The following is a 71,166-nucleotide window of genomic DNA, read 5'->3' on the forward strand; positions in this document are numbered from 1 at the left end:
CCCGGCCCGCGAAAAGGGATCGCTAGCGAGATCCTTAAAAAGAAAAAGAAAAAAAGGAAAACAAAACAAAAGGAACGAGAGACGGTAGATGAGCAAGCAGCAACCCCACTCGAGCCGCTTTATCTTTTCCTACGTGGGTAATAGACTGTGGCAAACCAGAATGACCTTTCGGGTCTTGGAAAAGACATGGATTAATTAATTAATAATAATAAATAAATATAATAATAGCAAAAGCTAAAAGGAAAAAAAATATAATTACACGCACGTGTAAGGTGCTTCCCTGCCATGCTGGTTCCACATGTAACTCTGCTCGCGGGGTCGGCCGCATGTCACGTGCATGACTGTGATTCACAATAATATTTGATAATACATTATTATTAATTATTGTAAACTACAGTAATATTAATTATGGTAGAAAGATTCAAGGGATATAAATATCCCTGGAACTAACTAGATAAAAAATTTATATTTTTTATCTCCCAAGTGCTCGTATTTTAATTCTCGAAATTATACAAAAAAAAAAAACATTGTTATTTTTTAAAATTTAAAGTTTATTATCTCATTTATTGTAATTATTTACTGAAAAATCATTGATTTTATCATAAAAAACAATAAAATAATGTATTATTTTGCAAGTGTCGGGTTTTCTACTACCAATATACTTCGCTGGGGGGGGGGGAGGATATTAATATAAATATATAATCACTCGCTATTAAAACAGAGGATATTAATATAAATATATAATCACTTACTATTAAAACATCAAACCGTATTATTGAACATGTTACCGTATTATTGAACATGTTGAATTTTGAAACATTATCAATCTATCATTGTCATTTGTGAGAGCATGAACAAAATCTCATTTATTTATTTTTTCTCAAAATCTCTCATAATAGCTAATAAAACCCATGAAACCCAACGTGAAGGTGGCTAATTCCAACATCTACGTCAATTTTATTGGTTTATTTGTAGAAATTTTATTTATTTTTAATTTTAAATATTCAATCTTAATTTATCAAATATTATATTTTTTAATGTAGTCTTTATTTTTTGGATTTATAATTTTTATCCTTAGTTTTTTTATAAAAAATTTAGTGGTTTTCAATTCATCACACCATTCAAATCGACAACATAATGTTTTTCAATTTGCTCCATATAGTTTGATTCTTGATTCTTTCCATGGCTCTTCTGTAAAGTTATTATTTTAAACCCATTATTTAATTATAATATTATTTTTATTTTTTATGTCAATTTTAATCCTTGTTATTTTTATTTTTTTATAATTTTTTTTTATTTCAACCTTCAATTAAATAAAAAATTTATTTTGTATTTCAAATTGGATCATCATTCACTTAATTGCTACTTTTTTAAAAAATTATATATATTTTTTAATTTTATCCTTTAATATTTAATTATTTGAAAATTAAATTTTTTAATTTTTTTAGGTTAAATAATTTAAATCTAATGACTCACGAGAAAATAACTTTTACCTGCCATGTAAAGTCCAGTCGTAGCCATTACTGGACAATACTGGAATTGCATTATTTTATTTTATTTTATTTAAACTTGCAGTTGGTTACTAGTGAAATATAGTTAGAAAGGGGAAAAAAAAGGTAATTTGACCACTCAGTTGGATGCCATCATTATTATGCTAGCGAGTTGAATATAGCTTAAGTAGCTCATCAATCAATGTTGAACTAAACTTGAAGTCTCTCTTTCGGAAAGGAGAAAATGCCCACAAAAACAAGTCACCCACACACAGATTTTTATATCATCATCCCTCGTGGCAGAAAGTGAGGAAACTTTTTATCCAAGTTTTCGGGCATACGGTCATGATTTTAGCCACTCAATATCTGTGTCATGTAGGTGTTGAGGCTGCAAAAGAGCAAAAACCACAGCATGCATCGATTCCTGGTGAAAGAGGTAACAAGAAGGTGGAGTTTTTGTATATGGTCATCATTCGAGCCCCGCAAATTATATCAGGTTAGTTAGAGCGTGTTTGATAGTGTGGTAATGGTTGCTTTTTAAATAGTTTTTTCATGTTGAAATATATATCAATGATATTTTTTTTATTTTTTAAAAATTATTTTTGACATCAACACATCAAAACGATTCAAAAAATACAAACCACACTTAATTTTAACAAAAAAAAAAAATTAAATTTTCCTAAACACATGTTGCAACGCAGAGACAAACGGTGTCAGGAGACTACTTTCCTCTCTGTCCGATATTAGGCTAGACTCCGGCTCGTGGCTCACCTTAATTAAGGATCTCTGCCAAGGGAAGGTTATAGTTGATCGCCCTCTGTAAAATGTGGCTGTGACATTCTACTCTACCAGTTGCAAGTGGCTCTAATGGTGTAATTTAACTAGTTAAATTTTAAATTTATTATCTAAAAATCATCAGTTCGAGTTTTATAAATCTTAGAGCTATTGAAAACTTACATGATTGTTAATTTAAAAGCCCGTAAAATTAATCAAGTTACGCATAAACTGATCTATATATCCATGTTAACAATAAAAAAAAAAAAAAGAAAAAGAAAAAAGGAAGACCTTCCGGTATTGTACAAAACATTAGGTTTTTTAAAGCCAGACTGATAACTCATTGATGTGGAGAATCTGTTAAAGTTAGGTCATACAACTCGATAGTACGGTGAAAGTAATTTTTAACGATTATTTTTTAAAAAACAAAGAAATCATTCATGTAAAAGATAACTTGATCCCCGAAAGAAGGGCAGTAAAAAAAAATCAGATTATATAGCTATGGAGAGGAATTAGAAATCCAGTACCAACGACAACTATTCTTAATATGCTAAACAGAACAATCAACAAAGAAGAGGACAAATCTTTTGTTTCCTTAACCATGTTTCGATTTCCCAAGTAACCACTTTTGATGAATACTTCAAGGAATCAGCAAATATTCTGCGATTCAGCCAGCGAGGAAGAAACATCTTTTTTTAAAAAAAATAAAACAATGTTCGCCATGCCATTGAGTAATCGGATATTTGTCTTTGTTTTTAATTTTTCGTGCACTGACATAACGAAACGGAGAAGTGCGAACTGATCCTAATGTTGTTGTTTTTCCTCAACATTGTTTTTAATTAAAATGAAAATAATGTGTAGTTCCACCCAAAGGATTAGGAGAATTACAAAATGGATTGAAGAAATTAATTAAGACAAAAAAACCAATTGTTGGGTATTTTCAATAGTTTGCTGTTAAAACTTACAGCTAGCTGAAGGATCTTGTGCCCAGTTTTGCACTTCTTTTAATAGTTTTCTAACCTTTAACTAGCTATCCTAACAAAAGACATTGTACAAAACTAGAAAGATTGATGATCTTACATGTTGCCACTTGACAAGGAACCTGGAAATTAACAAGAAGTGATTTCCAAGACACCTAGCTAGGCAATTTTCACCATATATATGCTAAAAAAATGGCTGATTTGGACGCCACTCCTTGAATGGGGGCTGCATCAACGCATGGCTGGATGTCCATTAAAATGGGAAACAAACCCTAATGGTCAACGGCAGAGATAAAGTCCGGGACATCAGTTTTGTGCTTCGTTTGCTCTTACCTCTTTCGAGTGTGAGCTCTGTAAGATCTTAATTATTTCATGATCAATAACTCCTTCCAGGCAACCCAGCTGCCACAGATTTTTGTTGTGTTTGTGTGCGGGGCTTTATTCCCAGTGCCCATCGCATAGATGGAGCACCCACGATGCTTAAGTCACTCCATGGCACGTTGTTTTGGTGGAGGGCACCATCTTTAATTTCTCAAACAACTCCAACATCTATGGAAAATTCAGGTGGCCTTTCTCGGGAACGAGGAGGCAAAAGTTGTGGTCTACGTTTTGATGGTAGTTCGATAGTGATAATCTATTAACATGGTTGATGTGATATGCAGAGGGGGTTCAGTATATTCAATGCGATTAATTACTGTTGAGTACTAATGCAAAAGGCAAACGATTAAGATAATAACTGTATCTTTTTTTTTATATGTAGATTATCAATCTTCAAACACTTATACTCGGCTATAGACTTACTTAATTCTGTGTTAATCTGAAATTGAATTCGAATATCAAAGCATTATTTCAACAGAAATATTTAAATTATTAGATAAGATTTGAGATGCTAATAAACATGTAAAAGCTTACCATTGTTTAATATATATATATATATTTGATAAGAAAAGAAAAGATCCCATTAATCCTTGTCAAGTGGCAGTATTAATTGAAAAGATTGGAACATGATTATATTACCCTACCAGGGTTCAGGATCCCTTCCAACATTTTGTTATCACATCCTGAAAAACAACAAATTAATATTGTTCATATCATGCATTGCACATTTTATATAATTGTGTTTATAAAAACTTAAATATACATTTAATATTGTTTTTTTTTCTATTATAATTACTATTCCCTTAATATATATCAATTATATACTTTTATTGGTGTATACCGATAAAGTTAACAATAAAAAAATTTGATCAATAAATACTACTATAATATATCTAAAAAAACAAACATTGATATTTCTATTGGACAGTTATCGGTGCAAAGCAAATCTGGATGGGCATTTCCCACAAGAATATACTAGCTAGGACCATCCAGGAAGTGCCGAAATGGGAAATTGGAGGAGTGGTGCCCCATTAAAATCCAGGCGAAGCCCTAAATCAGTAAAACTAAGGGCAGAGAGGTGGGGGTGGGAGGGGGTGGAGCAGCAGATGGGGCCACGTGCAAGGGACATATCCCGGCATGCACCGCAGGACACGCGTGTGTGCGCGCGCACCCAATTTTGACCCAGACCGCAGAGCAAGCACCCAGTTTGCTGGCAATTTGCACATACCATGTTGGAGGTCTTCTTCTTCTTCTTTTTTCATTACTTGCTAATTTGTCTTCTTCTTCTTCTTCTAGTTTTTTTTTTTTTTTAATTTTAAATGTGCATTCTAACTTGAGATTATGAACCTGAATGGGAGCAATATATCTACTTGCTGAGTGGATTAAGTCTGCAAAAAATATCTTTATCACTAAACCAAAATATTTTATCATCTGAGATCAAGACCACATGTCATATCACCATCATCATCATAAATAAACGCCAAACTTTGGTGGCTGATTTTTCATCGTGGACTTGTGGTGATCTGGAGACCGCATTCTGATTTTATGGTCAGCGTTTGATCTTTGAAACTTGGAATTATATTGAAATTCTCAAGTAGATGTAATATTTTGGTAATGTTTTCCAAACACAGAAGTCACTTTCAAATAATTTTTTATTTAGCCATAGTATTTAACGCAAGTGTAAATTCTGGTCTCAAATGCTGGGTGGTTCGGTTTAATCCTTCTAGTAACTTAATTTCATCCTAATATAAATTAAATTAACTTGATTTTACGGGTCATTGTCTATGAAATCTTTTTCTTAAAAAACAAGGTGCTAGTTTAGATTAAACCTTGGAGAACTAGTAATTGTGATGACCTACACATAGGCACTTTTTTTAGCACACGCACTTAATCTATGAGGTTTTGCCCTGTATACTTGGGTGGTTTGGTAAATAAGAAAATATAAATTAATAATTGTTAATTAAAGCGAAAAAAATGATTTAATCTTCCATTTTACACCCATGTGTCTCAGTTATTCAAGAGTCAAAACAGAGCATGTGTTAATTTGTTAAATTATACTATATATTTTAAAAATGATCTCAATTTGTCTCTGTACCTATATTTTAAAATTATCTTACTTTGTCTCAATAGCTAACTTCTATCGAATTGCTCAATTAATTAGATATGTTATAAACAAAAAAAACTTTACATGGGATGAAAACCGGACCTACATGCTAGATCATGAATGATTTCATATGATACGCAGATGACAAAAAAAAAAAAAAAAAACTCTTACCTAAGCCTTAAGTTGCTTGCTAGAGTAACACCTAATCTAAGTTAATTTCTTTAAGTGAATGCCTGATATTATTACAGTGTTTTTCAGTAAAAAATAAATTAAAAATAATATTTTTTTATTAATATATTAAAATCACTGTATTTATACTTATAAACAAATTAATTTAATTCTTTTTAAAATAAAAAATATTTTAAAAAGTAGGTTAAAGTGGGAAAGCAAATACTCGATCCTGTATCACATCCAACTAATATTCAAACAATTAGACAACAATTAATTGTTAAGCTCAACTGAGCCAATTTTGCAAACACATATTAAAAAAATTTATTGATACAAAATTAATTTAAAGACAAAATGACAAGTTCAAAAAAAAAACATGGAATATCTAAACAAACGTGCGACTGACTTTTTTCAAGAACGATGCTAAGCATTAAAAAGAGAGAGTATATATAAGCTATTAAATCAGTGAAATCACAATTGGATTTGAAACTAGAATGACGATTTAATAGATAACAATTTCCTTGATATTGTTTTTTTATCATTTTTTTTCAATCCCTTCTGTTTCAGAGGGGATTGAAAGGGGGTCGTGGAAGTGGAGCTGGAGTGGGGACATTGCGAGGAAAAGACACGAGACATGGGTGCTGCATAGTCATGACCCATGAGCCAGGCTAGGGCTGAGTATTACTGCTCAATGTAACCTTGTACCCTTTTCCTCGCATGATGTCTACTATTGGATGATCAAGCAAGACCGGGGACCCTCCGGCCTCCATCTGGACAGACTTCGCCGCCTGTTCATATTTGTGTCGTCATGTCCCATAAAGTCACAATACAGAAAGGCAAGACATACGCCTTCCCTTTTCATTTCCATATCCAACTAACATATACACGTATTTATTTCTTAATAAGCAAGCTCATTGGATTGTGTTCAATATTCCTCTTCGTGTCTTCCATGGACAGATGCTTGAAGCTGCATGGTCGAGGTGACCGGTTCCCTCGCCGGTAAGATTAATGTAATTGCACCGGTTCCCCGCTCGTGTTTTTTCGAGGAAAAGAACAGGCGATCGTCCACCAAAGGGAGGCAACGAGTCCCAACAACCGCATTTGGTCCATCTTCTTTTGAATGTTTCGTGCATTGGTTGTTGAAAGTACTCATTGCCCAAGTTCAGGAGCAGCAAATATATATTTAATTAACTCCGGCAATTTGTGTCCCTAGCTTTTCATCTTTCCTTTCATGCCAAGGATGCCTCTAGGCTTGAAAGGTGGTTAGACAAGGGCTGTACACAACCACCTTGTCTACCTGGCCAGGGTGTCGATTTTTTTTTTTTATTTTGATTCAACGTCTATCATTCAAAGCCAAGTTGTTGGGTTATGTTGTGTGTATACACCTCAATATATAAAAGGATTTTAATCTTACCTCAAGACAATTAATATTGAGAAGAATAAATTAAATAAGAATATTATTATCACCACAAGAACGGGAAATTGTTACTAACTAAGCTCCAAGTTTCAAGTGCGAATTAAGTAGTCAATTATGTCCATGAAGAAACGATTGGTTTTCCAAACTTTGATCAATAAATAAATAAAAAATACAGATTGCCTACTAAAATCTTGATCGCGTGCAAATCCTGAAGCATGCCTTCTTAAAAACCTAAATGTTTCGTCTACAAGATTGGTTCAAGTACTCTAATCCAGTTCTTTGAACAATTCTTGCTGGCGGTGATGATTTGGGCGGGCGCCCTTGTCGTTGCTATCTCTTCCTTGAATATCCCTTTCTCCGGTGACTGCTCTTGAGTAGACTGCCGCACCTTCAGGCCATGTTCTTATTGACACGTCATCTTATGATTTAAAAGTTGTTCAGTGGTCAAGATCATGAAGTGCAATACACTCTAAACCCAACAATGGAAAATGTCCCGCTAAAAACCAACTTGGAAAAGTAACCTGCTCTGGAGTCTGGAGTCTGGAGTCTTCCATGCGAAGCAGTCTACTCTGGATTGACTCTTGAGTGTAGTCTACTCTGGCGCGTGGTTCGCCTTGACTTCACCTTGGGTTGCAGACTTGCCGTTCTGTCAAATACACTGTGATTAACCATGTGATCACTCATCTACCATATTTACCTCATTGAACTTGCTTTCCAGACTTGTTCTAGGCATAAGAATTCCGGGAATTTACGTGCCAGCACTAGTCATATTTCGAGGCTGTTTTCTCAAAAAAAAAAAAAAAGGATCTTGCTAACAATGTTTCTAGAGCATTTGTTAAGAGTTGTTTAATATTACAAATTAACAATTAAATCAAATGTATTTAAATAGTGTTTGGTAGAGGTCTCGAGGACACTCATTAACTCTTGCCTTATACATACAAGAAAGGTAATGTGAGCAGCGTAATAAAAAATAAACTAAACTTTTCTGAGAGAGATAATTATAAAAGCAAACTTATAGGTTATTAAAATGGATGCTAAGACCTGTTTTATCTTCTTCTTTTTTTTATTTTTTTTTTTCCATTCAAGAAGGGATCTGGTGGGCATTTTGAATTTTTAAGTTGATAATGGTTAAATGCTAAATAATTAAACAACATTTAATCATCCAAATCACATCTTAATCCCAAAAAGACAGTATGTTTCTGTTCATCGGGGCTTTAATCAAACGGTCGCTTGTTCACGTTTAAGTAAAGGTAATTACATAAAAGAAGCGTGGAATTAGAGTGTGTCTAAAACTACTACAATATTTAAATGCCACCGACCACCCAATCGCTTAACAAGTGCTCTGTGCTGGTGTGTCCATATGCTTCTTTCTTGAAAAATGAACGTTCTCCTCTTTTTTCTCAACATTTTACATTTCCTAGCTCGTTTAAATATAAAAATAATTATTTTTGGTTTGGTTTGGTTTTTATTAAAATAAAAAATTTAATTTATTTTTTTTAAAAAAACTTGAAATTAGTTCAAATTAACCGGATTCAGTTTATTTTTTAAAAAAAAACCGGTTCAAACCGGATTTGCTCAGTTTTTTTTGGTTTGGATTTGGTTTGGTTTTTTCAGTTTCAGATCTATAAAACTAAACTGGTCGGTTTTTTAAAAATTTTAATTGATTTTTTTTTATAATTCAAAATTTTCAGTTTTTTTTTTTAATATTTCGGTTTTTATCTCACTCCTACTTAAATATATAACATAATTATCGACGAGATTACCCCAGTGCTCAATTAAAGAGGTATACCTTCTACTTAGTACTGTTGTGAATTCAAATTGTAGTTTAGACGAGTTGAAGTAGATTTTTAGTATTTAGTTTTTTTTTTATGTTAAAGAGTAATTTTATTTTTGGGAAAAAAAATTTAAAAAGATTATAATTTTTGGATTGATGACAATACCAAATTTTTTTTTCAAAGATCTATATTTTTTTATATTTTAAAAAAATTAGGTTTCCATTCAGTATAGCGCGATCATATGAACTAGTATTATCTAAATGCATTTATTATGTTTTGTTTATTGTTGATGTTTTAATAAAAAAATAAAATATTTAAAAGAAAATAAATGATATTGAATATAGACATTAACCAAGTAAATGTTGTTTTATAAGGAAATAATTTTAATCAAGAATGGACTTTACAACTAAAAAAAGTAAAATTGATTTAGATTATTAAATGACTCTTAACAATTATCATGATTTAATTTTACACAATAAACATTCTTTATTCTTTCTGGTACGATGATTTTATAAATAATTTTTTAAAAATAAAAAATATTATTTTAATAGATCTTGATATAAAAATATTTTAAAAAACAATCACAATTACATTTTTAAACTTACCCTAAAAACAAAAGGATAGTAAACTATAATAGAGATTATAGGAAAAGTAAATATCCCGAGTTAATTGATGAATAGTAGATTACACGGTTAAGAATAAATTTTATCAAAAAAAAAAACTTAAACATTATGGCTGAAGATCAGTTCTCAATCTTTTATATTAATTAGTTTATCAAGAAGTTTGAGCTTATGTTATCGAGTCTCTTTGAAATTTCACTACTATATTAATTCTGACAATTAAAAATAAATTCAGTTATAAATATCAGGTTATTTCTGGTTTTGACCTTTGAGTATCCTCACGGTAGTACAAATAAATGAAAAGGAATAAATAGATATAAATATTTATTTTTTTATCATAATGGTTAGATCTCAGGTTAATCAATGGTTAAGATTTTATGATTAAATGGATAAGTGAAGGAGAGGAGGAAGACTCTTTTAATGCATCTGCTAATTTTATTTTTATGAAGTTGTTTTTTCTCTGTTCTTCCAAATATATATATATTCAGAATGTCTGCGTACGCAGTGAAAAGGCACGTTACCTCTGGGAACGCTTAATAATTTATTTTTATCATTTGACTCTTCGGTCATTTTTTATCTCCTTTTTTTATTAGACAAAAATTTCCCTTTTCTTTTCCCGATAATAATAACCTCATGTTAGAAATTGTAGTTAAAATTATTTTTTAAAGTGTTTTTTCATACTAAAATATATTAAAATATTTTTTTTTTATTTTTTAAAAACTATTTTTAAAATCAACACATTAAAACAATTTAAAAAATATATAAAAAAAATTAATTTTTTCATGAACACTCATACTATACCATATCCATAACAACAAAAAGAAATACTGATCCAAAAATCGTACATCTTTACAATTTTGGAATAATACGTGAACAATGTGTTCCCAAATACTTCTTTTTTTTTCCTGCCTGATTGATGTTGGTATCAGCTTTATTCACATGAGAAATTAATTAGAATCAGAATTCAAATCTTTTTCTTTCTTTTCTGGATATATTAGCTTCGGCGTGTGTTTGGTATTAGTTTTTTTTTTTTAATTTAATTAAAAATATATTGAAATAATATTTATTTATTTTATTTTTAATATTAGTATACTAAAATCATCTTTTTATATATATAAATAATTTAACATATTTTCAAATAAAATATAATTTGAAATACATTTAAAAAATATATATAAAAGCTAAAGAAACAAACACTCAATGATCACCCGTATCTGCTGCTTGAAGATTTAACCCTCCTTGCCTTTTAACGGTTTAACCGTTCACTGGCGCACTTTAGCAATTCTAGCCTTTTAACGGTTTAACCATTCGTGGTTAGTTAGTGATTTTATTTGAGATTAATTTTAGGGTTTTTGATTATTCTAAAATAAAATTATTAATTAATTATGATTTTATTTGATGGCTTTTATAAAATGATTAGAATTGTCTCATTCTGATCTTTTTAACAATATGAAGTGTATAAAATATAGAATTTTAATATATTTATAATAATTATTTTTTAATGTGATATCAACTTATTTATTTATTTATTTATCAACTATTAGATTTTAAATCTTAATATCTTGATTATCATATATTTTAGAATCTTATGTTAATATTAATTAATTTCACTTTTAATTTTTAAATAAATAATAGTTTCTATAAAATTAATATTTAGAATTTCTGTTATGTTAGTTATTTTCCAAATAAGTTTCTTAACATATGTTATTTTTCAAAAAAAATTTACTGCTAGAATGGTAAAATACCCCAAACTCAATACCATCGTAGACAGAGAAAGACGCACACGCGCAGTGCTTCGAGGGAACTTATTATTATTATTTGTTTCTCCAGAAGTTGCAGATATTTGGAGTATTTTGTCGGGCTGGTCTCATTCTCTTTATATATATATAAAGAAAGAAAAATATATGGAGCTATCAAATTTAATAATATTATATTAAGGTTTTCATTTTGTTAAGAATCTGAGATCTCTCCGGGGATACTTCCTCTTTCTTGTGGTCTGTGTCTATATATATATTTATGTGTTTATGCAAGAGGCTAGCCTTCATTTCTTGAGAGAAAAGTTCTTTCGTTCAGTACGACTACATCACAGAAGTATCGATGGGTAGGCATCAATTTCCCATCCTTTCCTTTTGTTTTTGGGTGATGGGTTTTTGTTGATGAGGTTATTAGTCGTGTTTTATTTCAGTTTTCAAAGATTTTTGATGTGGGTATGTGTGTTTCTTATTTACTTTGTCCTTATAATCTTAACTACAACATTTTTTTTTTGCCACTGAATTCTGTCTACTCTGTATATTTACATATTTTCTCTTGGTTTTCATAAATTTCTCTTTTTATTACAAAAACTGTGAAAATATGATGATTTTTAAGGATTCTTTAATAATTTAGGCTTACTTTTTATAGTTTTCCGTACTGTTGGGGTTATTAGGAGTACCTGCTTTCTCATTGGTCATGGTTCTTCTTCAAGAAACCAGCTTTTGGTTTTATTGGCTGGTTTTGTTCTCATAGTGTTTTTGCTTTTTCCTCTTCAAAATTTTTAATTTCTACAGAGGTCAACATGAGCTTTTCAAATGACATGGATGATGAATATGAGAAACTCTTTAGGAGATTGAATCCACCCAGGTATGTATTATGCAGATTCGTCATCTTTTTTTTTTTTTTTTTTAATTTTCTAAGTGAAAGTGACCTTAAATTTTGAAGTGAAACAGATTTACATCCATTTTGCTCACTTCTTTCTCTCCCTTTTTTTGATGTCAGGGTTGTGATTGATAATGAAGCTTGCAAGAATGCTACTGTCATAAGGGTAAGAGTTTTGGTGTCCTTTTCTGGTGGGCGTGTGCTCTTCAGTCTTGACCATCGTTCTTGTTGTTTTTTGGGCACTAAATATTTCATTGTGTTACAGGTTGATAGTGCTAACAAACATGGAATACTTCTTGAAGTTGTACAAGTCCTTACTGATCTGAACCTTATCATAACCAAAGCTTACATATCTTCTGATGGTGGTTGGTTTATGGATGGTGATACTTCTTTTCCTTTTTTCGACACTTCTTTTCCTTTTTTCTTTCTTTTCCAATTTTACTCTTCCATTGAAGTATGAAAAGTTGATTATTTAGAGTTTTTTTTCCTCACCAGTTTTTAATGTCACGGATCCTGATGGAAACAAGGTTACTGATGAAGCAATTCTAGATTATATTACAAAGGTGAGTTGTGAGTTTTTGATTGATATTATCCTTTTAACTTTCTTCTTCTTCTTCTTCTTTATTTCTTTGAGGTGCAAACAGATCTGATTATTTGGTTTTATCTCCAGTCTCTAGGGCCAGAATCCTGCTTTACATCTTCTATGAGATCTGTTGGGGTTAAACAATCCATGGACCACACTGCGATTGAGTTAACAGGAAGTGACAGACCAGGGCTGCTATCTGAAGTGAGTGCTGTACTCACCCACCTAAAATGCAACGTAGTGAATGCAGAGGTCTGGACACACAATATGCGGGCAGCAGCCGTGATGCAAGTAACTGATGAGGAAACTGGGTCGGCAATTATTGATCCAGAGAAGCTATCCAGGATCAAGGAACTTCTTTGTAATGTACTGAAGGGCAGTAACAAATCTAGGGGAGCTAAAACTGTTGTATCTCATGGGGTCACCCATACCGAGAGAAGGCTTCACCAAATGATGTTCGCTGACAGGGATTATGAACGAGCTAACAATGATGAATTAGATGAGAAGCAAAGGCCTAATGTGAGTGTGGTTAATTGGTGCGAGAAGGACTACTCAGTTGTAACTATAACAAGTAAAGATAGGCCAAAGCTTCTCTTTGATACAGTCTGTACATTGACAGACATGGAGTATGTGGTTTTTCATGCTAATATTGATGCTGAGGGCCCAGAAGCTCATCAGGTATAAATCATTTGTGTTTTAATCTTTTCTATCCCCCCCAAAAATGTGTTTATGGATGACCGCTTATGCGATTGATTTTTTGGCTCATGGATTAATGGATTCTTTTGTAGGAATATTATATCAAGCATATTGATGGGTCCCCTGTAAAATCAGAGGCTGAGAGACAAAGGATTATACAATGTCTTGAAGCAGCTATTGAAAGAAGAGTGTCCGAGGTGAGTGAACTATGGTACCTTCAAATCTGAGACCGTTCTTAAGGTTTACTCATAAAACTCTCCTTAGTTTTTTCCAAAATCACGCTTCCAGCCACTATGGATTCAAGCTGTTCTGTGTTTCTTTCCTTGCTATCTAAATGTAGATCTATCATATAATTGTATTGATTACGTTGTTACTTGGGAAATGGTGAGTTGGGTGAAGCTTATATACCGAGGAGGTGATTTTATTGCTATGATAATGACTCTGAATTGGCATGTTAAGCTATGACTGGTGTCACTAACAGTCAAAACACTCTTGCTATTTTATATTCCATGCCATTGTCATATTATGTTTAGTTTCTTCTTGTCTGGTGGTAGATGATGATGCATTGATTCTGTTAGGAATTCACTCGCATGCTTGTGCAGAATGCTCCATTCAAAGGACAGCTTGCTATTGGTTTTCTTGGTGTACTAATATACAACTTGTCATGATGGCAAAGGCTTATTAGATGTCGTTTGTTTTTTAGCTGTTCTTGAAGAGGGTGTTTCCCTATTTCAGATGATTGATTTATTTCTTCCTAATTCAGGGCTTGAAGCTAGAGTTATGCACTACTGACAGAGTGGGGCTGCTATCCGATGTTACTCGTATCTTTCGAGAAAATAGTCTCACTGTCACCAGAGCAGAAGTAACAACCAGAGCTGGCAAAGCAGTCAATATATTTTATGTTAGTGATGCATCAGGGTATCCTGTTGATGCTAAAACCTTAGATTCCATCCGGCAAGCAATTGGCCAGACCATACTGAAGGTGAAAGGCAGTCCTGAAGAGCTAAAACCGGTGTCTCAGGAATCACCCACTAGGTTTCTCTTCGGAGGTCTCTTCAAATCCAGATCTTTTGTCAACTTTGGGTTGGTTAGATCCTATTCTTGAATAAACTCTTAGCTCGCTCCCCCTGTACATAAAAACCCTTCAGCCAGAAACACTCACTATAGAAAGATCTCCAGTCTTTTTAGCATACTGTGTGACTTAAGTTTAGGAACAAGGTCATTTGTCGTAGGAGGTAGAGACTAAAGAGAGCCAGGAGAGCAGTTGAAATGCTTTAAATACGCCTATTACCCCCTTCACTGAGCTTCATTTGTAACTGTAGATCCATTCAGATGTTGGAGCTAGGAAAACAAAGAATTACCGCGGAAATCTCAGTTCTAACCTGTGTACATAATTTTCAATTTTAGTATTTGTTTCCACTTGACTATGTTGTAGCTAAGCCTTTTCTCGTGTTTTCCTTGGCTTATTTAATAACAATGTTCTGCTGAAGTATGGATTGTTTAGTATTATTTGCGAGAATAGGGACTCTGTTTGACTCTAATTTTGGATTGGTGTCCAATCTGTAGCATAAAAAAGGGGTCAAAATTGAATCTCTGTTTGGAAAAGGATCATGTGGTTGAGAAAGGATTAGTTCATTGATACCTGCAGCTCTTCATTGGTGGATGACGGTGTCTCAAACTTGACCAAGCATCCTCTCAAACTTGACCTAGCACCCCCTCCATTATGGTAATTAGACACCGCTGTTTGGTGGCGGCTAATGTATTGCTGATGTGTTCAATACCCACCAAGAATTTGGATTACAAATCTTTAAGGTCGCTGTCCGATACAGACAAAAGCAATTAGATAAGATCTTAAGTTTGGTATGTGAAAGCTCAATTCTCTATCTGAATATTATTCTAGTTTTAAAGAGTTGTTGAAATAAGAATGTTTTTTGAAATAGTTTTTTTAGTTTAAAAATATATTAAGTTTTATTTTTTAATTTCAATGTATCAAAGCTGTCAATAAAATACTAAAAAATATTGATATAATTGGTTTTTTTTTAAGTTAAAAATATTTTAGAAAAACATCTAAAAAATAAAAAAAAAATGTGATAAATACCTCTAAATAAATAGCTAATGTAATAGTCGTGCACACGTTGAATAATTTATTTTCTGAACACCACCTAGGGATTCAATTTTGGTGTCCTGACGGCCATGACTTCGGCTATGGTTCAAACCATGGTTCTATGATTTTGACGAGTCTGCAACTCTGCATCTTTACTTTGAAGTATAAATATCTGGTTTGTTTTTGTGTCTTTTAAATATTAAAAAAAATATTTTTTAAATACTTTCCACTTTTTTTATATAGTGTCGATATCAAAAATAAAATTTTAATATATTTTTAAATAAAAAATACTTTAAAAAAAATTCATTCTTATCGGACTTCACATTATAGTTCATTAGTATTTTCTGTGTATTGAAATTTGTATCCTTCCTTGACCAACTTGAGTGAATCTTTTTATATACATATATTATTTGCTCTGGTCTCATTGGAACAACAAATAAACTACCCAGGAATTCAGGGGCACGCAACATTACAACTGTGTGGAGCTGTGTTTTTCTTGGTTTTAGTTCCACAATCAAGAGTCTCCCCGGACCAATTATTATGATGGACCAACATTAAATTTATCCCTCGAGTTTGGTTAAAAGCGACCTCTATATTTAAAAATTTAATTTTACCTGATTTGATTTGAAGGTAGAATTCTAAAAACTAAAAATATTCAGAAAAGAGCATGCTATCGTATTCATCCAATGCAAGTTGGAGCGGTCCATTTCTGAATCTTTCTAGTCAAATCCAAAGTGATATGAACTCCCCTTTTCACGATTATTCTGCCCGAAACAGTGTGTGAAAGCTTCAAGCCAGCAAAAATCTGTGCAAAAGGATAAAGACGCTGTTCGGTGCGGTGTGGCAATTTCTTTTTTAATGTTTTTTATTTTTAAATATATTAAAATAATATTTTTTTAAAAAATATTTTTAATATTAATCCATTAAAATAATATAAAAACACACAATAAAATTGATTTGAAATACCTTTTCTTTTTACATTGAAAAAAATTATTTATTTTATTTTACTGATATCTACAGTAATCTGAAACACTCACATGAACATGGGAAAACGCGTTTCCATTATGTAATAGATGGCCCCATTCTGTCTATTGACTAACATTATTGCTTGGGGTGTCGTCGAGGTTTTCCCGGGCGTGGCCACGTGGCTTCTCTTGCCGTTCTTGGATGATGCAGCGTCAGCATCGCCTCAACATCACAACTTTTTCTTCTTTTATTGTGGCTCGTCGATGATTGGGTTAGCATTGAATAATTGAGGTGTGGCTGACTTTTACTTAGATATTAAAGTTCTGTTTGGAAATTTTAAATTATTTTATTTAAAAAAATTTAAAATATATTTTTTTACATTAACATGTCAAAGTAATAAAAAAATACTAATAAATTTTAAAAAATAAAAAATATTATTTTAATACATTTTTAAATAAAAAATATTTTAAAAAATAATCTATCATATATCCCTGAAATATTGAATCCAGTTTTTTACACGGGAGTCTGCGTTGCTTTGCATCAGTGCTGGGATACCGTGCGAAAACACAAGGAAATTCAGGGATGGAACTCTTGAAACGAGCCCTCCCTAGTTCCTATGATCGTGATGGAAACCTAAAATTTAAGCCTTGAATTTTCTTTCTATAATAAATGAAACATTTTGATTTCAAAGCATGTTAACGTCACCGAAAACATATAGAAAGCACATGCCTCAATCAATGGCAACCACCCACCTACTTTTTTTTATATATATAGTTTTTGAGACTTGAATCTTGTTTAAAAGTAGTCTCTTCGTCAACTTCATGTGATTTGTTGAGCTCCAATACTTGACCAACGAGCTCCACAGTTTGACTACCGCCTATATCTACACACTGCCAGGCCAATTTGACGGGGAAACAATTTGAGATTTCACTTGTGTGAATCCCCAGAAGACAAGAACCCGCCACCCGCCACCCCCCACAAAAAAATAGAAAAAATAGAAAGACGTGCAAAGAACTTAATACTGATAAACCCTGTTACTTGCTGTTTTTTTTTTTTTTTTCTGCCTGGACTAGTCAACAGTCAACGCTCTGAAACATGCGTGGGAGCTATAAAGTGCCAGCTATATAAGTAAGATAATGAAGGATCTACGTGCCACTGGGGCTAGTTATTCAAGATGATCAGCTTAGCTAGCTAGCTAGACTGGCAGGGCAAAATCATGGCATGAATCTTTTAATTGAGTGCACGAGCTCTGATTGAATGGTTATCCCGTTCATTATTTTATAACTGCTGACCATGATTCAGTTGACAGGAAAAAAAAAAAAAAACCTGTCTAGATACTTGTCTGAAACTGAATGGTAAAATGCAAAAAAAAGGAAAATAAAATGCATAGGGAAACCAAGAGTGTCATGTGCTGCCAGGTTCTTGTCACTGAAAATCTTGAGCCTTTAAATGCGTGCAAGGATTCCTCCCACACATGAAAGATAATAAAGAAAAATGCAAAGATTCTTACATCAACAGAGACAGAGGCGACCTCTTCTCCTCACATGAAAGGTTTGCTGAGAGCTAACCACAATATATATTCTATTGTCGAGTGATTTTATATGGTAATTCGAGGGCATCATCATGCACGCAAGACGTGGCAGTTTGCCAATCTCTAGCCAATCATCACTTGATTCACTCCCCCGTATTCTTCCCTTTTCTTTCCTTCCAAGAGAGTATTTTCAAACTAATTTACTTACCAATCAAAAGTAAACCTCCTCTTCAGATACATTCCTGCATGGGTTTAATGCATTTTTTAAAAAATAAATCCCTTTGAAAATAATCATTTTAAGATTCAAATCTAAAAAAAACTAAGAGATCATTCAATCTACGATCCCCTTTAGGTATGGGCTCCCTGTATGTCTTATTAGCTAGCTGACAAGTCCCCATCATCAGCTAGCTATTGGCAGGACACATGGTATTTGATTAATTCTCTTGTTCCGATCAAGTGCTTAAATAATTAAACGAAATCTGTCAAATGCACACCGGATTATAAGACTTCAAGAAGGAGAGAAGTGTGATCGGAGAGATAAAAAGCGAGGCAGCTAAATATAAAAAATGGAGGATCACGGTGAGGAGTTTCCTGGATTCCAAACCTGTGTTCACAGAGAAGAGCTGGAATACAGGAGGCCATTAAGCAGGCTACAAAGGAGAGCTCCTTGTCAACTGCAGATTAAGGCTAATAATAAAGCTCCTCTTGAATGCAAGAGTGCTCCTAAAATTTCTTCAGCATCAGCAGCGACTTCTTCATTCAATTCCTTCTACCACAGTAAAGACCCTATTCCTCTTCTTTCTCCTCTTGTCCTGCCTTCCTTGCTCGAGTCTTCCTACATTCAACAAGGAAATCCTCCAAAACCTCGTTGAATTCTTATAACCTCTATTTATCTATATCCATATATCTCTGGTAAATGTGATTAATTTTATTAATTTCTGTTTTTGTATTGCCATTGGCTTTGTATATTGAATAGATTAGTTTCTTCTTTCGTTAATCTGGTATACGTACTTAAAGCTCTGCTTGAAGGATAATAAGGGTGTCGCATTTTTCCTCTTCCTCCTCTTTCCAAGACGACAATAAAGCCAGTAGCAAGGCGTCTTCTTCTTTCTTTTCTGGTATCACGTCATATTCAACAAGGAGCTGTGACTTCAGAATGTTGCAGGACATCAACTTAGGCTATGCAATTGATCCTAAAGTTCAATCTAGGTAGCAATTTCAACAGGAAACAAAAAATGAAAATATGGATGACGAAGCGATCATATATACACCTGCAATCACGCAAATATTAGCTACAAGAGACACATATGATGCAGACTTATAACATGCAAAAGATTTACACTTGCTCGACATATGCATCCCAAGGCCTTTCTTTTCTTTCTTTTTTCCTATTATAACTTGAACACACAGGTGCAAATGTTGGTCATGAATGATTTAACATATATGCACCGACTTTCAGATAATTATTATTGATTAGAAGAAATAAACGAAATACACTTATTAAATCCAGCATATTTACATTTGTTCAACAGGGACAAATGCATCCCAAGGTAATTATGCTAAAATTATTGACCATATATAGGATTAACATTTAAATTTACTGCATCCACGGGATTGAAAGATTGCATAAAACAGGTGGTTTCTTGCCACCATAAGCTGCAAGCTAGACAAGTCCGGACATTATAGCATCTGTTACTTACCGTTGCCTTGCAAGCTCTGGGCTCACCGTCATTCGAATTAGGTTTGGGCTTCCATGGGCTGCTCATTCGGCCCAGAGTCACTGGCCACTGGCTCGGCTGGGTCAGATCCGCGTGGGCCTGATTTTTTTTTCTTGTTACATTAAGAAAACACTAAAACTGCTCAGTGTTTCACTGTAGCAATCCACAGTGAAATTTTGAGCTGTCTTCTTTTTCCCCTTTTTTTCTTTTTTTTTTTTTTACATTTGACTTTTTTTTTCCAGGCTTTTTTTCTTCTTCATTGTCTTTTTTAAGCTATTTTTTTTTGTTTTTTTTTTAAAAAAAATTGTTAATATTAAATTTTTTCTATTTATTTATTAAATTTTCATGATACAGATTTTGAGTTCGATGGGTTAACGAGGATTTTTTTTCTTTTTAATTAATTTTTTTGAATGCAATCCACAGTGAAACGCTTAGCTATCTTTTTTTTTTTTTAAGCTGTTTTTTTTTTCTTTGTTTTTTTTAAGTTGTTTTGTTTTCTTTATTTTTTTAATTATTATTTTTTTTTATTAATTTTTAATTTTTTTCTATTTAGTTATCAAATTTTCATTACACGAGTTCCGGGTTTGACGCGTTAACCCGAATTTTTTTTTCCGGTTTTTCTTTTTAATTAATTTTTTCGTTAAATTTTTTTCTATTTAGTTATCAAACTTTCATGACACGGATTCCGGGTTTGACGGGTTAACTCAACTATTTCTGGGTTAACCCGTAAATTTTTTTTTTCCTATTCAGTTATCAAACTTTCATGACACGAATCACAGATTTGACGGGTTGACCTGGTTTGAAGGGTTAACCCAATTAATTCATATTTTTTTTTTCTTTTTTTTCATTAGTTTTTTTTTCGTGAAGGCTTTTTTTTTAATTAATATGTTTTTTGTTTAGTATTTTTGTTTTTTTTTTTTGCTTTTTAATTATTTTTTTAAAATTTAGTTTGTTAATACTGAGTTTTTTTATGTTTAGTTATCAAACTTTCATGACACGAATACCAGGTTTGACGGATTAACCTGATTTGACAGGTTAACCCAGTTAATTCAATTTTTTTTTCGTTAGTTTTATTTTCTTCATGTAGGTTTTTTTTTCCTTTATTTTTGTTCTTTTTAATTAATATTTTTTTGTTCATTTTAGTTTATTAATATTAATTTTTTTCTATTTAGTTATCTCACTCTCATGACACGAATCTCAGGTTTGACGGATTAACCTGATTTGGTGGGTTAACCCAGTTAATTCATATTTTTTTTTCTTTTTCTTTATTAGTATTTTCTTCCAATTTCATCTTTAAATATTATAATTAACTATAACTAAAGACATCAATTTTTTTTTTCTTTCAATTTTATGACATGAATCCCAAGTTTGACGGGTTAAACCAGTTGGTTAAGAATTTTTTTCTTTTTCTTAAATAGCTTTTTTCTTTTGATTTGATCTTTTTAATATCAATTTGATTAAGAATTAAACTTTAAGATTTGTTTTGTATACTGGTCATTAAATTATTGTGATCTCATGAGGAGATTTTACTGTACCCCTCCTTGCAAAGCATTATTCATCGGAATAATATTTTGTTTTATTGTTTTTTTCATTCCAATTAATCTTTCTTCTTTTTAATTTCATTATGTAATATTAATTTTTTTTTCTTTTTAATTATCACACTTTTATAACAAAACCTTGCAACCAAACTCATATCAAAGGCTCTGGGTTTGATGTTGCAACAGAACCCACTTAAACTTGGGTCATGCAAGTTTAATATTATTATTAATATTATACATAAAATTTTTGGATCATGAGTAACAGATAGATCCAATGCTTTTAGGTATAACTTTGTAGAAAAACCTAACACTCTTAAATTTTAATTTTTTAAAATTTTTTTATATAAAAAAATTGACCCGCAGCGTAGCGCGGGCCACGTATTATTATAACAATTGCTAAAACAGCTCAGTGTTTCACTATGCAAGTCCACAGTGAAACGCCGAGCTGTCTTCTTTTTCCGTTTTCTGTTTTTTTTAAGGCTGTTTTTTTTTTTTTTTTTTTATAAGCTGTTTTTTTTTTAATGAATGTTTTTTTTTGTTAATGTTAAATTTTTTTCTATTTAATTATCAAATTTTTATGATACAAGTTTTGGGTTTGATGGGTTAACCCGGATTTTTTTTTTATTTTTCTTTTTAATTAGTTTTTTCGGGTGCAGTCCATATTGAAACGCTTAGCTGCCGTTTTTTTTTGCTTTTCTCTTTTTTTTAACCTGTTTTGTTTTCTTTGTTTTTTTTAATTAATATTTTTTTTTTAATTTTTTTTTGTTAATGTTAAATTTTTTTCTGTTTAGTTATCAAACTTTCATTACATGGGTTACGAGTTTGACGCGTTAACTCGAATTTTTTCTGATTTTTCTTTTTAATTAATTTTTTATTTAATTTTGTTTGTTAATGTCAAATTTTTTCTATTTAGTTATAAAATTTTCATAACACGGATTCTGGGTTTGATGGATTAACCCAGCTAATTCTGGGTTAACCCGTAAATTTTTTTTTTCTATTCAGTTATCAAACTTTCATGACACGAATCTCAAATTTGATGGGTTAACCTGGTTTGAAGGATTAACCCAGTTAATTCAGGTTGTTTTATCTTTTTCTTTATTGGTTTTTTTCTTCATGTAGGCTTTTTTTTAATTAATATTTTTTTTGTTTAGTATTTTTGTTCTTTTTGCTTCTTTTTTTTTGCTTTATAATTATTATTTTAAATTTAGTTTGTTAATATTAAGTTTTTTTATGTTTAGTTATCAAACTTTCATGACATGAATACCAGGTTTGACGTAATAACCTGATTTGACAGGTTAACCCAGTTAATTCAATTTTTTTTTTCGTTAGTTTTTTTTTCTTCATGTAGGTTTTTTTTCCTTTATTTTTGTTCTTTTTAATTAATCTTTTTTTTTCATTTTAGTTTATTAATGTTAATTTTTTTCTATTTAGTTATCTCACTCTCATGACACGAATCTCAGGTTTGACGGGTTAACCTGATTTGGTGGGTTAACCCAGTTGATTCATATTTTTTTTCTTTTTCTTTATTAGTTTTTTCTTCCAATTTAATCTTTAAATATTATAATTAACTATAACTAAAGACATCAATTTTTTTTCTTTCAATTTTATGGTTTGCTTTATTGTTTTTTATTTTCAATTAATTTTTTTTAAGTTTTATTCTGTAATATTAAATGTTTTTTCTTTTTAATTATCATACTTTTATAACAAAAACCTTGCAACCAGACTCATATTAAAAGCTTCGAGTTTGATGTTGCAATCAAACTCACTTAAACTTGGATCATGCAAGTTTAATATTATTATTAATATTATAAATATAACTTTTGGGTCAGGAGTGACAGACAAACCTAATGCTCTTAGGTATAACTTTGTAGAAAAACATAATACTTTTAAATTTTAACTTTTTTAATATTTTTTATATAAAAAAATTGACCCGCAGCGTAGCGCGGGCCATGTAACTAGTTATTCTCTATTCCGTGTCTAGTTATTTTTTTAAAAAATGGTAAATGATTCACCCTTGTATTATTTTCTCTCTTTTTTTTTCTAAAATATTTTAAAAAATAATGCATTTTTTTTATATCATATTAAAGGATGCTTGAGAATATAATTGCGTTTATTTTTTAAAATATGTTTTATTTAAAAATACATTAAAATAATCTAAAATACTAAAAAAAATTAATTTAAAAGTTAAATTTTTTATTTTATTTTATTTTCGTTTAAAATACAGAAATAAACACGTCTAAAAATTACATACGATGAAATTGCGTTGCCTGTTACCCTTCACATGTGTATGGCTAAAGCAGAAAATATAAATAAAGTTGTACTTCCCAAGGACACCCATTATTTCAAGCAGCACTGTTTTGTAACCTCGCTTGGCGAATGCTTGCGCTATCTAGCTTCCCGGAAATTCTCACGTTGACAAGTCACAGCCTACTGCTGGAGTATATCTTCTTTCAATCGATTCGTATTTTCTAGAAACTGAGTATGGATATTCAAGTGGAACCTCAATTCTAGTCTCTAATATATATTTATTTTCAATTAGGTCCAAGAGTTCAATTAGGTTCTCTTGATGATCTTCATTGACTTTTCTACCAATTTTTATTCAAAAACACGTTTTTAGATGCAAATTAGATGGATAATATTAACAGAAATTGAGAAAAGCACCCAACTGAAAAAATCTGAGAAACATCTAGGACTTGATCGATAAACCTTGTAGGTTTGGAATCTAATTACAAATAATTATATTTGTTAGGGACCAGTTTAGAATTTTTTTGATATTCAAACTGCTTCAGGAAATGATCTAAAAAGAGTTTGGATCAACCTCCCAATGATCCAATTGGGTTTGAACAAAGTTTGATCGGGTCATAAAAAAAAACCATTGGTATTAATGAGTTACAAATTTATCAAATTAACTTGTTGAACTAAATTTAACAGCTATAGTGATACTTATTACTATAACTGTTAAATTTGATCTCGTTACAGCTTGATAGGGTTGAGTTTCTAACTTAGCTTACCAGGATGGTGACCCTAAAACCTGCTCAATCCCATCAGGTATTTAATAATTTGGATCACCCGGTCTGAACTCAGTAAAATGAACAAAACGCTGAGTTTAATCCATTTGTTTTATCCATCCAGAATCCAATAGAATAGCAAAATCCCTAGCTCTCCAGTCACAGTCACAGCCACAAGCAACTCTTCAATGAGAGCCACCGGCATCATTTATTTCAAGGAGAGAGGGCAGAGATAGTTTCAGTTTTGGGAGCTGAAGATCAGTCACGTAAAGAGGGTCAGAGAGAGTCTTTGCTGCTCGATCTCACTGCCTTAACATCCGCCTTTACTAATCACTGCCGTGACCGTGACCCAAAAAAGCTGCAATTTTTAGAGCCTAAAAGAGGGAGAACCGAGGTTTTCTTTTCTGTTTTATACCGCAACGTTGTGCAGCCATTCCGTTTATTCTCCAGGTACTTCAATTTTGCGTTCTTTTTTCTATCTAGGCTTCTGGGTTTTGTTCAAAATCTAAAATTAACTTCCGGGTTTTGTTTAAAATTCAAATTTTGTAGAAATGTTGAATTTGGCCTTCAACTTTTGTTTTACAGTAGTTTTGTATGGTTTATTGACTGATTAATCGAGGAGGGGAATGGTTATATTTCGATTTTGAGCGTGTTTATGGTGATTCTTTTTTTGTTTTCTTGTAAAGAGCGGTGGATATAAGTAAAAACAGGATCACAAGGTTGCTGCACTTTCTCAAATTTGAGGACATTTTGAACTGTGATGTGTTTTGTCTTTTGAAAAACTAGAATGGATTGAAAGGTCAATTAAAGTTTCCTAATTATTTTAGTAAACCAAGTTCAATTTTTGTATGCTGTTTTGTATCTTTAAATTGGGAACTAATCAAGCACATGATAAGGCTGAATTTTTGTACTGGTAGTTACTGGGTGGTTTCCAATATCATGCATGTTTAGAAGGAATTTATGTCATTGTGGCATGGCAATGTTGATTGTGTCTTCTGATATTGGATTAGATAATGGGATTAACGAGACTTATACAGTTAATGTGACGACACACGATACAGGAGTATCGTGTGTGTTAGATTGTCATGCTGCATGTTGCTTAAAGGAATAGAGACTCGATGTAGAATCAATGTTTATCATGGAAATCTTTTCCCTCTATTGGGAAATCATTGGAAGTCTTTTCTCCCAAACTTGCGGTATTGGAATGGTATCAATGGTCCATGAATTCCTGCATGGGAACATGTAGAATCAATGTCAAACCCTTTTCAGGACCTCATCCTCTGAATGGAGTTTCTATCTGTCAGAGAAATCATTGATAATATAATTTCTGACTGAAAACTAGTTGTGTTTTAATCAATTAGTTAGCATGGCTACACTTAGTCCATTAACATATTTTCCCCAGTCATGTTAATTGCCTTCTGTACTGCAAATACAAACTCCAAAATTGTGTTGTGGTGCACAAAAGATAGTTTGATGCTAAAAAACCAACCATGCATGGCCAGATTATATCAGAAAGGTTATTATAACTGATGTAATGTATTACTTCTATAGTTTCCTCAATTTACAAGATTAGAGATAGGCTTGCTTAGACAGGAAATGCTCAAAATCCTTTCACCACCTGTTCCATCTGACATCTGTAGACAGATATTGGACTATGAGAAGGCTTCCAGTTCTGAAATAAGTACATTTCATTGGGTCAGTGGTTAGAAAAGTAGATTAGATCTGCATTGACAGGACAACATGAACTAATAATTTTGAGACTGTCCTCAGCATGCCTTACTTCCATATTAATCTGCATGTCTGCATCTCAACATGGCTTCTTGTTTATATCGAAAGCATCTTAAGAGAATGATGTAAAGATGATGTCTTATTAATGGCTGATGGCATCAAAGTTTTAATTTTGGAAGAGTATGGGACCTGTTTAGGGATTTTGATTGCTACATCTAGTTTTTTAAGACCCCTGATATGCACTGTGCATATGTAGGTTGTTTGTGATCCAGACATGGTTGAGAACTTGAGAACTCCTCACATTTGTTATAGTTTCTTAGAAAATGGTTTTAATCACTTCTGTAACTTATGAGCTTCAAGATAAAGTTGCCTTGATTCCTTACATGCTTAGCCAAATGGCCTTGTATGATTTATTAGTGCAATGGGATCAATTTCAGTGTTCTTCTGTCAGTGCTAATTACTGAATCAGTAGGTTACATTGACCCACTAGGTTGACTTAGTGACATCTCTGAGTCATTTCCCGGATCGGGTCTGATAACTATGCCAACTACCACCACACCATTAGCCGCAACCTTGCTATGCTTGGATTCTTATTCAATGACCTTTCTGTAATCCTTAAGTTCAATCACCATCCATATGGGAAGAAGGATTTCAACACCCCATTGCATATTTGATTTCTTTCTTTTCTTTTCCTTGGGATTACTTTAAATTGTATGCTTGTAAAATTGTAAAACCATGAATAAGAAGTCCCAGAGCTAGAAGGACGGAAATTTTAATAAAATTCTCAAAAAGATTAGATAAATAATATTATTATTTTGCAATAATTAAAGTTTCCTTAATAAAAACATATTAGAAAATTCATCAAACATAAAAAATTATGATATATTACAAAGTTATCTTCTATTTTGTAAGAATTGATGTCAAAATGTGATGTAAGAACTCTCAACAAGAAGGAAAAAAATCCTGGCACTTAGGTTTCTTCTGGAGAAAAACTTTCCATCCTTGGGACACTTTTTTTTTTATATCAAAACTGATAGAAATTTCATTGACAGAATAATTCAATTCGTTCTAAAATTACATCAATTTTTTGTATCCTCTAATAATAGAATATATATCCTGGTAGGAGGAAATAAAAATAATTATGATTCACCAATGTACTTATTGTAACTTATCATACTAGGTGAGTAACTATTGTTCCAAAACCAACTTCTCATACTAATTTGAATTTGGAATAAGAGAGAGTTGCGTCTTTGGTAATTGCTGCTGAAACTTCACCAAATATGTTGCAATTTGTAACTACCTTCTCCACTTGTTTCTCTTTTAATGTTTGATGCAATGCTGATAGATGAGTCATGGATACATGCGCCTTCATCTTCAAAAGACCTTGTAGCACACATGATTGATGGAACAATATGTTAGTGTTCAAGTGAAACTTCCAATCATGCCCTTAAATTAACAATTTGAAAAAACAATAGTACTCAAACACAACAACACACACAAAAGAAAGGAAGCTATGACATGAAATAAAACCAAGTCTTAACAAATATCTTTTGTCATGGCTTCCATGGGAAGTTCTTAAAAATCCTAAGTTTATGTAAATTTAACAATGAAAAAGGAAATAACAAAAAAGAAAGAAAGAGAGGGGAATAAGAGTGAAGTGAAAACTTTAAAGAAATAAAAAAATAAAAACAATATGAAGAATTAATAGGGAACGTGGAAAGGATAAATAACAAAAATTTGATAAAGAAAGATTAATATACTTAGATTAAATTTTTATGAAAAAAAGCACAACAGAAAAATAAGGGGAGAACTTGATCTGGGAAGAACTTGATCTGGATTAAATGAAAGGAAAGGGAGAGTTGAGAGATTATTCTTGGCGTAGAACTTGATCTGGGAAGAAAACGATAAGGGGTGGCAAAGGTCAAGGGAGTCTTGATAATGTAGTTGTGATTGATTTTGATAATGATGAGTTTGAAAACGCTATCATCATTGATGTTCCAGAGTCTTTACAGCTGAAATCAACAGGTTCTAGTGTTGTTAGAGAAGATGATTTCCATGCATAATAAGCATTGATGATGATGACAACGATGACGACAGTGATGTTCATCCAAATGTTGAAGTAGAAAACAGGACCAAACAAGAATCAGAACCTGCTGTTTGCTCTAGTTCAAATAATGTAAATTTTGAGAAAGTGAACTCTTGTGACTCTATTGCCACTGGAGATGGAGTTCTAGGTGGTTTTTCTCCCAGTGCCAAGATGGGAAACCCTTATTGCAAAATGTAATCAGAAAGGTGAAAGCTTTTCAGGGTTGTGGAAATTGAGAGCTGATGAGAATATTCATTTTCATTGGACTAGTGACGGTCTTTTTGGAGGAGAGACATTCATGGGTAATGGTATATTTCTTGTAACCTGAAATGGCCTTGGCTGTAGGTTTCCTCCAGGATCATCTTCATGGTCCAGTCAAGATAAGCATGATAAACGGTATCATATACATGTTTTTGACCAGACTGTTCCAGTGAAGTTGTGAACTTAAACCTACTGAGCTTTTACTTTTGTTTTTGTTTTTTGTTGGTGTTAATCTTTTCCGATGTCCTCTCCATAACTTTAGGTTGCAATGTTGATCATCCTTTTTATTCTTTTTCATAAGTTTTATGATATATGCATCAGTCAAAAGGCTGAAATGTCATACATGATTTTATAAGCTTTATCAGCAAAAGAAGAGACAAAATTAATTTGAAAAACAAAGTTGTAGAAATATATGAGTAAATAAAGAAATCATTTTCTTTGAAAAAAGGAGAAGGCAAGCCTAGGCTAGCTGTTGCTTGGGCCTGGCTTGCCAGGTCCTCGTGCACCTGGATCAGATGCCTCTGGCCAGCACCCTTAATCATGAAAGAAAAACGAAAACACCCCAAGCTGTTTCTCAAAGTGTTGCTTCCCTTTAACTGGCAGCAAGACAGACAATAAGAAAGATGTCATTGTCTCGAATTTCGAGGATCACAAGAAATGGCAGCCGTTGGTTTCTCTCTCATCAACCCTCATCGTATGGATTCTTGCTCTCCAACAATTCTCACTCTTCTACTCCAAAGGTAATACTAACAAATCTCTTTCTTTATTGATTTTCTTATATTCTATGACATTAGCAAGCTCATTCCCAAATGGGGTTCTTCATTCTTTTATTCTTTTTCATCTTGGCTTGTTTCAATGGTTTTTCAAGAGTGTGTGTGGAATTGGAAGGGAAAAAATGAGAACATTGCTTGTTTTTCTTTTTTGGAGCTGTCAGGTGAGCTTTAAAAATGCGGAAATGAAATGACAGGGTTAGTTTAGATCATTGTCAAAGCTGTGTTAAACTAATATACTGCTAATGTAGTGATGTGTTGTTGTTGTGGCAATCAAAGCCAAGTGTTTAGAGGGCCTTTTGGGCTTGGAATGAACTTAAATAAAATACTCAAGTTTTTTGTCTTTGTTTGAACTGTCGGTATGTTTCAAGTACAAGATTTTCCTAGTAATTTGTGCCAAATAGAGCTTTCTTGATGACAATCAGGGTGTGCTAACCCAATCATATGTAAAAAGACTGAGAAAATGACATAAATAACTGTAGTTTAAATCTGAAAAGCTTCAAAATTGTGATGGAGTGATTCTACTGCAAAGCATGTATAAATTATCATTTGCTAGTGTTGCGTAAGCCTTCTTTATGATTTGGAATGAAATGGTTGGGATTTAGCACTAAAACTAAACGTCTGTGATGAGAATTTGAATTTTTTCAAAAGTTTTAGTCTCATTACACATTGTTAGACTTGAGAAGATTGGATGTTATTTTAATTTTGGTAGCTATCAATTTCTTTAAAGGATCAATAAGGTTTAGACCCCTGTCTTAATTAGAAAGTTTTATTTTGGGATTATAATTTCATGTTTGCATTAAGCTTTATACGTGATGTTTTAGGAGCTCAATCTTTTATCTCTGTTTAAATTTTCTACAGTTGATTGAGACTTACAATTGTCTTACATATGTTGTGACCAATTATATTCTACTCGTTTTTGTTTCTGGTGATTAGTAGGTTTTTAGTTGCAGAGAAACTTATTCATGGACTGTACCTTCCTTGCATATTTTCAAACATCAAATTCATCACCAGAGCAGTTCCTTAGTGGAGGTTAGATGTAGCATTCTCTTTTCATTTCTCTTTGTGTTCTTTTTTTTTTATGTGTTTATGCATATGCATTCTATTATATATTCTGGGTCTGTAGTAATCTTTTCACTAATAACATGTACATGAGGCATTGGAATGCAGGGGTTCATGATTGTGGGATATTTGCTATTCTTGAATGATATTAGGGTTGCACCTTTTTTCCTTTCTCCTGTTGGCACCTTTTAGTGTGTGTTCTGTATCTAAAGATGCAAAAAGAATACACTTCAATTATTATCCAATACTCTTTAATGATGTGCTGTGGACTTGGTGAGGAGTTTCATTAAAAAAAAAGGTGTTAGACAGTATTGTAAGCTTAGCGATAAATTTGATTGTGGACCTTTTGTTTGGAATGGATTAGCATTTGGGTAGTTGAGTTAGGTTGTGCCTTGATATATTCCTATTCCAAATTTATTTACAGATTTTAAATCCTTTCCTTCTTAAAGTTGAGGCCACAAGTTTCGAATTTTGAGATCTTTTAAGGTTTTATGGTGTTGGGAATTAGGGCAGATTTAACATGTGGTCCATTCTCTTTTATCTATTTATTCATCAAATAACAAAGGTTTAATGGGGTAGTGAGGTACTCGATACTTTGAATTAGGTAGCTTGATTGTTCTTGACTTCCTTGGTCCATTTCAAGTGTATGAGAGGTAGTGTTCTTGGGGCCTTGATTGTCGAACACTTGTTTTTCTGTTACATGATACTGCTTCTGATCCATTACATATTTTCTTGTGTGCTATGTTGCTTACTCCTATGAATGGATACTTTATTTTCCAGGAACAACTTGACCCGTTTTCACTTGTTGCTGATGAGCTATCAGTTCTTGCTAATAGATTGCGGTCAATGGTGATTGCTGAGGTATTTGTTCTGCTTTTTCGCACATGTCATATATGCTTGGTGGCAATAATAGATATGACTTTCTGTTCTGATTTAATCATACTGATTTGATTTGATAAAATTGGGATTAAAATTTCATTCACAGGTACCTAAGCTTGCCTCAGCTGCTGAGTACTTTTTCAAAATGGGAGTAGAAGGAAAGAGGTTCCGTCCCACGGTAACTGCAATAATTCTTAGGTGCTCATTATTAGGGTTTGGTTCAAAATTGTGCTCTGCTAGTGTCTTATGAGTTAATCTAATCTATGTTAAGTGTATTTTGGTGGCTACTTTTCTAAAAGGAAGGTGTCCATATACTTCGTTGCTTGTTTGAAACATTTAACTGTGTTGTGCATATTTTACTTTTTGGTTGTAATTAGTATGCAATAATATTATTGCAGCAGTGACCAAAGACATTTAGCTTGTTGCTTTCAGACTAGGAAAATGCCTCAAAGTTCAAACTTGACGCTTTGTGACTTAAGCTCACAGTAAAGTCTGACACCCCAAGTTTATTATTGATTCTCCTCGCTGTACTTGAATCTCGTCTCACATTCGGAAAATCTGCCCATTAGCTTGTCAATTTCAATCCAATATCCTATGTTACTACTTTTTTACTGATTTCTGGCTTTGAAATTCTGCAATTATGAAAATATATGAATAAATAATCTAAAAAATGCATAGGAAGAAACCATGATAACATTGCTTATGAAACGTTTTGTAATGTAACATGCTTAGCTTAAGTCCTTTGAACTTTAGTCTGAAGCCACAAGCAATTGATCATTTCTTGTTGAAGCTCTCTAAACTCCTTTTTTATTTTTAACTGTTATCAACTAAAGTTGTGTTTTTTTCCCTTTTCAAATTCATCATATAACTCTTTAAGTTCTGTATAGGTTTTGTTGCTGATGGCAACAGCTTTGAATGTGCGTATACTCGAAACAACAACTAGCGGTGTAGAAACAACAACTAGTGGTGTAGGAGATGCTTTGACATCAGAACTACGAAAAAGACAGCAATCTATAGCTGAAATTACCGAGATGATCCATGTCAGTTTCTCATAATTCAGTATTTTTCCTTTACCAAATGTCCTTTTGCTATAACTTCATTCATTCATGCTTTTGTATCAAGTGAAGAAACATGTTTGTTATTGCTTCAGTACTGATGCAGCTTTTCCACGTTTTAGGTGGCGAGTCTTCTGCATGATGATGTGTTGGATGATGCAGATACGAGACGTGGTATTGGTTCGTTAAATTTTGTTATGGGCAATAAGGTACTGTGATTTTTCTTTTCTATTTAAGTTCCATTTGTCATTTTTATTTTGTATAATTTCTGCACTATTTTATTTTATTATACTGGTATTGGGTCTCTCTATTATACAATTCTAAATTCTATCCTTTTTTTTTTAAATGTGGAGTTGCAAAGTACATTTGGTTTGCGTGTAAATCCTTTTCACATATTGCTTTTCAAACTGTGCTTTCTCAAGCTAGGTTTCTTGGGAGTTACGAGTTTCAAATTATTGTTGTATGTGAAATTTCAATTGCTCTTGTATCCATCATTGTAGGAAGAATTTTGATATATTATCCAAACTGTTAATTCCACCTGACCTTCCAACACTGGCAGGCTTCAGGCTCCATATAAAAAAAGGAGGGGAGTAACAAATTCTTAGGGGGGCTGTCTTTTATGCGTATTCTCTTTTTCTTGAATTTTGTATCTGCTTTTTTCTTTTCTCTTTACCTTCTACCACACATTTGGAGACAGATATATATTATTTCATATTTTTATACTTGCATTCAACTTCAAATTTGATTTAACTAGTAGGGGGACCACAATTACCCGTGATCTTTAACATTCTTACCAAAAACCATTAACCCCTTTTATATTCTTCACCTTCTTTTTTTATAGCTATATTTTTAACCTCCTTGATATTTCACCCCTCCCCAAAACTGTACCAAACACAGGGTGGTGAAAAATTACCCGTGTGAGTTTCATTCCCTTTACCCTCATAATAAACACATCCATAGTAGATCTCCTCTATCCACTGTGATGATCATGTTGCTACCTCTTTCATTTAGAGGGGTTTGCATTTAGATTTTTATGTTCTCAAGTCTTTAGAGGCCATTTTCTTGTGCAATTTTGGGAGCTTAAGAAGTTGCAGGTTTGGATGTTGATGGAATTTGATTCAAGAGTAAAATGTTGATGTTGAGCATCGCATCGAGTTCCGATAGTATAGAGATATTGATGGGACATTACCACAGGTGCAGAAGTTAGGTATTAATAATGTAGGACATTAATGGTAAATATGGAGAACTAGTAATTTCTTGAATTGTTAAGGTAAATTGTATTGAGGAAAACACAAATAAATCTCCAGTAGCTATATGTTTTTGGAGGGATTATAAAAGTTTGTGCTTATGACATCCCATAGCTATATGTTTTGGGGATGCTCAAGTGGTTTCTCTTATGATGAACTGTTTGCTTGCTCTGGCCCTTTATTTATATTTGTCTTTATATTCAATACCTTTTCCAAGGTACTGATTATGGTGATAACATTGACTTTCCCTGACAAGATCTTCTCATTGGTTTTCATAGCAAATCATATGTTATGCAATTCCCTCTGCATGTGGCAATCTGCTGGTAGTGAATCTGCTAATGAACAATAGCATCACAGAACTCTCCCGTCTATTATTAGGCAGTTTTTTTTTTTTTGTCTTTTCAATTAGTATTTTGCAATTGAGTTCTATGTCACTTTTATGCATTGCTTAGAATAATAAAATTGCAGAGGATTGTAGCCTAAGGTCTACTTGTTTTTAATTTTCTCCTTTTCATTTGTTTTGCAGGTGGCAGTACTAGCTGGAGATTTTCTACTTTCACGAGCTTGTGTAGCCCTTGCTTCTTTGAAAAACACAGAAGTAAGAATACATTAATGTTGTACGTCTAAGCATGCAAACCTAAAATTTAACCATAATCTTTTCTCTATTTAAGCAATGATATCGAGTCTTTCCACCCCTCTTGGTTTCTTTCGACTTTAGTTGCAAGCTCATAAGCTCCTCAAAAGTAATCCTTTTTCTTCAAACTTGTTCCTAATGGTAAAAATGGTGGTGAAAAAGTCTTGGGGATGAGTAGCATAATGGATTGTCAAGTTTTAACCTTCGTCTTCCAATCCCTTTTACTATTTTTTCATTTTTGATTTAATTGAATAACATTATTTTGGTGTCAAATTCATCATTTGTCAGTTCATTGGTCCATGCATCTCCATGTCCCATGATTAATGAGATGTGTTAGTATTAGTAAAGCGCCATGATAAGGACACAATGATATTTGTGTGTGTGTGTTGGGTAGTGGGGGTGGGGGGGGGCAAGGGTGGGGAGAGAGATTTGCATCATATTTGCTCAGCACTACTGTTACCTGCCTGTAGGTTGTTACATTACTAGCGACAGTTGTAGAGCATCTTGTTACTGGTGAAACTATGCAGATGACTTCAACATCTGAGCAACGTTGTAGGTATGCTGCTTTGCTTTCACTTTTCATAAATAATTTGCATTTATTTGATTGGGATGGAGAATTAATCTCTATAAAGGTTTTCATTGCTCCTGTCTTCTGATAGCTGTTGTTGCTCCATTTTGTTTCTCACTTTGCATCTCCCATACCGTTTGTTTATTGTTCTAGAGATCATTTACTTTGTAATGCAAGGGATAAGGCAGGCCAAAACAGCTTGGTAGATTTTTTGTTTCCCCCTTATATCAGCTCTTTTCACCAAGTGGTTCCAATTTCTAATATCAGTTGTTTCTGGCTGTGTATTATAATCTATTGCTTTCTCCATGCATCTCCCTTTCACCACAAGTGGTTTCAGTTCTACCTGGAATTGCAATCTATAATGAAACCTAATGTGTGTCGAAGCACCTCAAGTACTTGTTTTGGCCTGTTGATGGTGTTAAAAAAGTGAAATGGTCCCATGTAGTCTAATTACCATGAATGGTTTTATTTACATTGCATGAAGGGTTCTAAAAAGATGCACTTGCATGTGAATTGGCTGGATGATTGGTAAGGCTGCGGCACTTCTTTTAACTTGTCTGTATATGATCACACCTATCTAGGCAATGGCATGCTATTTACCGTATTGATGATACCTTGATTTGCAATTACACCTCAATGCGCTTCTGGTTTTTTTTGGCTTATTTGACTTAAAAGGTGTTGCTATTGCAGCATGGAGTATTATATGCAAAAGACGTACTACAAGACGGCATCTTTGATTTCAAATAGCTGCAAGGCAATTGCTCTTCTTGCAGGGCAAACAACAGAGGTTGCAATGTTGGCTTTTGAGTATGGCAAAAATCTGGTATGTGAATTTTTGTTCCTGTTGTGGGGAGGGGGGCTCTTTTATTTGTTCTAGGTTGTGTTTTAGTTGGTGTGGACAAATTTATGGATACCCAACCTGTCTATGGTTGTTCCTTTTCCTATATTCTAACTGTTTACTTTTCCAGGGATTGGCATATCAATTGATTGATGATGTTCTCGATTTCACAGGCACTTCTGCTTCCCTTGGAAAGGGTTCATTATCTGACATTCGCAATGTAATTATTCTATCCCTAATATGATATCTAATGGCTGGAGATGATAATTGTTGCTAGCTTGTACTGGTTGTGATTGAACAACCTCATTAGATAGTTAACAAGTTTGCATTATTTTCCTTGAAAGAAATATATATATTATGCCAACTGTCTTATGGGCACTTTGCTTCTTAATCAATCATGGTATATTTTTTCCCTTTGCAACATTGTTTTATAGTTTAGACGAAATTTTGAGTTAGTTTGAGACTCTGTTCTCAAATAAGATTGAGACAGGCAATCTTGATTCAATTATCTTCTTCTGTGAAAGCAAACAAGAAATGACTGGTTCTTTTTTTTGTTTTTATTTTATTTTATTGTGACGCTCATTGTACAACAACAGGAAAGGTTAAATGTTAACTATTTCAAACAAAGCTGAAGCATTTTGTTTGATACCATTCAGTCTTTTATTATCACGAAGTTGGATAAAAGTTAACTATTCCCGAAAGGTTATGCATAATCAGGGCTGTAGATTTTCCACCTGTCAACTTCTAGGGCTTATGGCACTGTCCCTGGGACCAAATGACATAATGGCGGCTAAAATTTCTGGTTGTCACTTGGTTCAAAAATCCATAGCTATCTTTATTAGCTTTGACACTAAAACCATGCTTAGTTGTATATTGCACTGGATTGATATGAGCTATTTGTACTAGCATGATGTAGAATAGTGTATAGCATTTGATCTCAATGAACCGCTTTTACATTTTAAAGTCCCTACATTTGTCAGTGTCATTTCATTCGTGACTTGAAGACAACTTCCAACATTCTTTCTGATTCTGTTACATTTTGAGCTGCGCATCAGAGCTAATTTTCATAATCTCATGTTTAACAATATGACATTTTATTGTAGGGAATTGTAACAGCTCCAATATTATTTGCTATGGAGGAGTTCCCTCAGTTGCGTTCAGTTATTGACTGGGGCTTTGACAAGCCTGAAAACATTGATGTAGTAAGTTCATCTTCATTTTCTTTTAACACGACCTCGGAAATATTTTGATAAAACTGAAGCAACTGCAGAGAATTGCGAAAGTCTACATTTTTTTCATGGTTTTTATGTGCATCAATTCTGTGATGTGCCTAACATTCTTGCTTAATATCACTGGGCAACAAAAAAGTGCATGCCTTTCTGTCGTCAATCAGATTACTCTGAAACTTAATGATTCTGGAGTGGAGACTATGAATTTTAGTGGACTTTAGCTTTGGCTTTCCAATATGGAATTTTGGAGAATGCTTAGTATTTTTACTTATTCGAAATATTTATAATGATTTGGAACTCCTTTTTGAATAAAAAAATTGATCAAAATGGACATTAGTTCTCTATATGCATGAGGTGAAATACCAGCGTATAATTTGGCCCTTTGGGAGGTGTTTGCTTTTGGGCATTCCCATTTTCCATGAAGCATGATATGTTCATCCCGCCATTTCTATTGATGCCAACTACATTGCTTTCTGATGTTTTCTTTACGTTGGACTGAGGACCTTGCTTCCATCTAATCCCCATTCCTTTCACTCATTTGTTCATGTTTTATGTAGACTTTTGATTCCAATCCTTAGGCAAGTGATAATGTGAATAAGCATTCTTCTTGGTCTGGAGTTTGATGCTCTGATCGTTTCTACTTTTTGTCTATTGGTCATCTGTACTTTTTTCTTTCCCATAGAAATTAATGTTAATTTATCCGAGCTGTCCTGTCTATGGATTCAGGCCCTTGAATACCTTGGGAAGAGCCGTGGAATACAGAGAACAAGGGAGCTTGCTGCAAAGCATGCGAACCTGGCTGCAGCAGCAATTGATTCTTTACCTGAAACTGATGATGAAGAAGTAAGAAAATCACGGAGGGCACTAGTTGATCTTACTCAAAGAGTAATCACAAGAAATAAATGACAGTATGAATTCTAGCAACATAAATAAATGACAATTTGAATTCTAGCAACAGTGTACTAGATTTGTGCTTGTTTTTTATTTTATTGTTCCTGCATTTGAGGGCCAATCTGCCCTCTTGTTCCACATTAATTTATTTAATTACTTAAATTTTACTTCCATAATATTTGTTTCAACAACCTGGTTCTTGTAAATTCTACTCCGTACAGTAGAAAGATAGTTACAGAAAGATGGATAGGAGGAGTTGCAATTAGCATTCCCTGGTGGGACATTGCTGCTTGAATCCATAGTAATTTTTCAATGAGATGTTAAAATCTCTTTTAGGACTCTGGCAGGACACTATTGTTTTGTGGAAAATATATTTACCATGTATTCTCACAATAGACTTGAAGAAAAGTTCCTCAAGTAGCTACAAGGACGATGAACAATTTCAGAGTGTTCCTAGAGTGGGATTAAATTTCAATTGGAATGTGATCTCTTAGGAGTGAACAAGTGAGAAATTCCCTGAAAAGTTAAGCAGGTATAAACCTGGTATTACCAGTGCAATTTGGTGCAGTCAATACCTAGGTTTGTGATCCGGGAATTAGTTTACAAGGGTGCAAGAGTTCCATGGCTTTACAATCGAGTGATTCAGATCTTATTCTCAGTTTTGACGAGTACTGGTGCTGATGCCAATATTCCATTTACAGAACAGTAGTTGATCGAATTGCAGGTTGTAGATTTAAAGATATTAAATATATTTTAAGAACGATAATCAATCAATACGAGGAAATCAGTGTTTAATCTCCTCCTCTCCTCCTTATTGCTTTATAGAGGGCTCCTCCTATCTTCCTTCCAAAGAGCAAGCCAGTGACAATTATACAATAACTAGCTAAGAATTTTCAAGTACGAAACCTTCACACTTGAGAGGAGAATTGGAGGGAATTACCGACCTTGATGTAGAAGCACGAGCCATGATGTTAACGCCAATAGGCTTGATTTGAGTTCCAGCGAAAATAGCAGAACCATCAACTTGAGCAACTACTTGGTTTTGTGATGACAACAGCCACACCGAACTACACCAACAAAATGCACAGGAAAATTTACATTTCTAAATGAATAGTCTATTTGGAGCATGTGTACAGCATTCGCATTTACTGGAATAACAAGAGAGGGTAAATCCAGAAAGTCATATGGCCTAAAGGAATCGTGGACCCAGTAATTCAATGATGTAAAAAGATAGTCATAAATGAAGAGCGCTAGTTTAAAAAGATAAAGGTTGTCATTCTGGCTCATCTGCAAACTTCTGAAGGTTCCCATGGAACTTTGATAGATGCACCTGCCGAGCTGAAAGTTCTCCCCTTCCAGAAAAATCTGATCTGTATAGAGCAGTAGAACTAACTGCCAACAATCATAAGAGCAAACCTATAGAGCCACAATCCATTGACATAAAAATAAATAAATACTAAATGCATTATTAGAGGTTCTTCAATTATTGAAGTAACACTGTAAGAACTTTTACTATCTATGGAATCTCAGCTACAGATTTTCAAAGCTACAAAATGTTATTCGTATACATGGATGTGAAATAGGTTCCATTACTTAATTTTAATCAACCCTCCTGGTGAAAATTCTCAGGGAATCATATCAGCAGCAGAAGAGCCCATAATCTCAGTCCCACCAGGATTTCTTGATCCTGAGTGACAGTGGCCATGTAGAGTCATCCATGCATTAGACAACAACGACAATATGTACCTTGTTTCCGTCATCATTGAAGCTGCTTCAAGCAAAAGCCTAGATTGATGATAGTGTTATGTGCCCGACCATAAGCCACATTCTCCAAGACATCAACATCATTTAGCCCAAAGCTGCAAGGTTTAAAACCTTTAACCATTTGACAACAAGCTGGCTAGAGCAGAAGTTCTTCTCTAGCTGTATGGTACCTATCAGCTATCTGTAAGAGTCTTTGTGGCCTGAACGCGCCATCTGCATCTATGGACATTGCTTTTCCCTCCCCACCTCCTTGATCCAATGAAAGCTGAAATAAAACGGTGAATTAGATGAAGGGGTCTTCAATAGATTGCATCACTAGGTTGATTATTTTAGCTAGCATAAATATTGAAAGCATTCCATAGATAGTAAGCTGGCGTACACGACAAGATAAGAGACCCGATTCATCTGGTGTAGACAAGGCAACTTGAAACGGCATTTTGCCATGCGCTTCTGTGTATGGTTTACTTATTCAGTCCATAAATATTTGCTTCAACTTTTAAAGCAACAGAAGATGCAAAACTAAATAATGGAATTAAACTTGTCTCTCTTATTTCAAAGCTATTCACGAAGAAAAAAATGTTCTTACTTAGCAAGTGACGCAAAGTGTGTGGCGCAGCTGAGTTTTTCCAGAGCGGAACTCACCATGTATCTCAGTAATAGATCCTGTCTCAACCCCTCCTGTCAAAAGCTAGATTTTTGAGGTTACAACACCACAGGACTTGGCAAGTGCTCATGTTCTTAAGAAGCATTGCTACAAAAACACGTAGTCTAATGTAAGAGGATCATTGTTAAGAGTTGAAAGAAATCTTTGATACTTGCCTTCTAAAATTTTGTCGAGCTGATCTCTTGACCCAGATGTTATCTGAATTATCTCTTGCCTCCGAGCATGGAGTTGGCTAGGACTAGCGCAACCCAGGGGCACCAGTTTGGAAGCTGTAGATATGAGCCGAAGTAAAGTTATGAGTCTCCCTATCTAAACTATGAAAAATATGAGACAAAAAATCTTGAAGAAACAAAAACAGGCTAAGCAATGACATGCCTGCTTCAATGATTTTGTCAACTTTTAGCTTCACTGATTCCTTTAAATAGGCCCTTTCCTCGGAGAAAAGGCAACAATTTTTATATATTTTTTTAAATTTTATTTTCTAATATTTTATTGATTTTTAATTGTGAAAATGTTTAATGTGATATCAAATATTTAATATTTAGTTGTTTTTTTTTTTAATTTTACAAGTATTTTTTTTTATCATATAATTAGATAAAAAATTATAACAAAAAATTATGGAACCTGATTGGATCCATGTCCTTGATTGTGAATATATCTAGTTAGAAATTGAGCTTTCTAATTTGATTTGGTTATAAAAATAATTTTTAATTTATTTAATTAAATATATGTATAAATTTTTAAATTTATAATTGATATTTTTATGTAAAACAATACAAATAAATTGCTATCATATTTATTTTTTTTCACCCGGGAATTTTTTTTACCCAACCCACAATGAAATACATGTTGTTAAATAGCTAATGTTTCTCTAGAAAAGGTTTGGTTAGTACTAAGAAATAGATATATAAAATCCTTTTTGCAAGAGAGCGGGATGTGTTTATTTTTGTGTGTTTAAATTGTTTTTTATATTAATATTTTTTCAGTTATTTTTTTAAATTGTTTTTTATATGAAAAAATACTAAATTAATATTTTTAAGTTATTTTTTTTATAATTTAAATATTTTGATATTAAAAATAAAAAACATTCAAAAAATTACTTTAAAATATTTTTAATTAAATGTTTTTTACAAGAATACTATGCATTGCATCGCAAAACATCCGCTTAACCTATGAAGTTCTGAGTATATAACCAACAGGTTATTGGCTCAGTGGTTGTTGGGGCAGCTATCCTTCTTTCAAATTTCAGTTCGAGTCTTAGTGGGAGTGGGGCTGAAGAGTTTGTTCCCTTCCTGTCTTTATTGTATCCTTTTTGTGCGGTATGCTTGTTACCCCCGCGGTGCCTTACTTGCTCATTGGACTTGCAGGATATTTAGTGGGCCGTGTGATTAGTCGTGATGTGCGCAAGCTGGTCCAAACATCGACGTTAATAAAAAAAAAAAGAGTTATGAATATACAAGGATCATTTTTTTCTGTACTAATTAGACTTCGCTTTCTTTATTATTTATTTTAGCATTGCAACACATACACTTGACCTAGGGCTTTGTAAATTGTTATTATAATTTATAACAAAAAATATAAACCAACTGGCGAGTCTGGTTTCTTACCGAACCGGCAGCACCGAATCGGTTTGATTTTCGGTTTAAACCGAAAATGGCTCCCTACTTCGTATAAAAGCGGCGTCGTTTTAGTTTGTCTCTCCGTTACGCCCAATCGCCCATTTTACCGTCGGGGAGTGCACTCGGTTATACTGACGAGACAGACCTCTCTCTCTCTCTCTCTCTCAGTTTTCGAAAACCGGGTTGAAAGACATGGCAAACAGAGCGAGTCCTCCAAATCTCCACAAATCAGTTGCCATCTCTAAAGGATACAACTTCGCTTCTACTTGGGAACAGGTTTCCTTCTTTCTTTCAATGTTTTTTTATGCACTCTTAAATCATTAGATCTGGTTTTACCAATCTCGCCAATTGACTCTCTCTCACATCCACAACTCATTCTTTGATTCGATTCACATTCCACCGCTAGCTAGCTAGCTTGCTGTAATCTATTCTTTTATTTGTCAATTGCGGCTTGATTTTTGTTATAAACAGAATGCGCCTTTAACTGAGCAACAGCAAGAAGCAATTGCGTCGCTCTCTCATTCAGTTTCCGAGCGACCCTACCCTAACAATTTGGTGAGATTTCAATTTTTTTTTAAAATAAATAAATTAAAATGCAGGTTATGTGACATTATAGGTTTTGTGGTTTTTTAGACCCAAGATCATGCCTCTGTGAAGGAGAATGGTGGCTTGACAGTTTCTACTAGGGACATCAGTTTTGGTGAATCTCAAGGCATTGATGCAGTTTTAGTCAATACAAACCAGGTAAAGCACACCCGCTTTTGCTTATATTTACGTGACAGGTTACTTGGGATAATGGTATAAGCCGGTGCCTATAGTGTAGCTTGATAATGATTTGAATTTTATATGATGCAGTTTTATAAGTGGTTTACTGATCTTGAATCGGCAATGAAATCAGAGGTTAGTTGTTGTGGTGATTATTCTTGTGCAAATGTGTTCGGTCATGGTTTTTTTTTATCTTGGTGTTTTCTGTTATTAGGCAGAGGAGAAGTACCAGCACTATGTCAACAATCTAACGGAGCACATGGAGACATGTGATGATATACTTCTCCAGGTATTTGTTTGTTTTATTTTTCATTTCTTGGTGATTTTATATTGTTGATAAATTCTTGAATTCTTTGGATGAAGTCATTTTTTTTTTTATTATTTAAGATACCGACCTTATCCGAATGCAGGTGGATGAAACTCTTGACTTCTTTAATGAGTTACAGCTGCAGCACCAAGCTGTTGCTACAAAGACTAAGACTCTTCATGATGCTTGTGACAGACTGGTGTGGTTTCTCTTTCTTCTATTCACTACTTTATACTTGCTCTAGAATGAGCTTTGGTTTGGTTCTGTAAATCACAGAATACAGTTGCTCAAATTTCGGAATTTTAATTTAGGTCAGTTTTGACTGGATGAGCTTGGTAACCATCGACTTTGTAGATTAATACACTGCTTTACTTGAACTGGAATTTCAGACGAATATGCTCTAATGTCATATGATTATTCTATAGCCCTGTTTTTATATTTTGAGTTTCATGGATGGAACAAGCAAGTTAAGCTGTAGTTTATATCCAATTTATTTTATGTCAACATTGTATGTTTTTCGATCTCAAATTTTAGGTAGGTTGTTTCATAAACTTAAATCTGAAAACTGTACCTCAGAGTATTTTAGATAGTAATGCACATGTTAGTTTAAATTGGTTGAGTTGGTTGTCTCATGTATTGTTTCCATTGCAGGTAGTAGAGAAGCAAAGACTGATTGAATTTGCAGAAGCAGTTCACAGTAAGCTCCACTACTTTGATGAATTGGAGAATGTAAGGTTTGAATGCTACCTCACTTAGAGTTTCAGTTGCTTAAAATGTTATGTTTTTTCATTAATTTCAATTAAATCATAATTTTTTTAGGTAGGTGAAGAGAATAAGTCTTGTCTATTTAAAAAAAGAAAAGGACTTGAAAATCAATATAATAGAGCACTGGCTATCTAGTTTGTCTATAATGCTTCGCGTGTTATTATTTGACTCTACTTCCATTTTAGGAGTTCTCTTAATAGCTTGCTATTTTTTTTGTCCATGTTTGAGAAGGTTTCATGAAGTATTGCCATTTATATCAATAGTATTGATGGAGTGTAATTTGCATTTGTGTGCAGCTTAATAACAATTTTTATGCTTCAAATACGAATGTTGGAAATGAGAAATTTCTTCCACTGCTCAAAAGGCTTGATGAGTGCATATCGTAAGTGAACAAATATTTTTATTACTGTATAAATTAACACCTCTAACATTACTTAGCTAAACTCTGTAAGTTCATGAGCAGTATTGAATTTTTTTGGGTGGGGACAGTATTGTGCTCTGTTTTATCTACTCATCACTTGTTTTTGCACACCTTTAGATATGTCGAAAGCAATCCACAATACGCAGAATCCAGTGTTTATCTGCTTAAATTTCGACAGCTCCAGGTAAGTGATTGATGCCAGCAATGTAAAAAGATTGATTTTTTGAATGGAAAATGTAAGTGTGTAAGGTTTGTTACCTGCTCCAAATGATGACAGAGTTTTCATGATTTTAACAGTCTCGAGCCCTGGGCATGATTCGAACTCATGTGCTTTCTGTCCTGAAAAATGCTTCATCTCAGGTGAAGTATCTGTATTTACATAAAAAGATCTTCATGTGTGCGCGCACATGTTTTTTCGTAAACATGAATCTCTGTGACTTGGTTGTTTTTTTGTGGACTTCATCAGGTTCAGCATGCAATCCGGAGCACTGGAGGCAGCAAAACATCTATTTCCGAGGGTGTAGAGGCATCTGTAATCTATGTCAGATTCAAAGCAGCCTCAACTGAGGTAGTAGCATCCTTTTCTTTGTTCTTTTATCTTGACACGAAGATGTAATGCATGTGGAATGTTTGACTACTGATAACTTATCTGAGCAGGGGGCTGATTTTTAAATAACTTGTGAAAAAAATATATTCTACATGTGGAATAGAATTTTACATTCTTTGATTTGATCTATTGTTTTCACAAGCAGCTGACGATTCTAAGTTTCTGTAGCTTAAGCCCATATTGGAGGAAATCGAAAGCAGATCATCAAGAAAGGAATATGCCCAGATCCTTGCTGATTGCCACAAGTTGTACTGTGAACAGCGGCTTTCCTTGGTGAGTTAATTTTCAGTTGTTTCTCACACATTGATTTTCTTACTCTTATTCACCTGCTGGTTGTGATGGTACTTTCTCTTTGTTTTTTGGTATGTAGGTAAAAGGGATTGTACATCAGAGGATATCTGAATTTGCCAAGAAAGAGGCTTTGCCATCGTTAACTAGATCTGGTTGTGCATATTTGATGCTGGTAGTGCACTTAACGAATATTGCTATCAGTAAACAGAGATAGTTGTGGGTCCTGGATCATCTGGTTGATTGAATAGCATTTAAAACTTTGCATTTTGGCATATATTAGTTGGGTTGGATTCATTCAGTGGTTTGTGAGTGTTGAAGTCAGTGATCATGTTAAATTTTTGTGCTGATATATCACCATTAATTTGTTACACGTGAAAGGAAAAGTTTGCAGCCAAAATATAGGAGGCTTCTGCAGGGGGGTGGATGTAAATAGTTTTTAGCTTCCTTTCTTTTTTCAAATTAATTGCAACTTTTCAATGTTGATTGAAGCAAGGTTACACTTGTTTAATGCTTAGTTCTAGGTTGCTCGTTGAGCTACTTACTTTTTGGTATATATAAATTTTGTTTTGTCAATACAGGTGTTAGATATTAATATTGTTTAGTAGTCTCTCCATGACAATTTAAGTTTTAGGTCTATTAGTTCTCAAATAAGGTAGAGTAGCTTTATGATCATGTGGTCAAGTGTTCAAGTATCGACTAATTCCCATGCAAAACTAATGGCCTGAAACCGGGAGTGCATATGCAAAGCCCAAACAGGTTTGCACATAAGGGGGCTTCTTAAGATGTTAATATCATTTAACAACCTAAGCTCTTAGGTGATTGCCCTCCAATAGCATGTAAATGTAAATACTTCTAGGTCATGTCATTTAAAACTTTTTTTCCTTGTGTTTTGGGAAGTCTTTAACATTTATTTTTTGCAATGAACGATAGATTTGAGCCATTTTGTTGGCTCAGCTCAGCTCGCCTTAATTTGACCATAAGTCCAACTGAAGCTCCATGAATCTTTTCATTTTATAGACATTTTACTTATCCCACCATAACTGCAGGTTTGTCAACTTGAGCACCAACTCTTTGATCATTTCTTCCCATCCTCTTCCGAGGATATTTCTAGTTTGGCTCCACTTATTGATCCTTTGTAAGTTCTTATCTAGTGTTTTATATTTAGGGTCCTCTTTTTTTTTTATCAATATTATTATTATTTGGGGTGGAGGGAGTTGTGGGATTTGTCATTATCATATCCCCGCTGTAATATTTTTTCCTAATAGATTTTATTCTTTTGTTACTCACAGATCTACTTACTTGTATGATACACTGCGCCCAAAACTTATTCACGAAACAAATGTCGATCTTCTATGTGAACTTGTTGATATACTTAAAGTTGAAGTTTTGGGAGAACAACTTAGCAGACGGAGTGAGTCATTAGCTGGGCTACGACCTACATTGCAGCGAATTTTAGCAGATGTTCATGAGCGATTGACTTTCCGTGCTCGGACATATATTCGTGATGAAGTACGTTTTTATATTGAGAATTTTAATATAGAAGCCTACCCTGGTTGTTTGTTTGCATATTAATTTCACAAGGCAGTTGTTGAAAAGTTTGTTCATTTTCTGTATCAATTCGTATTTATCTGGTGATGGCATATTCAAATTCCATATATAATTGCATGTAAAACTATCCTGTGCTACATAGTTCTTGTACGTGTTCGTACTTGGTTTCTGTTATCCTTGTTGGGCTGTATGCTTGTATTAGAAAGCAGTGCCATTGCATGAATGTTTTAGGGAAGCATTTTAACTTGGGCTTTAGTCTATGATATTTGGAGCACTTGCTGATGATGGATTTCTTCGATTAGTTTAGCATCAAGTTTACCCCTTTGTCTGGATGCATATATTATAAAGTGATATGCCCCAATGTTTACCTCCCAATTCTAGTGGATTGCATAAATGGTTGAGAACTAAGAATTAACTCCAATGCGCTGTTAAAGTCAAAAGAGTTTGCACAAACAACCATGCTTTAAGATGGAAACAAATATCTCATTCAATCTAGTACAAACAGAATTGTAGGACACGGAATAGTCTTAGAGTTTTTTCTCCATGTGAATCTCCTTGTTGGAGCATCTTCTCAAGTTTTTTTATCACCATCCTCACTGTATGTGAGGGAATTTTTTTGTTTCTTCTAAATGTTGGTTTTATTGATGCTTTCTCTTGTTTATTTTGCAGATAGCCAATTATATACCTTCTAATGAGGACATGGATTACCCTGCAAAGTTAGAGCAATCTACTGAGATGAAATCAGAAACTAATTCTGTAAAGTTTCTTACACTTCCATTTTTATTTTGTCATGATTAACTTATGTGGATAACCAGAGGATTGAGAATGTCAAATGGCTGCAACTCACAGCTGATATTAAGTGGGATCTCGGGTTTAAATCTTGTCAGAAATGACACAAAGTTGGAGAGATTATTGGCATTTCTGATTCTTCCATCCCAGTTCCTTAGGTTCTTCTAATCCACAAGGTGGGGACATCCCATGTCAGGATTTTACCCTTTGAAACAGAGTATTTTAGGACCTTATAGCAGTTAGGCTTGGCTGTTCATGAGTTCCCTTGTATTGGCACGTCTATCTGGCATGGTTTAATTCAATCCAGTTGGCAGGGGACACATCATTTGTCCATATCTCTGTGTTATGTCTGGCACGGGTATCAAGCATAATTTTTATTTTTATTGAAATATAAGGTAGCCATTGTCACATTTTGGTTTGACTTGCAGACTGGCTTTTTGTGGTTGTCTGCTGGTGGCTTTCACTAATTTTTCTGTTTCCAGTAATAAGTGAATTTTTATTTACCAGCATTGCTCTTTTGCTTAATTCTAATCTTTTTGTCAGGTTGATGAAAACCCTGATGTATTTAAAACTTGGTATCCACCTGTGGAGAGAACTCTATCATGCCTTGCGAAGTTATATCGTTGTCTAGAACCATCTGTCTTCACTGGTTTAGCACAGGTTCTTGAATCATTGGACAGTTACTATTTCTTAGGTTTTTTGTATATTTAGAAAGAATATTGGTTGTTCTTTACATGTTTTATTGAACTTTTTTTTGTTGGTTGCTTTTTTTATCAGGAAGCGGTGGAAGTTTGCTCTGATTCTATCCAGGTGAGTAATGTAAACATCAATAGCCAATATTGTAGTATGTGGTGATGATTGGAATCTCATTATGCTTTAGTATCGTCTCCCTTTATAGTTATTAAAATATATTCTCCACAGAAAGCTAGCAAACTCATTACAAAGAGATCTACAGCAATGGATGGGCAGCTATTTCTTATCAAGCATATTTTAATCTTAAGGGAGCAGGTTATCTCCCTTATTCCTCCAATTTGTTTATTTGGTGGTTATTTACTAATCCATGCAATATGGTTTACAACTTTCAAGTTTTGTCCTTTCAGATTGCACCATTTGATATAGAATTTTCGGTCACATACAAGGAACTCGACTTCTCTCATCTGCTGGTAAGGCTCACTGAAGCTAAAGTTTAGTTATCTGCACTATTTGATGTCTTAATATTTTGGCACCCAAATTTAATAGACTCTTAACTGAAGTTCTACTTCACTTCAGCATCACTTTCATGGATAGCACAACAGTACTAATAAAAACTTGTGCTACATATTCTGACTGGTTGATGTAACTAATAATATGCAATTTTAGTAAACTTTTAGAACTTAATGTTAATATTCTATTTTATTTTGCATGTAGCAGTTCCTCTTTTATCACTATATTTGTTTGTAGGGAAGTCTTATTTACATTAAATTCCATGCCCCAGGAACACTTGAGACGGATACTTAGAGGTCAGGCCTCGCTATTTGACTGGTCAAGATCAACTTCGCTGGCAAGGACCTTGTCTCCCCGAGTTTTAGAAAGTCAAGTAGATGCCAAGAAGGTTTGTCTTTATCAAAACACAGATATCCTGGATATTTCTTTGGCTGCTTCTGTCACCAGAAATATTTGGAGACATCTACCCCTATTATCATGTTTGGTCTGCCTGAAAATCAATAATTTGTTGAACATAAATGAAATGAATCAGTAAATGTATTTCACTCCATAACAAGGAGATGTTTATGCTGTTTGTGTAACAATAACAATCCTTGGTTTTGCTTTTGTTATTTTTTAGAGGAAGCTCACATATAATATTGAACCACTTTACTTGTGAACTTTCTGCCAAACTAAAGACATGGCTGACGTATCACACTTGAAGTACATGTTTCAGTTTCACATGACAACACAATAAATTCTAGAAACTTTAAAGAACCAATTGGTTTGTTCTCTATTTGATGTTCATTTATTTATTTTCACTTTCATTTTTTTGGATTTGCTGTTGTTCGCAATATCACTTCTGTCCATAATAGGTTTGGTCACCATGTGACACCAATATATGTTATTTGTAGAGTACTGTAGACACTTATGCGTTCTGATTTTCTGAACAACTGAAATCGCCTTGAGAACCTAACACTTGGTCAAGTGGATTTGTGAAACCTGGTATTATTATGCTGCTGATGTTTCCCCTTGGCACATGTCAATTGCTTTGGTGAAACTTGTAGGAACTATTATTTTATGTTTCCTCATTTTTAAATTAGTTATTAGTGGGAGCTTGTAAGCGAACTATAGGAGCTGGTGGTGACTGGATTTTTCTTTAAGACCACACATTCCAACTACTGCAAATACTATAATAGAAAAGTTTTCAGCACATAGCTTCACTTTCAGTGCTCATAAACTAGTTTTGCTTTCAAATGGTGATAATTGTACCTAAACCACTCATGTATATTCTTTTATTGTTGGATCCCTCCCCACAGAATACCATTTTGACAAAGGGCCCTTTGTTTTTTTCAGGACCTGGAGAAAAGCCTAAAAGCTACTTGTGAGGAATTCATCATGTCAGTCACCAAGCTGGTTGTGGATCCCATGCTTTCCTTTGTTACCAAGGTTCACTGCTCTCAAACAAAGAATACATCTTTTTAGCATCTATATGCATAGATGTACTCTTGTCAATAGGAGATAAAAAAGGCCCGGGACCTATGAGTATACTGGTGATTAATGAATGAAAGTAGATCAAACAAGGCAAGACAAACTTTATGGGCCATATGCCCCGGCTACTCTTGCAGAAGAGATAGAAGCTCATCACATTCTATAATGACAGGATGCTTATGTTCATTCTTTCTCGACTTCCCATAGTTTTAAATGGACAGACTGCAGTCTCTCATATTATACTCAGTTCTGAGTGTAAGTTCAACTAATCAGCTGTTGTATTCTGTATCCCCAAGAAAAGGGTGGTGGGGAGCATAGGCAATTTAGTCTAACCAACCAAACAGTACGATTTTAAGAAATTGAGCTTCATCTATTTATATATTTTGTCAGAATCTTTAGTATAATTTCCTGCACTGCCATCCACAAGCATGACATTTTCAATCTGTTTGTAGGTGACAGCTGTGAAACTTGCTCTGTCCTCTGGTAGTCAGAATCAGAAAGTGGACTCTGTTATGGCCAAACCACTTAAAGATCAAGCCTTTGCTACTCCAGATAAGGTGGCTGAACTTGTTCAGAAGGTAAGGTTATTTATTATTATGTACTACAGATTCAGTCTCTGCATGCCCATTTAAATATATTTTTTCTGCCAGTTAAATATCCTGAAGTAAATTATTGAATCTCTTATTCTGCATCAAAAAATAACATGCTAAATTAAGAAAGGCAAAAGCAAGACGGAGAGAACAAATCTGGGATGTAGTAAGACCTCCATGAGCAGGCCTGGTTGACAGAATTATCCTGTCTGGAAACCATGCAGTGAAACTATTATGATTTAGCTCAAGCTGATTTCATTTTCCACATTTCATGAATAGGTAAATGCTGCAATTCAGCAAGAACTGCCAGTGGTGATGACAAAGATGAAGCTTTATCTGCAGAACCCATCTACACGAACAATTCTATTCAAACCAATAAAGTAAGTTGATTTTGACTCGTGTTCATGAACTAAATTTCCATATCTCAAACCTATACAAGTTAGACATCTGCCAATGACAGGACTGAATTTGTTGCCCCTACAATTACTTCCCCGTTCATCAAAAGCTTCAAATGCATTATCTTGGTTATAAAAAGCTGATTCTAAACCTGAAACTATATCCATGCAGGACAAATATTGTGGAGGCGCATGTTCAAATACAATCCCTGGTAAAAGCTGAGTATTCACCTGAAGAACAAAGCATCATCAATATGACATCCATACAGAACCTGCAAGCAGAACTTGACAGTCTCCTCTAATACACTTGTAAAGACTATAATAGCCTGTGCAATTTTTACTCCACCCTTTTTTCATCAAAAGATTCTAAGCTATTTTTCAACATTTTGGAATTATTGAAGAATTTCTGCACAGTCGATATTTCAAGATGAGATGGTATTATATATGTTTCAACTTTATGCATCGTGTCGAGCAACACTGAGAGATCCATCCTGTAGGAAGTTGAGAACTGTCTGTGAAAAATGGTTTTGTTCGTTATTTTTTTTTAATTCGTTTACTATAAACTCGTATTTTTCTAGGATCAGATTGCATGTTATGTTAAAGTTTATAGGTTTGGTAGAGCAGATTCCAAACTATACACGTCCTACATTAGCCTTAAATTTATAATTTTTATACGAAGAAACGTGATATTATTATATTTAGATTAAAAATCATCTATTTTTGTGATAAAGGAAGATGAGTATCACTGGTTAAATTTGGAAGAGAGGAAATGGAGACTGAATCTCTCATCGTCATCACAATCGTTTTGAAGGCGGCATAATTTAAGACCTCCAAATTTATTCATAATAACTGTAAATCAAATATAAATACCATCAACTTTATATTTTTTTATAGATAATTTCATACATGTTCACGTTCAAAGGCTATGCCAAAAAGGGTGTCACTTTTTTCTAGGTGCAATACACCTCTGGTAGAAAGCAGTGCTGATGTAAAAACATCAAAGAAAGTCAGTTTCCGTCTGGTAAGCAGGTGGGTTAAACCAGGTAAGTTCTTTTCCTGAGTCCATGCTGAAGGAGGAGGATGTGAAGCCAATCCCAAACATCAGCTATAAATTGCCTCGTAAGGTCATCTCTGCACAATCCATCGCCTCAAAATTACCGTTTTTGAGTTCCAGGATAGCTCAACTCGAAGAAATATTCCATGCCAGCAACGATTCAAGCACGGAGAGCATGATTTTGGACGCTCCAAATGAGCGCTGCGTAGGCTCGGCCCAAGCTATCCTAGGTAACAATTAGCCCGAGCACGGTTGCCATTCACTTTTTACAATCATTTTATATTTGATTATACAATAACTAAAATAGATATTTGCAAAGTAAGAACAAATTAAATTATGGATGAAAAGTATTTTTTTTAATCATATTTTTTTTTAATTATTTTTTTTTTACAAAATAACGACTTTCTTATTAATAGCATGATTTATTAAATACAAAATAACAATAATAAATAGCATATTTGTATAATTATTTGAATTAAAAAAATAATCAAAAAATTGATTTTTTTATTCGTGTATTTTTTTTTTTTTAAAAAAAACATGCTTATTTTTGTGAGAAGCCTTGTTTTTTAGGTATAAACCTTATTATGATTGTCAAAACAAATTTTAATTAATTTTTTTTAAAAAAATCATTAATCAATCATTTTTATACACCTGTATAAAAAATATAAAAATGATAAATTTTTAATATATATATATATATATATTTAAAATTAACATTAAAAAAATAAATATCTTATTCTCATGAGTAATTGTTAATAATTATTCTTAAAGTAATTGTTAGTATTATATTTTTTAAAATATTATTTTAATAAATTTATTTAAAGAGAAATTTACTAAAAAGGAGATACTTAACAAGAAGGCTAGAAGCAATTTTTTTTAATATAACAAATGATGTGTTGCCTGCTTAAGCAAATATAGTGTAGTTTTCTTATTAAGATTTTTATAATTGAAGTTGAGGTCTAGATTTCTAGACCCTCAAAATCTAATTTTTAAATTATTTTTATTTAAAGACACCTAAAAAAAATAGGAATTTAAAATAATCTTATTTAAAAAAAAAATCCTTTAATCACTTGAAATCTCAAAATCTAAGTGAATCAAAACCAATTTTATGAGTTTTTATCTAGTTTTTATGGAAAACACCTTTTATATTGATTTTTTTTTAAGGTGAATCTATTAATAGTAATATTGGTTTTTTATGGTTGAAATATAGTCGAAAAAATACTTTCTTTTCTTTTCTTTTTCAGCATTTTTTTATTATTATTTCTCAACATTGAACCATAAAAAATAAAATTTAGAATTAAAACAGAAAATAAATTCAGTGACCGTAGCTGTATAAATTTCAAGGACAAAAGAATAAAAGTAGCAATTAACAGTGTAATTGTCTAACAATCCACTAAAAAAAAGTGAAACGTTGCTTGTTTTCTTTTAGTTTGTTTATAATTATGATGTGGCTGTTCTTGCAACAACAAACACTAAAGTGTCTAGAGATCAAAAAGAGATCATGATCGGTTCAATGGAGAGAGAGAGTCACAAGAGTCAGTATATTGTCACCAAAGTTTGTACCCTTACCGGCTCTATTACCGTCATTCTGTTCCTGAAGCTCGGGTGAATGAAGCAGAAATTTCAGATGTCAATGACAAAGCTACAATTAACCATGGTCTGGCCATTTGCCCCTTCGATGCACCTGTTTTTTAATGCTTTTTAAAAGTTAGAATCGTAATATTGAAATCGAGAAAATCAGGTAAAATCGTGATTTTAGTGCACGATTTTATAATGAATTCAACTCATTTCTACGCAAATTCTCACCCTCCAAACACCCCCTAAGAGTCTGACTACTGTTTAAATCTGAAGGCTAGCAATAAGGAGAATGAGTGATGGATCAATCGCAATGAAGCTACAGATCGTTTTCACATTAATGTCTCTCTCTTTCGGCTAGTTTTTGCATTGATGGTGGCTGGTCCAAATGCCACCAAAGTTCCCATCAACACTCCCGTACCTAATCCTCCTCCCTCTCATCTTCCTCTACACCTACTCCACCTCCCTCCTCCCTCGCTCCACCACCATCTTCTAAATTTATGGTGTTGTATAGAACACGTATGGTAATAAATTTACTTATAATTTTATAATTCATAAAAAAAGTGTTTTTCATAACTTGCTTGAAAATGCATTAAATTTATGTTTTTTTAGTATTATTTTTATAGTTTTGACGTATTAATATTAAAAATTAAAAAAATTATATGTTTTTAATTAGACCATACAAAATACATTAGACCCGCGCATGGTGTTTTTGTAGCTTTAGGTTCAGGACCGGGGAAGACTGAGGGCAGTCGATGGATTTTTAAAAATGATATGACTCAGACACTTGCCGATGATGCTTAGCTAATGTTTGAGATAGAGGTACAGTGAAAGAGGTTTTTTTTTTTAAATATTTTTAAAAATGAATAAAATAACATAATATAAAAATATCTAGAAAAATAATACATTTTAGAAAGTCACATGTGACACATGGAAGAGAGAGGAGAGATGAGAGAAAAAAATAAAAAAAATATTGGAAACACATTGAAACTTCAATGATAACACCATCGATACTATTAGAAATATCTTAACAAGAAGAGTCTAACGAAAACAATAAATGAAGTGGGCCACGAGAATCGTCTAAAAAAATTGAGTCTCGACACATTTGGACGGCTCGTGTGGTCTACTCCAATCATTGTTCGTGATCTTACTTCATGTCGTTGAATTCGTTTTATCGATATTTTTTCAACAATATTAATAAAGTCGTCCTTGAAATTTTGGTGCATGTCTCTGAAATGTTTTTTTTTTCTTTCCTTATTTTTTTTTTATTGTACATTGTGTCAATCTATTTTTAACTTTGAAGATGGTCACAAATAATATATTCGACTCGCGAATCGATGATATATAACTCTTCAGGTAATATTATTTTTCTAAATATTTTTTATACAATATTATTTTATTTTATTTTCTCTTTAAGTGCTAAAGAACAAAAAATTCTATGTGGATGAGTTGTATATATTTTTTTTTGTAGAATTCATGTGAAAAACAATAAAAAAAAAAAAACCATTTAAGTTTTTGCTTTTAGTTAGGTGTAGCTTATATTTTAAGAGGGTCGTGTCTTAAAAAAATAAAGAAAGAAAGCCAACCACACCGCACCACGTTTTTATCCCAAAACACAATTATACTAGCCATGTCCTTGAAAATTTTGGATTTTCTGACAGTCTGGCAAGTAGTATCAATTTACCACCCCGCTCACTAGCGTCTAGAATAAGCTACTCATATTATTATTATTAATTTTTTCTGGCCTTGCCTTTGCAGTTTGTTTCCAGCGCTTGTTAAGTAATAATTTAATAGGATTGATATATTTCAAAAAATAATTTCTTCGAATCCGAACTTTGAATAAAACATGGAGCTTGGTCACTTTAAGAAGCATAATACCACACCAGAGTACATGTTAGGACACGTGACTTTTTTATTCGCGATTTTTATTAACCTCATGGTTGCTATTTCCAAACCACTAAAGTTATATTAAATAAAAATATAAAACACGAGGGCATTTTATAATAGAAGGCGCAACTATTCACCCAACACAAAATATTATGGAGAATACTATGTATTATTTTCAATTTTATTTTGGTTTTTAAAATTTTATTTTATAAGATTTCATTCTAATTAAACATCAATTACTTCTGATTTCTCAGTTAATGATGAAATTAAAAAAACAAAAATCTAAAAGAAAAAGACACCACACATGAATGGTGTGTTAAAAAATTTCAGAAAACATAAATTTTGATTTTCTAACTTTAAAAATTATGTTAATTTTTAAATTTTAGTACCTCAATTTTTTTTCATATTCAATTTTATTAAAATTTTTTTTTTTTATTTTTTAGTTTTTGTTGAGATAGTAGAGAAAAAGTTGATAGATTCTAGCAATAGAGAAAAAAAATCGTCAACACCAATTTAGACCATCAAAATATTCAATATTTGTGTCAAAATGGTTCAATTTGATGAGAGGTTCATTTATATGCTTTTTTTTTTTAAAAAAAAAAAAACTTTAATTCATGAAAAAAACATATTTGAACTCAAGTATATTTTTGGTTTCGAGTTGATTTTGATTTTTATAGTGTTTTATTTGGTTATTTAGAAGTCATTGATAGATTTATCATGATTTCTAAGGTGTTTTAAATTTAAAAAAAAATGGTTAAAAAACAAGTTTCTAGATCAAAAAACCTTAAACCCTGATTTTTCAACCTTTATATTTGAGCAAATAAGACAACATTGTCTGTTTTTTTTTTTTTTTTTTAATAGGACCCCAAATACAACCCAAAAAAATAAAGATCTAGTCACGTAAGGTCCTAATAAAATGGGCTAGGTGGGTGGCCTGGTTTTTTGAAGTCCTAGCAGTGGCTGACTTTTGTTCATTTGTTTTTTTCCTTTTTTTTTTATATTTTTTCTCATTTTTATATGTATATTAACACCCATTATATTTTTCATTTTGTTTAAATAGTCTATTTTAAATGATAAATATTTTTTTGTTTATGCTTTTAAAATTTTAAAAGTTTTTTTTATTCATCTTAAATTTCTTCTTCTTTTTTTTTAATAATTTTTTGTACAAATAAATTTTATTTTTGAAAATAAAAAATTTCTTAGATACTATTTATAATACATGCAGCATTGAATACTTTTTATTTATTTAATTAATTTAATTTATATTTTATTTTTATTATCATTTGATTGAATAAAAAATTTATTTTAATAAATAAATTTAGCAAACATAATTAAATAAATGTCACGTCTAATAAGATTAAATATTTTAATTTACACGTCTTTTAATTTTTTAAATTTTATTTTTAGTTATCATGTATGATTTTTTTATTTATTTGATTATATATATTTATAAATTTTTTTATTTTTACTAATTTTTTTTAATTACAAAAACATGGTGGAAAAGCCCATGTATATAGTTTTTTTTTATTTGAAAAAAGAAATATGACCCGTGGCGAACGGATAAAAGTATCTGGGATAAATTATTTGACGATCTTCCAATCATCTCGTGAAACAATCCTGTCCATCCATCATGGACATCATGCCCGCGTAAAAAAATATTATTGAAAACCTCGCGATCGATTTCATTCTTCTCACGATACAAAGAATGACAAAACCCAAATTCTGCAACAATATAATAAATTAATGAAGACAACATCTCCAACAACTAGAGTTAATTTTTTACAGGGATTTGTTTTTATAATTTTATATTTGAATTATATTTTTGTCAATATAATAATTACTGAAAATTTATATTATTGTTAATTTAAGAATTTATAAAATTAATTGAGACTACACACAAAAAACTGAAATCAAATATTCACAATAATAATAAAAAAATTATTTTTTTTATTGGTACAATTATTTTATAGGAAACTCCTTATTTTTTGTCATCTTCCATGATTAGATCTCCTATATTGAATTACATATGTTTTAATATATATTTTTTTAAATCATGATAAATATTTTTTTACAGATACATTTCTTTATGATATTTATTTATCTCCAAGCACCATAGCATAAGCCGTCAAATAAAATGAAAACATGTAGTATATTTTAAATTAATATATTCGGTTTAAGTTAAAACGCACAATGACTGTACTGTCACCAGCACCGGGTGAAGAACCAATCAGATAAAAGAAAATCACGTCAGCATACGTCCGTTAAACTAGTAAACGACACACTCACGTAAGGAAGCAACGAGAATCGTTCGTGCCTGGCAAGCTGAAATCGAAGGGGTAGCAAAAATAAATAAAACGTTGAAATTTCCACTGAGAAAAATTGATTAATTTTGAATACTCTTGCTTACTTTCATCTACCCAAATATTAAAAATATATATAAAAATAAATTCCTAGCTATAACCCCCCCTCTCTGCCTCTAGCATAGCGCGTTGGTTCGATTTTTAGGAAATAGAAGAAGATTTCGTGTGAAAGGCAAGTTAAGTTTGGTATGCAATTAGCTATTTTGATTTTATTTTCTTCTTCTTTTTTGTGGTTTTATTAATGGAATTGTGTTTGGATTTTGTTTAATTAAGGTTTGTTTCCATTTTTTTTGGTTGTTCACTCAGTGTACTTGTTGGTTTATTGAAATATGTTTAGGTCTAGGGTTTTTAATTTACGACTTGAATTAGAAAGACCTAAGCTTGGAATTTGTTTATTTGTTTTTAACAGGGCAGTGGATTAAATGAAGGGAAAGGGAGTGTCGAGAGATTGTTCTTGGCGTAGAACTCGATCAGGGAAGAAAACGATAAGGGGCCGCAAAGGTCTAGGGAGTCTTGATAATATTGTTGTGATTGATGTTGACAGTGATGAGTTTGAAAACGTTATTATCGTTGATGTTCCAGAGTCTTTACAACAGAAGCTAAGAGGTTCTAGTGCTGTTAGAGAAGGAAGAAGATCTCCATGCATAATAAGCGTTGACGACGACGACGACGATGAAGAAGAAGAAGAAGAAGAAGAAGAAGAAGAAGAAGATGAATGTTATACAGTGGATGATCATGAAATTAATGAGCAAGTTGATGGTAACTTGGATAGTGATGGCACTTCTAGTCCAAGCAGTCCTGCCTCTGATCATATCGAGAAACCTGTTCACAGGGGTGCTGATGGTTGTCGAGTTGCGGAGGAGAATAGACCTGTGTTCAAGCTGAGAAAGTGCAATAGAACTTATGCTGAGAAAGCTACCTCTAGAAATCGTTATGGTTTAGATTCAGATGCTGAGAAAGCTACCTCTAGAAATCGTTATGGTTTAGATTCAGATGCTGAGAGTGATTCGTCTGAAGATAATACCTCTGATTGTGAAGTTATGGAAGGTTCTTTTGGAGAGGTTCGTGAACAGTGGGAAAAGGCTTCCCTAAAGAGAAAATCCATGCGCTGTAAAGGTCTGGATGATCAGGCTAGTCCATGCAGTTCTCACAGTGATGTTCATCCAAATGTTGAAGTAGAAAACAAGACCAAACAAAATTCAGAACCTGCTGTTTGCTCTAGTTCAAAAAATGTAAATTTTGAGAAAGTAAACTCTTGTGCCTCCATTGATGCTGGAGGTGGAGGTCTAGGTGGTTTTCCTGCCAGTGCCAAGATGGGAAACCCTTTTGCAAAATGTAATCAGAAAGGCGAAAGCTTTTCAGGGTCATGGAAATCGAGAGCAGATGAGAATATTCATTTTCATTGGACTGGTGATGATCTTTTTGGAGGAGAGACATTCACAGGTGATGGTGATATTTCCTGTAACAAGTTTCAAACTGTAAATGGCCCTGGCAGTAAGTTTCCTCCAGGACCTTCTTCACAGTCCAATCAAGTTAAGGATGATAAACAATATCATGATAGAACATGTTTTCGTGATATGGAACAAAACACCACGACAGAGCATTCTTTTCCAAATACCCAAAGAGGGCCTAGCTTGTACTCAGATGATGGGAAAGCAAGTGAGTTGAATGACAATGACTGTTTGTCTGATGGTCACCATTTTGATGAGATACATAATGTTAATAACAGTCAAATTGGTTCAAAGGAGGGAGATAAAGAATTTACTCAGGTGCCATCTAGTTGCAAGACTTGTTCTAATGAGGGAAGATGCAGAGAGAAGTTTGTGTCTTGCACTCAGTCATCTGAGGATAAAGTGGTCGAAAATGTTGTAGCTCCCTCATGGACTACACAAGAAGTCAGTGATGAGAAATCTGATCACTATGAAAGAGCTCCTAGGGAAAAGTCTTCCCAATGTCACGACACACTGTGTAAGCGAGGGATATCAAATTCTGCAGAAGGAAAGGAGGCGTTTACTGATTTTGCATCCAGCAGTCAACTTTGTTATGAAAGGGACCCATTATGTGCTTCACATGCTGATCTTTTGCTTTCTGATGAAAGAGATATAATCAATGAGCGAGAAAAGCTCAAGGAGACTGATGAATACAAGCAAGCAATAGAAGAAGAATGGGCTGCTAGACAGCGACAGCTACAGATTCAGGTTTATTCATAAATTAGTACTTCGATTTGTTGCTGATCATTGTGCTGTGCTAACAAAACATTATTTTAATAATAATTATACACGCATGTAAAGATTGAGGTTGGTCTTATCACAATCATTGTCAATTGACTTCTATTACATTTATATGTTTTCTTAATGCACTTTTTGTGATTATTTCTTTGTCTATGTGAGTGGAGTTGCGGTTGAGTTGGAAAAAATCAGGCTGGGTTGAATAGCTAGTTTCTGCCCCACTTTTTTTTTTTTTTTTAAAATTTTTTTTGAAGACCATGTCTTTAAAATCTCCAGACACTTTAAGCCATGCTTTTGGTGCAAACCATGATCTCCAATTAGCTTTGTTAGAGATTCAAGTTGATTTTTAGTATAAAAGATAAACATCTGATATTAAATGACTTTAGAATGCTCATAAGTAAATGAATATTTCATCTCATTTGCAATTTGTATGTTCCTTCTCAGGCAGAAGAGGCTCGGAGATTGCGGAAGAGAAGAAAAGCTGAAACTTTACGTATTCTGGACATGGAGAGAAGGCAAAAACAGCGCTTGGAAGAAGTGAGAGAGACACAAAAGAAGGTTTGATTCCACATATTCTCCACTTGCATTTATCTATTCGGCATTGCACATGTTGACATCAGTTTTTATAAGTCCTGATCTGTTCTCTGATGCCAAATTTAGGACGAGGAGAATTTGAACAAGAAAGAGAGATTTCGTGTTGAAGTAAGGAAGGAGCTTTATAGATTGGAGGTTACATGCTTTAACATGGCATCATTACTTCGTGGCTTGGGAATCCATGTGGAAGGTGGCTTAAAACCCTTGCCAAACCAGGCAAGTCAAATTCCCATTCACTCTGATTTTACCATCTGTTTCTGAATCATATCAATACACATGATGGGAGTGAAGTCTTGGTTACTTGTTGAATTGATCCATGTTTCCAATGGTCCTCGCATCTTCCAACTTTGCTTTTACTGAAGGTTATGATACAGAAACCTGAATCGATTGTGTTCCATATTGAGCTTTTATATATTACCTTAAACTAATTGGGCCTATAATGATCCTCTGGCAATGCCTTTTATTTATTTATTTATTATTATATATACATGTATTTTAAGAATAGAACCCATATGTATTAGATCTCATTCTCATGCAAGCAGCCTTAGAGAAGTGGCCACCAAGACACCATATATTGTTTGATTCCGTGCATGTCTATATCTTTTAATCCCTTTTAACTGTGTTTAGTGGTCATTTCAGGTGCATGCAGCTTATAAGCGAGCCTTGCTAAAATTACATCCTGACCGTGCATCAAAAACTGACATTCGTCAGCAGGTTGAGGCTGAGGAAAAATTTAAGCTTATTTCTCGCATGAAGGAGAAATTTTTGTCCACCTCATATCACTGAGTTGCAATAAAAGGTTAAAACACCACTAATTTTGTTCATTTGAATTGCTTCTCACTTGAAACGTGCAGCTTTTTATGGTTTTTCATCATTCTGTTGCCAGTCTGGCGAAGAGGGAAATCATATTTGTGAAGCAGTTATAATATTATGTGACCAGAGAAATTATTGTCATAGAGTGTTCTTTCCACATCTTGTGGGTCTGTTAAGAATAGAGTTTGGAGCACTGTGAGAACTGCATGGACTTACATAATCATTAATTTCAGGATCTGTGTGACTAGTTAAGATGCGTGCAAGTCGGTCCAAACTCTCGTTGACATATAAAACATGCACTGTCCTTCCAGTAGCTGCCCTGGAGATTTACTTCGGATGTCAAAACCTTGAATTCTTGGAATATATCAATCTGCTTTCGTTCATATTGATGCCTCAATATTTCAAGCATCGCACCCTCACCTGCTGAAATTACTGGAATCATACCTTATAGACAAAAACAACATGAGATTTTTTTTTTAAATTAATTATATATCAGCTTCATGAACTTTACAAAAGAAAATTGAAAGCAAGAATTAATTTAGTCCCAAACTCTGCATGAAAATCATGGCTGGCCAGTTTCCTCATCTTAAACCGCTTTTCAAATTCTGACGTTGCAAGCCCATTCCCTAGGTGCTTCTGCACATGGCTTTCAACTTCTATTTTAGGGTATGCTGCTTCTTTGTTGTTCGATACCTCTTTGATCAGCCCCGGTTCAGTGATTACCAATCGAGCTAGTGTACCATGCCAATAAAGGAAGTCTTCCCTACAGAAATTTGTTTCACAGATAATTGATAGGATTATTGGAAGTTTATATATTTTTCATAGGGAAATTAAGTCCTTATATTTTTATGTTATTGTAAGCTAGTCCTTTGTTTTACATTTTTTATGAGTCCTATATTTTAAGCAAGAAAGTCATTAGAGTTAACTATAACTTAGTCTTTATAGTTTAATGAAAGTAATTAGTTAATATCCATAGTTTCAGAAGCTACATGTTTAATCCCTACATTTTCAATCTGCTTATAACCCAGTCCTTCCGTAAATTCCATGCTCTTTTCAAATTTGTTTTTTTTTATTTTTTTATTTTTTTAAAGGGACTAAATTGAGGCTTTCAATGTTAGTCAAGGGACTATCAATTAGTTCTGATACTACAATGACCAATTAATTTGTTACAAAAAACTACAGGGACAAAGTTATAACTAACTCCAATCATTATTGATATATATAAAAAAGAGAAGATTGTCACCGTAAAGCTTCATCCATGCATAAATGTGAGGTTGAATCATAGGAAACAGATGATGTGATAATTCATGAGCACTGTTCTTTGTTTCATTTATCATGTTGATAATCTCTTTGGTATTCCCTTACAAATTGTATTCCCATACAGAAATTTGTAAGAAGGTCCTTTGATTCCCCGTGGCTTCATCCGAGACTGAACAAGAGTTGGAGTCCACCATACTTCGTTAAAGAATTTGATGAAAATTGTGATCATTTATAAACACAAATAATTTGAAAAGCAGATTAAGTACATGAACTATGGTGAATTGTTAAACCTAATGTACTTGAGTTTAGCTATGTGTTAAACCCGAGTAGATGTGGGTTTAGCAAGTGATCATACTCAATATTTTTGAATTCAGTTACGTGTTAAGCCCGAGTGCATATAGCTCTAACAAGTTACTAGATCAAACATCACTAGGCTTGGTATCATGCCAAGCCTAGATAGATATAGAACTGACAATCTTTATAGATCTTATATTAGATCACAAGACTTTGTTTTACACTTAACATAAAATATTAAGCTCAATGATAATCATCTTCTCCCCATATTTCAGGATTTTGATGAAGTGCTAAAGTTGAAATGAGGACTTCCATATTAGCTGGAACAGTTATTTTTCCCATTTTAATTTCCCTTTCAACTCTCCTTATCACAACAGCAGCAGGAGAATATAGTCTTAGAGATTCATATACTCATTTACAAAGAAGAAAAGACAGAAAATATAGTCAAAGAACTGAATCAAATGGTAAAATGTTGCAAAGTTCATAATTTTGGTTAGAAGCCGTGGTGGCATGGTTGCTTACAATTTTCAATTTTGCAATGCTGTGTTGACTTGGATTTTGTTGGCCAAATAATTCAAGCACCTCATTCCTTGCTTTATCTTGCTAATCTGTGTGAATTGCTAGAAGAAGAACACTCCAGGTAAGTGAGCTTGATGTCATTTCCTGCCCACCTACATAAAAAGTCTTGCACTCATCAATGAGGTCATCTACTGATATTTTCTTGGTCTTATCCGAATCGTGATAGGCCTCTAGGAGCAATCCAAAGAAATCATGTCCATAGCCATCTATATTTCCTAACATTGCCTCTTGCTCTCTTTTCTTCATCATGTTCATGAAAGAGCTTCTTATTGTCGCTTCCAGATTTTCTGATTCAATGTCATCACTTGTCTTAAAAAAATTTCTGCAACAACAGGAAAGGCCATTCATTTGTGCAAAATTAGAACCTTGTAGATATGACAAAGTGGGAGCCTGAAAATGAGAAAAGTAAAAGATTTAAAAATTCTGGTCAGCCAGATAATTCTCTACAAGGAAAAACTCATTTCAGGCATGATTATGACGATGCATGCACATATATGCTGTTTACCCAATTCCAGGAATTCTAATTCTGTAATTGTTTCCTGAAATAATGTGAGCCATCCTCGTTAGCATATCAAATATGTGCTGCCCTTCCAAGTAGCTGCTTCCAAAAGCTGTCCTGGAAATAATTTCTGATGTTAAAACCTTAAACTCTCGAAATACATCCATCTCCTTGCTCTCATAATGTCTCCATCTTTCAAGCATAATCTCTGAACTGGCAATCATTGCTGGAATCATATTCTGCAGAACATAAAAACGATGCTTAGTAGTTGTTGGTTGAATTACCCTAGGTGGGTAAATTTCATAGATACTTGTGCTGTTTATCTACTTCAATAGTAGTTTAATTAAATATCTGCTAGCTTCACGAACAGTTCAAACCCAAAACAAGAATTTACTTTTAAGCTCCCTCCATGGAAAGCATGGTTGGCCAGTTTTCTCATCTTTAACCACTGTTCACCTTCTGATGTGACAAGTCCATCCCCTAGGAGCTGCTTTACGTAATTTGGGGCCTTTGCTTTGGGGTATGCTCTATCTTTGTTGTTCAATATCTCCTTGATCGGCCCAGGTTCTGTGATGATCAACTGTCGTTGTGGACCGTACCATTGAAGAAAGTTCATCCCTGTACAGAAATTTGTAGTCAAAGTTAAATTATATAATTCTGCAGACATTTTGTTGATATCAAAAGTTATAATTCATCTAAATTTAAGCTAGGATATTGCTTTTTATCTAAAGTATGAGAAGATTGTTATCGTAGAGCTTGATCCATGAATAAATGTGAGGTTGAATTATAGGGAATGTATGATGTAGTAATTCCTTGGGACTGTTCCTAATTTTACTTATCATGTTGACGATCTGTTTGGTGTTACCATGCAGGAATCTATAAGAAGGGCCTTTGATTCCTTGTGACTTCATCGACGACTGAATGCGAATTGGAGTCCACCACACTTTATGAAAGAACTTGACGAGAATAATGACAATGGATAAGAACAGACAGCTTGAAAAGTAGAATATTGGGTTCGCCATTGCTGCTAGAAGAGTGTGTTCTTCACTGACCGAACATATACAGAGAAACCCTGGTTTTAATAAAGAGGGCTTTGGTATCTTGGAATTGTTGTTTACATGAGAGAAAACTAAATTCCCATCTGGCTCTATCCTCTAGACAGGTAGCAAAAACAACAACCACCTGTAGATAGTGAGCTGCATTGTAGAATCCATCGAAAAAAGCAGTCCAAGACAACCTGTCCAAAATCACAACCTTGAAAGAACTTGCTCGTTTAGCATTTTGCTAGTTTTGATTTTCCTAGAGTTGTCTTCTTGTTCTTTGTTTTGTTGATGACAATTTTATGAACCGGATGAATAGTAAATCCAAACAGATTTGAATGGATGGATTTTTTTTTTTAATAATAATCTTACTCGATAATATTGTAAAACTCGATTCAAACCTAAACCTAACAAAAATACATAATGGATATGCAGTAAGTTACATGAAAAAAAAAAAAAATACATACAATTAACAATCCATCTAATTTGTATCAACAATTTGGTCTCCTGTTGCTGACGTGGTGCAATTCATTATCTTAACTATCACCAAAGCAATGGCCTTTTGCCGGCAGTCTGGAGACAACTTTCAGACATTGAAAACTACATGAACGTGGCGTTAAATATCATGCTTGATGACATTTATGGTAGCTGTGATCTGAGAAAACTTAGGAAAGTCTTCTCTCTCTTTTTTTATTTATTTATTTATTAATATAAATATCGAGCTAGGTTACACATAATTCAATTAATTTTATTAACTCTAAAATTAACACTCATATAAACCTTAACCTATTATGTAAGTCTTCTCTTTTCTTGTTTGAACAAGATGAAGATGCGAGACACCAGAAAACTTCTCTCTCGTCTTTTTGTAGACGACAAACAGCACCGTAAGTTCAATTAAGGATGGATTTATAAGCCTTGCTGTAATCGTCCAAACACAAATAATTAAAAAGTTAACTAAAACTTTGTCTCTATAGTTTAGCAAAATCAATTAACTAGTCCCCATGGTATTTCAAATTACATATTTGATCTCTATGTTTTTTAAACAATTTATAACTTCTTTTTATCTATTTTAATTTTCAATTAACCAATCCATGGTTTTAAAACTGCTGATGTAAAGAAAAAAAAGAACAATATGTTAATGAGATCTTAGAACATAATAAAAGAAAATGTTTTGAATTGCGGTTAAATTATATTTTAAAATTTTTTAAATTTTTTTAGTTTAAATTTTTTTTTAGATTATTTTTTTTAATATACTTATAAATTTTTTTAAAATAAAAAAATATATTTTTAATAAAATATACTTTAAAAAACAAAATCTCTAAAATCTCCCTTAGCATCACAGCAGTTAAATGCCGTCGTCAACATTCACAACATGTGTACACAGCAAGCGTTACTTAGACCTGATGTCCAATTATTTTTCACCACCACTTTTGGGAACATAGCTAAAACACTTTTTAGTGTGTGTGTATAAAATTCTAGATATTTTAATGTATTAATTAAAAAAAATAAAAAAAATTATTTTAATATATTTTTAAAATTAAAATATTTTAAAAAATAATCGCACGTAAAATACCAAACACTTACTTACAGCACAGCCTCTCGATGTCTTTTCAGTTATTTTTAAAAAAAAAAGTCCCTCTATCTCCAATACTACAGTGTAGGACATGTCTTTTTTTTTTTTTTTTTTTTTTTTCAAGTTTCTGGATTGAATTTTTAGGTTTGTTGTGGTTGATTTTTCCTAGGGGTTTGGGTTTGTTGTGGTTGAATGGGTTGTCTTCCCATGGGTTTCAATTTACAGAGCATTAGAGCTTTTGGTTGCAGTGAATTTAACAGAGCATGGGAGCTTTTGGAAGATGAAAGATGCTTGCAATTGATCTGCGTAAATTATTTGTTGGGGGAGAAAGACAGTCTTTAGGAGACAAGAGACACTTTTTGTTAATAAAAAAAAGGAAAGTGTTTTTCTTAAAATAAAAGAAAGGAAAACACTTTCCTGTCGTATAGCTTCATTTTTTTCATTGACTGGAATTGAGTTTTCTTTGACTGATTTTCCTTATACTTGCCAAACATGGAAAAGTGAGGAAAATGGTTTTCAGGAAAATGAATTCCTGAAAACAAACAAGGCATCAATCTTAATTTCTAGTTTTTTTGTCTTACTCCAAAATCTTCAATTCCGGCCTCAGGTAGAACCATATTCTTCAAGGCGGAGGCTAACGTGTTCAGGTTTCTCTTGATTGCTAATGTTAGGTTTCAATTTCGGATTCAAAATCTTGCACATAGATTAGGGTTTCGATTTTGAATGAATATGAATTGTTCAATTTGACTGTTAAACTGCTATAATCCGTGCTTAATCTTTGTTTGTTACGGATTGTTTTGGTTTGTTTGATGGGAAAGTTAAGTGAAAGTAAACAAACCTATTCCACTAAAGCAATTTCATTTCATTTAACTCAATTTCTCAACTCACAAGAAGATTTACTAGCCATTGTTTTATGCCTGCTCTTTTTTATGTCTCTGCCTGGTGGTGAATCACTTCTTGAAGCTACTAAACAAGTTTACTTTGTTATGTCTTGACTCATTAAATTCATGTTAGACAAAATAATGATGATCTTAGCATATGCTATAACGTTCCCACATGAGTGAAGTTTGGTTGACTGATTTTTGAAAGGATAAAAGAAAATGGTGTATTTTAATCCCACTGAAAGCTAATAATATGTCATCATGATTAATTAGAGGCCCTTTATTTGTTGAATGTAGTTATCACTGTAGCATAGTTGGCTTTTAAATGTTAAAAAATTGACCCAAAGCTGATATCCGGGTACTGCAGGTTGGTGCGAAGGTTGCTTTCAGCAACCTATTAATTGTTTCAAACTGTATTCTATTATCAGAGCTAGAGAATTCAAGATTAGAATTATGTTCGAATGTACTCACAAACCAGGGCACATAACAATTTTTTCTCAATCTGGCATGTTGAGTTATGAGGCTTTAAGTTCAGAAATTCTTGACATGCTTGTGTTTATTTGCTATATCTATTTTATAAACCTGTTTACTAAGGTTTATGTCCTCAAAACTTCTCTTACTTTTGTACAAAGCATATGCAGCTTCGTAGAATTTTGCTTGGTTTACCTTGCAGTTTTTTGACCGCCTTGATAGAATATTAAATATATGTTGCTTGATGTATTAAAACATTTGTTCAGTTTCAAATTTATATAGGTTTTTCTTAGAATTACAATGGGAATTGAATATTTGATTTTGTCCTACTGAAACAGGAAAGTGGGACTGGAAAGGCCTATTGTTGCATTATTACTGGACTTACAGCTCTATCTGGAGATCATTTTTCTACAAGCGCAAACTGATATTAGTAGAATCTTCCATCTGGAAATGGATTTCAAGTATCTTCTATCTTTAATACAATTTGGTGTCTTTCCTGTAGATACTTGATCAAAATCTGGGATGTTAGTTGGTATCTACAATCATTATTACTGGCAACTGACGTTTTAAAATATCTTAATTATCCGTAAAGTATGCTCTCGTATAAACTTCAACAAAACCAACAGCTTGTGTTGTATGTGCATAAAATGTAATAGCATGGTGATCAATAGCAATGCTGGTATTGTTCACGAGCTATCTTGAATCAGCTAGTTGTGGCTGTGGTGACACTGAAACTAATTAAGAAGGAAGTTCTTAAGAACTAAACTCTTAGCATGGGTCCTAGCATTCAGAATACGATGATGCTTGAAATGATTGCATTCTGTGGCTATGAGCACCCTAGTGCAGATGAGATAATGTAATTGGAACAGGAGTCACTATTTTGGATGCAGAATATTATTTTCACCAGAGCTTAGACCAAGAAACTTATGGTGTGGGTTGGATGAACTTTAAGTGGGTGGTCTCAAGTAGAAGAAATTTAGCTGGGGCATTATTTTAGGGCTTCAACTTAAGATTTTTGAAACTGTACTAAATCCATGGACGATAGTTTGCTCTTCTATTTAAAGTAGCAGAAACTTGACAAGTGAAGAAGGTATCCTTTGCAGTATGCGTTGTTCTGTTAATGAATTTCTTAATTATGTTAAGGTCTGCCAATGAGGAAACAAAATTTCTTAATTCATTACCTCCAACTGAAAGAGAGGATATTCGTTGTTACAAAAACGCTGATTTTGCTATGGCTACAAATTGCAAGGGTGATTTGGAGCTCCATATGAATGTTTTTTTTTTTTTTTGGATTCGAGGAAACCCCACCCTCCAGAAAGCGCACTTTGTGGGCCCAGATAAACGAGTAAAACCCCGGCTGTCCCAGGCTCTTACAAGAAGTGCACGCCCTGACTCGAACTCAAGACCTGCTGTGCAGATCTCAAGCCCTTTGCCACCACGCTACACCCCTTGATATGAATGTTGATGGGCTAGAATCTGGCTTTTTGTGAATTAATAGTCTGCAGTTTGATAGGCCTTCCGTGGCATTCTCTTGTTACTCTCTGAACATGAACTGAAGTCAAAAGCCATGAGAGAAATGTGCAAAATCATCTATGAATTATGTGGAGCAGGGAGTAACGGTAGGCATTGGGCTAGTTCTGCGTCAAATCTTATAAAAGATTTTTACCTGTAGCTTCATTGTTCTATATACATCCATGTTAGAAGAAAAGGTTTGAAAGGACTTTGTTTTTTAACGAGTGAATTACCAGTAGTTGAGCTTGGATAATGCTTGCGTGGCGGGTACAGTCCATTTTTGTATTATGGCTTATTTTGAGAGTGACCGAATTACCTAGTGTTGGAACCCGTGAGATTGACCCTAAAGCAGAGGTTTTTAAGCTTTCGGTGATTACAATTGAAGACCTTAGAATGTGAATGCGGAGTGCTCGATTATTCTTCATCTTCTTATCCTGTATCAAAGTTTTACATTCAAAGATGTTTGGCTGAAATTTTGCAACTCCTGATTTATATGCTTGGTAAATACAAAGTTCAGTTCATTTTTACAATGTCTGGTATTTCTACTGGATATCAGCGACGACATTGTAATTGAGCATGGTCCACACTAGTCAAGGGACCGTTTAATTATATTAACATACACAAAGAAAAAGGGGAAAGGAACAGGAAAGAACATTTTTTTTTTTAGTTGCTTGATTTTTTTTCTTTCAATTGCAACTTTTTTTTTTTTTTTAATCAAACTGGCTATTAATTTCTTATAATTTGTTATAGAAAAACGTAGTTGAAAGATATAGGACCAGAGGCAAAATGTTTGACCAATCTAAAATTAGCATGACAGTTCTTTTTATCACTCAATTTTTGTTTTTTTGATTTAATCCTTTTATTTTTAGAAAGTTTCATTTCAGTTTTAAATTTTACTTTTTTATTTTTCAGTCTATAATTTAAGAGAGAAAAGAGAAATCATCAAATTACAATGATAGAGAGACAAAGTTATCAATTCTTTACAATTCGATAAGAGGAGTTAGATGGTGGTGATTTTTTTTTCTACAAACAAGCCTGAAAATACAGATCGAGTTTTGTTTTAATTTTTTTTTGTTTGGTTGATTTTTCAATTTTTGGAAGGTTTTATGATGTTTTAGGGGTAATTAGTTGTTTTAGGCATGCTTGTGTGTTGATTATTTGGTGTTTTATGGCGGAAATGAGATGCAATAAATGAGTTTTTTTGGCCAAAATCTCAATTCTCTAAATGGATTCTAGGTTTATAAGTAACGCGTCGTTCACTTCAACAAAGATGATGTGATGATGTATCATTTTTTTATATATAAAAAGGATAGATGGGGGCGATTGTCTGCCCCTGGCCAAAGGGAAAAAACATTGGCCTAGCATTAACTTCCTTTTCCTTTCCTTTTTTTTTTTTTTAAAAATTCTTTTTAGTTATATTTTTCTTTTAAATTTCTTGACGAACCTTTTTTTTTTCTTGCGTTATTTTTTATTATTTAAATTTAGATTAGACAGGTCACACCATAAGACATGAGTCCACCTAAAACATTATCATTTTAATATTTATAAAAAAATTAAACAACAAGGTATATAAATTTTTTAATCAAATATAATTTTCACCGAGTTAAACAAGTTGT

At 33.1% G+C, this 71,166-nt stretch overlaps 5 protein-coding genes and 1 pseudogene across 10 annotated transcripts; 4 read left to right on the forward strand and 2 right to left on the reverse strand.

Moving 5' to 3' along the window:
• Positions 1-11,556: 11,556 nt before the first annotated feature.
• LOC118046795 (ACT domain-containing protein ACR4) lies at positions 11,557-15,108 on the forward strand. Its single transcript, XM_035055843.2, has 8 exons — positions 11,557-11,807; positions 12,253-12,325; positions 12,461-12,506; positions 12,606-12,720; positions 12,836-12,903; positions 13,011-13,601; positions 13,712-13,816; positions 14,383-15,108. The coding sequence occupies exons 1-8, from the start codon at positions 11,804-11,806 to the stop codon at positions 14,722-14,724; spliced, it is 1,344 nt and encodes a 447-aa protein (XP_034911734.1). The 5' UTR covers positions 11,557-11,803; the 3' UTR covers positions 14,725-15,108.
• A 9,213-nt stretch (positions 15,109-24,321) lies between these two features.
• LOC118046806 (solanesyl diphosphate synthase 3, chloroplastic/mitochondrial) lies at positions 24,322-37,908 on the forward strand. Of its 3 annotated transcripts, none has more exons than XM_035055860.2 (13): positions 24,322-24,934; positions 29,008-29,299; positions 30,269-30,361; positions 31,172-31,252; positions 31,377-31,448; positions 32,158-32,310; positions 32,448-32,534; positions 34,099-34,170; positions 34,677-34,762; positions 35,465-35,597; positions 35,743-35,832; positions 36,716-36,814; positions 37,568-37,908. In XM_035055860.2, exons 2-13 carry the CDS (start codon positions 29,183-29,185, stop codon positions 37,745-37,747), a joined length of 1,263 nt encoding a protein of 420 aa, XP_034911751.1. In that variant the 5' UTR covers positions 24,322-24,934; positions 29,008-29,182; the 3' UTR covers positions 37,748-37,908. The 3 variants fall into 3 exon arrangements, with proteins under 3 accessions (XP_034911751.1, XP_034911745.1, XP_073267925.1); XM_035055854.2 differs by having other exon boundaries at positions 24,323-24,934; positions 29,163-29,299; XM_073411824.1 differs by lacking the exon at positions 24,322-24,934 and having other exon boundaries at positions 24,953-29,299.
• A 643-nt stretch (positions 37,909-38,551) lies between these two features.
• Positions 38,552-41,008, reverse strand: LOC118045772 (DNA repair protein RAD51 homolog; annotated as a pseudogene).
• Positions 41,009-41,862: 854 nt separating this feature from the next.
• On the forward strand, positions 41,863-51,392 carry LOC118046693 (conserved oligomeric Golgi complex subunit 3). Its single transcript, XM_035055684.2, has 25 exons — positions 41,863-42,055; positions 42,251-42,334; positions 42,413-42,523; positions 42,635-42,679; positions 42,759-42,833; positions 42,955-43,050; positions 43,503-43,580; positions 43,913-43,998; positions 44,155-44,221; positions 44,335-44,397; positions 44,504-44,605; positions 44,813-44,917; positions 45,015-45,107; positions 45,982-46,070; positions 46,225-46,444; positions 47,153-47,239; positions 47,816-47,932; positions 48,050-48,082; positions 48,194-48,280; positions 48,373-48,435; positions 48,747-48,863; positions 49,811-49,903; positions 50,398-50,523; positions 50,815-50,915; positions 51,103-51,392. The coding sequence occupies exons 1-25, from the start codon at positions 41,972-41,974 to the stop codon at positions 51,230-51,232; spliced, it is 2,352 nt and encodes a 783-aa protein (XP_034911575.1). The 5' UTR covers positions 41,863-41,971; the 3' UTR covers positions 51,233-51,392.
• Positions 51,393-57,752: 6,360 nt separating this feature from the next.
• Positions 57,753-65,470, forward strand: LOC118046702 (uncharacterized). Of its 4 annotated transcripts, none has more exons than XM_035055710.2 (6): positions 57,753-57,978; positions 58,216-60,004; positions 60,479-60,592; positions 60,695-60,844; positions 61,268-61,427; positions 64,946-65,470. In XM_035055710.2, the coding sequence occupies exons 2-5, from the start codon at positions 58,229-58,231 to the stop codon at positions 61,412-61,414; spliced, it is 2,187 nt and encodes a 728-aa protein (XP_034911601.1). In that variant the 5' UTR covers positions 57,753-57,978; positions 58,216-58,228; the 3' UTR covers positions 61,415-61,427; positions 64,946-65,470. The 4 variants fall into 4 exon arrangements, with proteins under 4 accessions (XP_034911601.1, XP_034911615.1, XP_034911607.1 ...); XM_035055724.2 differs by lacking the exon at positions 64,946-65,470 and adding an exon at positions 61,675-61,824; XM_035055716.2 differs by lacking the exon at positions 64,946-65,470 and adding an exon at positions 61,515-61,582.
• LOC118045764 (cytochrome P450 CYP749A22) lies at positions 63,599-65,095 on the reverse strand. Its single transcript, XM_035054481.1, has 4 exons — positions 64,939-65,095; positions 64,468-64,691; positions 64,080-64,312; positions 63,599-63,896 (listed from the first exon to the last, which is right to left on the reverse strand). The coding sequence occupies exons 1-4, from the start codon at positions 65,093-65,095 to the stop codon at positions 63,599-63,601; spliced, it is 912 nt and encodes a 303-aa protein (XP_034910372.1).
• Positions 65,471-71,166: the final 5,696 nt, after the last annotated feature.

The sequence above is a fragment of the Populus alba genome, chromosome 10 (assembly GCF_005239225.2).
Source record: "Populus alba chromosome 10, ASM523922v2, whole genome shotgun sequence".
NCBI lineage: Eukaryota > Viridiplantae > Streptophyta > Magnoliopsida > Malpighiales > Salicaceae > Populus > Populus alba.

Bases quoted from the DNA above. Each gene is read 5' to 3' on its own strand.
- LOC118046795 (XM_035055843.2), top strand. The intron at 12,507-12,605 runs GTAAGAGTTTTG...ATTGTGTTACAG, and splicing joins AGAATGCTACTGTCATAAGG to GTTGATAGTGCTAACAAACA. The intron at 12,721-12,835 runs GTGATACTTCTT...TTTCCTCACCAG, and splicing joins TGGTGGTTGGTTTATGGATG to TTTTTAATGTCACGGATCCT.
- LOC118046806 (XM_035055860.2), top strand. From the start codon at position 29,183: ATGTCATTGTCTCGAATTTCGAGGATCACAAGAAATGGCAGCCGTTGG. The intron at 30,362-31,171 runs GTTAGATGTAGC...TTTATTTTCCAG, and splicing joins AGAGCAGTTCCTTAGTGGAG to GAACAACTTGACCCGTTTTC. The intron at 35,833-36,715 runs GTAATTATTCTA...ATTTTATTGTAG, and splicing joins CATTATCTGACATTCGCAAT to GGAATTGTAACAGCTCCAAT.
- LOC118046693 (XM_035055684.2), top strand. From the start codon at position 41,972: ATGGCAAACAGAGCGAGTCCTCCAAATCTCCACAAATCAGTTGCCATC. The intron at 48,281-48,372 runs GTTATCTCCCTT...TTGTCCTTTCAG, and splicing joins TTTTAATCTTAAGGGAGCAG to ATTGCACCATTTGATATAGA. The intron at 48,864-49,810 runs GTTTGTCTTTAT...TGTTTTTTTCAG, and splicing joins GTCAAGTAGATGCCAAGAAG to GACCTGGAGAAAAGCCTAAA.
- LOC118046702 (XM_035055710.2), top strand. From the start codon at position 58,229: ATGAAGGGAAAGGGAGTGTCGAGAGATTGTTCTTGGCGTAGAACTCGA. The intron at 60,593-60,694 runs GTTTGATTCCAC...TGCCAAATTTAG, and splicing joins TGAGAGAGACACAAAAGAAG to GACGAGGAGAATTTGAACAA. The intron at 60,845-61,267 runs GCAAGTCAAATT...TGGTCATTTCAG, and splicing joins TAAAACCCTTGCCAAACCAG to GTGCATGCAGCTTATAAGCG.
- LOC118045764 (XM_035054481.1), bottom strand. From the start codon at position 65,095: ATGGCGAACCCAATATTCTACTTTTCAAGCTGTCTGTTCTTATCCATT. The intron at 64,692-64,938 runs GTAACACCAAAC...ATTTCTGTACAG, and splicing joins TTCTTATAGATTCCTGCATG to GGATGAACTTTCTTCAATGG. The intron at 63,897-64,079 runs GTAAACAGCATA...CTGTTGTTGCAG, and splicing joins ATTAGAATTCCTGGAATTGG to AAATTTTTTTAAGACAAGTG.